Below are 72,089 nucleotides of genomic sequence, written 5' to 3'. Positions count from 1 at the left end.
GAAGCTAAAACTCTTCAAACCTATGAAGGATCATAACTTCCCAACGGAAAGTCATAGGGCAGCAGTTCTGTCACCATCAGATCTGGCCAGGACCCCGTTACACGTGGAGATGAAACACGGCTACACTACATGGCTTTCACTAACCGTTCCGCATACTCCCCACCCTGGGGTGCTTGAACGGATCGAGATTCTGTAATGCATGTGGCCCATTCCGGAGATCTCAAAAATGTGACCGGTATGTGGCTAGGATGTACGATAAGTCCATCTTCTTAAGTCTGTTTATGAAATCTTATCTGACTGGACAAAGCAGTTACTCAGCACGGGCTCCACAGGAGGCCATCTTGTATGAGCTTGGATACTAGCTGGTGTGGCTGGACCAACTGCTAAGGGCCCCGTCACACATAGCGACTCACCAGCGATCCCGCCAACGATATGAACTTGTCAGGATCACTGGTGTGTTGCTACATGATCGCTGGTGAGCTGCCAAACAGGCAGCAGCTTCACCAGCGATCAGCACCAGCAACGATGAGTGGGCGCGTCGCTGTGTACCTTAGTTACCAGCGCGCTGATGCAGGGAGCTGGTAACCAAGGTAAACAGCGGGTTTCTAAGCGTATGGTTTTGAAGCCCATTCTAGCTTTGTGCGGGTCTGTGATCTTGTCCCTGATATCCTTAGAAAGCTCTTTGGTCCTGCCCATGTTGTAGAGGTTAGAGTCTGACTGATTGAGTCGGTGGACAGGAGTCTTTTATAAAGGTGACTATGTAAGACAGCTGTCTTTAACCCCTCAGTGATGGAGCCAATTTTTTTTTTAAATCTGACCAGTGTCACTTTATGTGGTAATAACTCTGGAACGCTTCAACGAATCCCATTGATTTTGAGATTGTTTTTTCGTGACACATTATACTTATCATAATGGTAAATCTAGGTCAACGTTTTGAGTTTTTATAAATGGTCAGAAATTTTAGAAAAACATTAAAAAATTAGCAATTTTCAAACTTGGAATTTTTATTCCTTTAATCCAGATAGTCATACCACAGCGAAACATTAATACATAACATTTTCCTCATGTCTGCTTTACATCAGCACCATTTTTAAAATGTTCTTTTAATTTGGTTGGCATTTTAGGAGGTTTAAAAATGTATTTTTTTAAAGGAAATTTACAAAATTTATTTAGGGACCTATCTAGGTTTGAAGTGACTTTTAGGGTTCTATATATAATGGGAAACCCCCAAAAGTTATACCGTTTTAAAAACAGCGCAACCGACATTGAAAACTACTGTCAGGTGTTTATTAACCCTTCAGGTGATTTTCAGGCAATAATGCAAAATGGCATGACAGAAATGAAAATGTGTATTTTTACCACCTAAGGCACCAATGGGGATAAAGAGGAAGACCCCACACTCTGTTAACCATTTACAGTGGGGAAAAAAAGTATTTAGTCAGTCAGCAATAGTGCAAGTTCCACCACTTAAAAAGATGAGAGGCGTCTGTAATTTACATCATAGGTAGACCTCAACTATGGGAGACAAACTGAGAAAAAAAAATCCAGAAAATCACATTGTCTGTTTTTTTTTCATTTTATTTGCATATTATGGTGGAAAATAAGTATTTGGTCAGAAACAAAATTTCATCTCAATACTTTGTGATATATCCTTTGTTGGCAATGACAGAGGTCAAACGTTTTCTGTAAGTCTTCACAAGGTTGCCACACACTGTTGTTGGTATGTTGGCCCATTCCTCCATGCAGATCTCCTCTAGAGCAGTGATGTTTTTGGCTTTTCGCTTGGCAACACGGACTTTCAACTCCCTCCAAAGGTTTTCTATAGGGTTGAGATCTGGAGACTGGCTAGGCCACTCCAGGACCTTGAAATGCTTCTTACGAAGCCACTCCTTCGTTGCCCTGGCGGTGTGCTTTGGATCATTGTCATGTTGAAAGACCCAGCCACGTTTCATCTTCAATGCCCTTGCTGATGGAAGGAGGTTTGCACTCAAAATCTCACGATACATGGCCCCATTCATTCTTTCATGTACCCGGATCAGTCGTCCTGGCCCCTTTGCAGAGAAACAGCCCCAAAGCATGATGTTTCCACCACCATTCTTTACAGTAGGTATGGTGTTTGATGGATGCAACTCAGTATTCTTTTTCCTCCAAACACGACAAGTTATTTTTCTACCAAACAGTTCCAGTTTGGTTTCATCAGACCATAGGACATTCTCCCAAAACTCCTCTGGATCATCCAAATGCTCTCTAGCAAACTTCAGACGGGCCCGGACATGTACAGGCTTAAGCAGTGGGACACGTCTGGCACTGCAGGATCTGAGTCCATGGTGGCGTAGTGTGTTACTTATGGTAGGCCTTGTTACATTGGTCCCAGCTCTCTGCAGTTCATTCACTAGGTCCCCCCGCGTGGTTCTGGGATTTTTGCTCACCGTTCTTGTGATCATTCTGACCCCACGGGGTGGGATTTTGCGTGGAGCACCAGATCGAGGGAGATTATCAGTGGTCTTGTATGTCTTCCATTTTCTAATTATTGCTCCCACAGTTGATTTCTTCACTCCAAGCTGGTTGGCTATTGCAGATTCAGTCTTCCCAGCCTGGTGCAGGGCTACAATTTTGTTTCTGGTGTCCTTTGACAGCTCTTTGGTCTTCATCATAGTGGAGTTTGGAGTCAGACTGTTTGAGGGTGTGCACAGGTGTCTTTTTATACTGATAACAAGTTTAAACAGGTGCCATTACTACAGGTAATGAGTGGAGGAAAGAGGAGACTCTTAAAGAAGTTACAGGTCTGTGAGAGCCAGAAATCTTGATTGCTTGTTTCTGACCAAATACTTATTTTCCACCATAATATGCAAATAAAATGAAAACAAAACAGACAATGTGATTTTCTGGATTTTTTTTTCTCAGTTTGTCTCCCATAGTTGAGGTCTACCTATGATGTAAATTACAGACGCCTCTCATCTTTTTAAGTGGTGGAACTTGCACTATTGCTGACTGACTAAATACTTTTTTCCCCACTGTATATGATGTAGTCACTATTGACAGCAGCATCTAAGGGGTTAAACAGATTTGGACGGTGCAAACACTGACCGTGGCTGATACAGAAAGTGGTCAGCTGTAGAGTACAGCCGACAGCTGCTGGATTGTCAGTTGTATGGGGAGGTGTTATGAATGGGTCACCGAGGAGGAACAACAAAAAAAGCTAAGTCCCAGAAAACCAGAGAGGTTGGTCACTATGCAGATTGCAGATCCCTGATCTTAACCACACAACAGTAGCAGTGGAGCGTTCCGACGTTGTTCCTAGACGCCTCGTCACGGCCGGAGGACTACATAAACCTAAAGCAAGAAAAAGGAAAACTAACTCCCCCAGAGCAGACCCCAAAGGAAAAGACAGCCCCCACACATGTATTGATGGTGAAGCAAGATGAAAACAGAAACACAGGCAGGAAAATAGGCTGAGCAAGCGATGGGGCCCAAACTAACTAGAAAGGAGAGGAAAGCCACTGTCTGCAATCTGCCAAAAAACCCTACCAAAAATAATGTCCAACACGTCTGATACCAAAATTAACCCTGAAGTCACTAGACTTCTCCCACTATATCAGCACTCTGAAATATTCTGAAACAGAGCAAAAAGAGGCCAATCTAATAAGGGACAAAAAGGCAAATTGGCAAATACAAATAGGAGTGGAAGTTCAGCATAGCCCCAGCAGGGGAAAGCTGACCACACAAGAAACTGAATTGACCAACAAGCGCAAGTGTGAACACTAGCAAAAAACAAACTTAAAGGGGGTTTTACACTAAGCGATATCGCTAGCAATATCGCTAAAACGTCACTGGTTTTGTGACGTTATAGCGATATTGCTAGCGATATCGCTATGTGTGATACTTACCTCCGACCGGCTCCCCCGCTGTCCATCGCTGATCGCGCGAGAATGTCCGGCTCCATTTCTCGTCGGGCGCTTCCTGCTGAGACTTCCTGCTGTGATGACGAGCGACGCGTGGAGGCGGGCGGGAGGACGTCTGGATCGCTGTGTGTGAAAGGTATCGTGCGCCGCGTCGCTGCTGCATCGCTGTGAGATCTTTCTGTATGAAAGCTCACTAGCGATCATTTAGCGATGCACCAGCGATCCTGACCGGGTCGAATCGCTAAATGTAAAAGGGCCTTAAGACTGGAATAGAGCTGAAGTCCAAAACCTGAGAAGCAGACTGAATCACCAGCACTAGGATAGGGCGTCGTCTGTCTTATATCCAGTCTGATACTCCAGAGATCCAATCGTTATCCTTCTCATCAGGTAGCAGATCACTACCACTTGTCTGTACTGTTACACACTTAACATTATGGCTGGTCCATACAATCAGGGCAACTGTTACCACCCACCTTTCGTGTCTACCTCTTTCCTCATAGACTGTAAGCTTGCGAGCAGGGCCCTCACTCCTCTTGGTATTTGTTATAATCTACTGTATGTGATTATTGTTATGCTGTAATGTCTATTGTCTGTACAAATCCCCTCTGAAATGTAAAGTGCTGCGGAATATGTCGGCGCTATAAAAATAAAATTTATTATTATTATTATTACTACCACTTAAACCAACCTCACGATCTCCTGTCACCACCAGAGGGAGAACGGAAGGAGAACTCTCAACTGGTGGAGCAGAAAATGAGCTCATAACAGGGAGGCTATTCTCTTATATCTCAGGTAGTAAAAAGACGTATTGGCGGTCATTAAGGGTTTAATGCAGGTAACGGGTTGATTAGGAGCGTCTAACTGGTCTATAGGAGCCAGAACTCTTAATGATTGGTAGGGGATCAAATACTTATTTCTCATTTCAAAATGCAAATAAATTTATATAATTTATACAATTTGATTTTCTGGATTTTATTTTTGATATTCTCTCAATGTTAAAATAAACCTACCCTTAAAATTACAGACTGTTCATGTCTTTGTCAGTGGGCAAACTTACAAAATCAGAAAGGGATCAAATACTTATTTCCTTCACTATACAGCCCCTAAGTGCCAGAGGAGCAGAATCTCCCCCTTAAAGGGAACCTGTCACCCCCCAGGTGTTTTTAAGTAAAAGAGCCACCTTGTGCAGCACTAATGCTGCTTTCTGTCAAGGTGGCTGTTACTTAGCTTCCGGTCCACCGCAGAAATAAGTTTATAAAATTGTTCAAAAATACCTGAAATTTGACAGGGGGGCAGGTCTTTCCCCCCTCTGACAGACGCCTCGCATCCATCACTCATTTTGTATTTGGCGCCGCCTCCTCAGTTTTCTTTTGAAATGTGGCGCCTTCGATGTACTATATCTTCTTGGGCATGCGCAGTCAGCGCTGCCCGTGCTCTCAGATCACATCCTGGCCTTCATATCGCACAGCCACAGATCCCGCCCCACAGACGATGATTTATTCACACTGCGGGGCTGGGAATCTTGGGCATGTGCTGTAGTTATCTGCGGCTCTCATCAATTAAGGAATTTGCTAAGACCCTGTGGGGGCATCACAACACATTAGGAGACCCCAATCAGAGGACAATAAAACATCCGGACTCCTTATCTATGAACTGGTCCAATATTTGTTTCTCCCTCTCCCATAATCATAATTCCGCTTCATGTCACTTGTCTCATCTATTGCATTTTTATGTGCTGTATTGTGCATAAATATGTGACTCTTCAGATTTTGTATTAATCTATGCCTGATAAAGAGACCTGAGTAGTCTTGAAAGCTTGCAATGTGTTACCATCTTTTCAGTTAGCCATTAAAAGGTATCAACCACTGAGTACTTTTGCAGCTAAACATTCCCAAATCCTGCAACCTTTCCTCATAAGACAGGGTTTGCAGACCGGTCACCATTCTGGTCGCTCTTTTCTGAACTTGCTCCAGTTTGTTGATGTCTTTTTTAAAATGTGGTGCCCAAAACTGGACACAGTATTCCAGATGAGGTCTGACCAAAGAGGAGTAGAGGGCAATAATGACTTCACGTGATCTAGACTGTATGCTTCTGTTAATACATCCTAGAATTGCATTTGCCTTTTTTTGCTGCTGCATCACACTGTTGACTCATATTCAGTCTGTGATCTATTAGTACACCCGCCTTTTTCACATGTGCTGTTGCTTAGCCCTATTCCTCCCATTCTGTATATGCTTTTTTCATTTTATTGCCCAGATGTAGTACTTTGCATTTCTCCCTGTTAAAAACCATTCTGTTAGTTGCTGACCACTGCTCCAGTTTATTTATATATTTTTGAATCCTCTCTCTTCTCTAGTATTAGCTATCCCTCCTAGCTTTGTGTCATCAGCAAATTTAATCAGTTTACCCTCAATTCCTTCATCTAAATCATTGATAAAGATGTTGAACAATACAGGGCCCAGGACAGAGCCCTGTGGTACCCCACTTGAGACATTCTTCCAACTGGATGTGCAGCCATTTACGACCACTCTTTGGGTCCGATCACTAAGCCAGTTATGAATCCACCTAACAGTTGCCTTGTCCATTCCATACTTAGTCATTTTTTCAATAAGGATTGTATGAGAGACTTTGTCAAATGCTTTGCTGAAGTCAAGATATACTATATCTACAGCATTTCTCTGATCCACCCAATCAGTGATTCCGCCATAGAAGGAAATTAAGTTAGTCTGACAAGACTTATTAGTTACAAACCCAAGCTGACTCATAGAATCATAGAATCGTAGAGTTGGAAGGGACCTCCTGGGCCATCTGGTCCAACCCCCTGCTCAAAGCAGGATTCGCTAAATCATCCCAGTTAGATGTCTGTCCAGCCTCTGTTTGAAGACTTCCATGGAAGGAGAACTCACCACTTCTCGTGGCAGCCTGTTCCACTCATTGATCACTCTGTCAAAAAGTTTTTTCTAATATCTAATCTGTGTCTCCTCCCATTCAGCTTCATCCCATTGCTTCTAGTCTTTCCTTGTGCAAATGAGAATAAAGTTGATCCTTCTACAATGTGACAGCCCTTTAGATATTTGTAGACAGCTATTAAGTCTCCTCTCAGTCTTCTCTTTTGCAAACTAAACATTCCCAAATCCTGCAACCTTTCCTCATAAGACAGGGTTTGCAGACCGGTCACCATTCTGGTCGCTCTTTTCTGAACTTGCTCCAGTTTGTTGATGTCTTTTTTAAAATGTGGTGCCCAAAATTGGACACAATATTCCAGATGAGGTCTGACCAAAGAGGAGTAGAGGGAAATAATTACTTCACGTGATCTAGACTGTATGCTTCTGTTAATACATCCTAGAATTGCATTTGCCTTTTTTGCTGCTGCATCACACTGTTGACTCATATTCAGTCTGTGATCTATTAGTATACCCAAGTCTTTTTCACATGTGCTGTCACTTAGCCCTATTCCTCCCATTCTATATATGCTTTTTTCATTTTTATTGCCCAGATGTAGTACTTTGCATTTCTCCCTGTTAAAAACCATTCTGTTAGTTGCTGCCCACTTCTCCAGTTTATTTAAATCTTTTTGAATCCTCTCTCTCTCTTCTCTAGTATTAGCTATCCCTCCTAGCTTTGTGTCATCAGCAAATTTAATCAGTTTACCCTCAATTCCTTCATCTAAATCGTTGATAAAGATGTTGAACAATACAGGGCCCAGGACAGAGCCCTGTGGTACCCCACTTGAGACATTCTTCCAACTGGATGTGCAGCCATTTACGACCACTCTTTGGGTCCGATCACTAAGCCAGTTATGAATCCACCTAACAGTTGCCTTGTCCATTCCATACTTAGTCACTTTTTCAATAAGGATTGTATGAGAGACTTTGTCAAATGCTTTGCTGAAGTCAAGATATACTATATCTACAGCATTTCCTTGATCCACCCAATCAGTAATACCGTCAAAGAAGGAAATTAAATTAGTCTGACATGACTTATTAGTTACAAACCCATGCTGACTCTGTTTAATCACTTCATTCTTATCCAGGTATTGACATACATGTTGTTTAATAATTTGTTCAAAGATCTTTCCTGGTATAGAAGTCAGACTCACCGGCCTATAGTTGCCTGGGTCCACCTTCTTCCCCTTTTTGAAGATAGGAACAACATTTGCTCTTCTCCAGTCTTCTGGCACATCTCCTGTTCTCCAAGAATTTTCAAAGATTATGGAGAGGGGTTCAAAAATTTCTTCTGCTATCTCCTTCAGTACTCTGGGGTGTAATTCATCTGGACCTGGAGACTTGAATTCATTTAGGTTAGCTGTTTCCTCACTATCTTTCTGTTTATAGATATCCTGGATTCTTCTATTCCCTTAATAGGACAGTGAATAACAGTTGATGTTACATTTCCTTTCTGAGAGAAAACAGATGCAAAATAGGAATTTAAAAGTTCAGCCTTCTCAACATCCTGTCTTACCATTTCATCATTTTCATCCTGTAAAAATCCTATAGCATCTTTGACTTTTCTTTTACTTTTGACATATCCCCAAAATCCTTTATTATTGCTTTTGACATCTCTTGCAAGCCTCAATTCATTTTCAGCTTTAGCTAATCTGATTTGTGCCCTGCAGGTTCTGCAGACAGCATTATATTCTTCTTTAGATATGCCTCCCTCTTTCCATTTTATAAACATTTTTTTCTTCCTTTTTAGCATGTGCTTAAGTTCTGTGTTCATCCATCCTGGTTTCCTTAAATGCTTCCTATTCTTCCCTCTTTTCGGAATTGTTAACAACTGTGCTTTGAGAATTTCATTTTTCAAGATTTCCCATCCTTCCTGGACATTTTTGTCTTTAAGGATATCCAGCCATTGGATCCCTCCAATTCTCTTTCTGAATCCCTTAAAATCTGCCTTTCTGAAATCTAACCTTGACGTCTGAGTCTTCACAGGTCTTCCGCCTCTAGTTATCCAAAATTCTAAAATAGCATGGTCGCTACCTCCTAGGGTCCCAGCCACTTTTACCTCCTCAACCATTTCCTCCCTGTTTATAAGGATTAGATCCAAGGTAGCAGTTCCCCTTGTTTTCTCCTTTACCTTTTGGAAGATAAAGTTGTCAGCAAGAGAGGATAAGAATTTCCTTGACCTGTTAGTTTTGCCTGAGAGAGATTCCCAACAAATGTCTGGATAGTTGAAATCTCCCATGACAACTATGTCATATTTTTTGGAGAACTTGGCCATTTGATGCATAAAGAGTTCATCCATATCTTCAGCTTGCACAGGCGGCCTGTAGTAAATGCCTACAATGGTGTCCTTTCCATTGTTCTGTCCTTGTATTCTTACCCAAACAGTTTCCACAGAACTCCCAGTCTCTGAAGCTTCAATCTCTGTGCAGATATACGCATTTCTAACATACAATGCGACACCCCCTCCTCGTTTATCAAGTCTGTTTCTTGCAAATAAGTTGTATCCTTCTAGTCTTGTATTCCAATCATGTGTATTGTCCCACCAAGTTTCAGTGATTCCAATGACATATTTCTTTTCCTGTGTTAGTAGTTCCAATTCTCCTTGTTTGTTGCCCATGCTTTGTGCATTAGTATAGAAACATTTTAGTTTGTGATTGGTTTCTCTTTCTCCAATATTTTTATTAATTAGATTCTTTCGTCTTTGTTCTTCCTTTCCACTTCTAATAGCAGAGTTCTCAATAGCATTTGTCAGGTGTATGGCTTTTTCTGGTCTTTTGCTTCCCTTCCCATGTTGTTCTAGTTTAGCTCTCCTTACAAGTGTAGCAAGGCGACTTCCAAATACCTGCTTTCCAGTCTTCGTAAGGTGCACCCCATCTCTAGCAAGTAGTCCATCGTATAAGTAGTTCACTCCGTGATCCAGAAATCCAAATCGTTGCTGACGGCACCATCGACGTAGCCAGTTGTTCACCTGCAGAATCTTATTCCACCTCCTTGTTCCATGGCCATCCACTGGGAGGATGGAAGAGAAGACCACCTGCGCTCCCAGTTCTTTCACTTTCTTGCCGAAGTCTTCAAAGTCTCTGCAGATGGTTTCCAGGTCGTTTCTTACGGTGTCATTTGTCCCCACATGTAGTAGCAGGAATGGGTAGTCATCTGTAGGTCTGAAGAGTCCTGATATCCTGTCAGACACATCTTTAATTTTTGCACCTGGAAGACAGCACATTTCTCTTGAAGTTATATCCGGTCTGAAGATAGCAGCCTCTGTTCCTCTCAACAGGGAATCCCCCCTCTGTTTAATCACTTCATTCTTATCCAGGTACTGACATACATTTACTTATTTACCTTGTCCCAGTATGGGACATAACTTTCCCTGACTGGATGTAATACTGTGCAATGCTTTTCCATTGCAGGGCATTAGGGTATGTGCACACGATAAGTAAACGCTGCAGGTTGGACGCTGCGTACTTGTGCAGCGTCCAGATGTTACAGCATAGTGGATGGGTTCTCAAGAAATCCCATGCCAGCTAAGCGTGCACAGACGCCTGCAGCAATGGACATAAGGCGCGCCGTTTCAGGCTGCAGCATGTTTTTATCTTGCAGAGACACGAGCCTCCACAAGATAAATGTAACCTGTAGAATGTATTGTAAGCAGCGAGTCTGCATGGTTCAATGAACACATGCGGAGTCACCGGGGCTCTATAGCCGGCAGCGTTATGAATGCTGCCTACCTATGTGATGCGTCCAAAGCGCTGCCAATTACTGCACGTCTGCACATTAGATCAGTGCATCACACACAGGGAGAATGCGTCATCTTCTACCTGGAGCAGGAGCTTACAGGACACAGTACCTGGGTGACCCTCTGTCGAGCTATCAGCACGGGGTCACCCTGGAAACAATCAGCACAACACGATCGCAACTGCGTTGTGCCGATTGGAGCAGAGCGACCTCTCTACAACCCGATCAATGTTGCTGCTCACGGTGGCATCAAGGGGGTTAAACGCCATCCAGTCAGCCCCTCGGGCACAGCTCGCCCTCCAGTCGGCCCCTCGGCCACAGCTCGCCATCCAGTCGGCCACAGCTAGCCCTCCAGTCGGCCCCTCGGCCACTGCTAGCCCTCCAGTCGGCCCCTCGGCCACAGCTCGCCGTCCAGTCTGCCCCTCGCCCACAGCTCGCCGTCCAGTCGGCCCCTCGCCCACAGCTCGCCGTCCAGTCGGCCCCTCGCCCACAGCTCGCCGTCCAGTCGGCCCCTCGCCCACAGCTCGCCGTCCAGTCGGCCCCTCGCCCACAGCTCGCCGTCCAGTCGGCCCCTCGCCCACAGCTCTCCGTCCAGTCGGCCCCTCGCCCACAGCTCGCCGTCCAGTCGCCCACAGCTCGCCGTCCAGTCGGCCACAGCTCGCCGTTCAGTAGGTGCCTCGGCCATTGCTCGCCGTCCAGTCGGCCCCTCGGGCACAGCTCGCCCTCCAGTCGGCCCCTCGGCCATTGCTAGCCCTCCAGTCGGCCCCTCGGCCACAGTTCGCCGTCCAGTCGGCCACAGCTCGCCGTCCAGTCGGCCACAGCTCGCCGTTCAGTAGGTGCCTCGGCCATTGCTCGCCGTCCAGTCGGCCCCTCGGGCACAGCTCTCCCTCCAGTCGGCCCCTCGGCCATTGCTAGCCCTCCAGTCGGCCCCTCGGCCACAGTTCGCCGTCCAGTCGGCCCCTCGCCCACAGCTCGCCCTCCAGTCGGCCATTGCTCACCCTCCAGTCGGCCCCTCTGGCACAGTTCGCCATCCAGGCGGCCCCTCGGGCACAGCTCGCCCTCCAGTCGGCCCCTCGGCCCCTGCTCGCTTTCCAGTTGGCCCCTCGGCCCCTGCTCGCCTTCCAGTCGGCCCCTCGGCCATTGCTCGCCGTCGCCGTCCTATCAGTTTGAGCCTGAGGTAAACAAAAAAAAAAAAAAAAAAAACTGGCGCCAAAGAATCCAAGGGGGAGCGAACGCGAGAGCGCGCACGCCGGATGCCGCGTGTACTGACGTCAGCACGGTTCATCCGCGGAGTTGCGCACGTCGTAGGAGGAGGACCTTCGCTCGAGTTCTCAGGAGAAGTCGTTGTCGTCTGTGTTCGGTGAGCGCTACCGCGTGTTCGAGTGAGGAGAGGCGCGGACAGAAACGGCGTCGGCTGCTGCAGTAGCAGCAGCGGTGTGAGGAGGAAGAAGGCGAGCAGCGAGGCAGGTAAGCGAACACACGGGCGGAGGGAGAGCAGCGACTGCGGAGACAAGATGGCGGCGGCGGCCACCACAGGGAGGGGAGAGGGGGCTCTGTGTCCAAGCCACCCAGGCCGTGCTCGGGAGTAATGGCGGCCACACGGGGCCTAGGGGTTAATATTTGCCATCATGCCGCCCGCTGGGTGTTCATCGGAGAGGATTTTGCTCCGTTTCGTTTACACGTCATTTTTTTTTCCTCTCGCTCGGCCAGCGCCATCTTTGCTGCCGTTTCCCTCCTGATGCGTCACGTCCTGTAATCTCCGCCGTCTCTGGGGCTCGTCCTCGTCGGATCATCTGTGTCTTTACCATTACCGCCTGTCCCTCTGTATTGTGCTGTGATTGCGTCAGACCCTTCTACAAACATGTGCTTAATAGTTACTGGGGAAAAAGTGTTTTGTTTAAAGGGATCAAAATTAAATGGGTCACCCGCTGCGGTATGTTATTATACATTGGTGCAAAGCAATTGGCAGGACCCGAGCCGTCGGCCACGTCTGTGATCCGTGGCCTCAGCGAGCTCTGAGCGCCCGCTCTTACCGGCTGGCAGCCGTGGCGCCCGCTCTTACCGGCTGGCAGCCGTGGCGCCCGCTCTTACCGGCTGGCAGCCGTGGCGCCCGCTCTTACCGGCTGGCAGCCGTGGCGCCCGCTCTTACCGGCTGGCAGCCGTGGCGCCCGCTCTTACCGGCTGGCAGCCGTGGCGCCCGCTCTTACCGGCTGGCAGCCGTGGCGCCCGCTCTTGATTAGCTGGCCTGGCACATTATCATTGTGCACATATAGCACGGCCATCACCATTTGGCATACAGCACTCCAGTCTGCAAATTCTTTTAACAAAAAAAAAAAACAAATTTTTTTTATACTTAGTTTGTGCAGTCAGGTCCGATGAGCGTTTCTGATCTTGATCCGGCGTCTCCTCTTGCGATCTCCGTCCTACCTCCTTGCTTCATGTGGGTGACACATCCTACGTCAGTGTCCTTGATAGTGCTCTTTCGCAGGCGCATTTCTCTTTGCCATGCTTGGGGCAGAGAAAAGTACTGAGGTGCGCTGGCTTCACTTCCAGGTCATCGGAGCTCTTTGGCCCTTCCCGCACATGTGAGCTACAGTACTTTGCTCTGTTGTCAGCAGGGCAGAGAGAAGTGTACCTGCACAATAGGGGCACTGTGGATGACGTAGGATGCGTACGAATGATAAAAGGTCTTTTTTGAGATCTGCAGACTGAGTTGAGGACTTTTTTTTTTTTTTTTCTTACAGCACTCCAGAATGCTGTAAAAAAAAAAAAGTCTCTAATGGTTGTGGCTGTGCTTTATATGGGAAAAACCTGGTGACTGTTTCCCTTTAAAGGGAATCTGTCACCCTTTTTTTTTTCCCCTATTAGCTGCCGGCATAGACATCGGGGGCTTAACTACAGCATTCTGTAATGCTGTAGATAAGCCTCCAATGTAACCTGAAAGAGAAGAAAAACACGTTATACTCACCGAGGTGGGCGGTCCGATGGGTGTTGCGGTCCCGCGACTCCATTCTTCATGCGATGACGTCCTCTTCTCCCGTCCTGAAGTGGCTCCGGCGCAGGCGCATTGCTCTGCCCTGTTGAGGGCAGAGCAGAATTCTGCAGTGCGCAGGCGCCAGGCCTCTCCCGACGCCTGCGCACTGCAGGACTCTGCTCTGCCCTCTGCAGGACTCTGCTCTGCCCTCGGCAGCTGAAAGGCCAAAAAAAGGGGTGACAGATTCCCTTTAATTGAAGGAGACCCAAGGATGCTCTCAGGAAAGAGGCGGTTTTCAGAGATTCTGTCCAGGGCTCATGGTGATCTTAAAGAAGTTGTCCACTACTTGGACAAGGTCTTCTCATGGCCCAGGTCATGGCCTCGCTCCAGAGACAAATGTATGGGGCGAGGCTGCGCCCGCTGACCGGGAGTATGTATGATGCTTAGATACCCTCCGTTCCCAGGTCTGAAACTGGCGAATACCGGCAGATGACAGTGCGTGTCCATGGAAGATTCTTAAGTCTGCAGACTTATCGGTTTTGACCGGACAGCCCCTTTAAAATAGACAACTACCAAACCCTGCCGTTTTTCTAATTTTCCATTTCTGCAGATGTCACATGACTGCAGCAACCAATCACAGGCCACGTTCTCTCTGCGTCTTGAGTGGCAATTAACTGGCTGCAGTGGTCTCCTGCTAGAAGGGGGAATGAGGAGATGGTTGAGTAAGGTTTTTTTTTTATTATTTTACACCTGTCTTCTTGCTCTACTCAAGAAGAAATGCAGAGAGCAAGACAACAGGGAGGGGAGGGAGCAGGTGAATAAGCCCTGCCCACCGGACCGAGGCAGTTTACATACATCTGAACCGATATAAAAAAGGTATTTATACATGAAAGGTGCGAGGTCAGGGGGAAGCAAAAGTGCTAAGAGAATCCTTATGTGACACACAGTTGAATGATATCATTATATGATATCTCAAAAAAGGGGTGACAGATTCCCTTTAAGAAATGTCTGTTAATGCAGGGCTGTGGAGTCTGAGTTGGAGTCGATATAAAATGGACCGACTCCTAAAATATATAATAGGGTACAGTAGTTCAGTGCAGAATATTTTTTCATAGGAATTTGGGAAAGTTATGAAATGTCCTATAAATGGCTTATATTCCTGATCTAAGGCTACATTCACACACAGCGTTTTTCCTGCGTTTTTTGAGGATACGTTTTTCAGCTGCAAAAGCCGATCAGCTTTTAAAAAAACTGCATCACCTGAAAGGTTTTTGAGCTCATAGATAATGTTTTCAATAGCAAAAGCAGATTAGAAATCTGCTCTATCTATCCATTTATCCATATCTGTCTATCCATATCGTATCTGTACCAAAAAGAATGAAAACCGGGTAGTACACAGACTAACACTCCTTTTTTTTTTTAGCACCAGTCAGGTACACCTCATAGATGCCCAAAAGGATGCCCAGGACAGGCATTGCTCGTCTTCAGTAACACATCAACATCAATTGATAGTTGGAATAAATAGACTGCATTCATCACCACCACATCTTCTTAAGGTGCAGGCTTTATTTTCAAGTGTAGGGGTGTGCAGTATGAGGTTCTGCAGCAGCTGAGGTGTGCAGTATGAGGTTCTGCCCCCCCCCCCCCCCCCAAGTTTGATGCTGGCTACGCCCATGGTGTGAATGTAGCCGGAGGATCTAGGCTTTGTCTTAGCTAAGTCATAGTGTGTGTGTGTGTGTGTGTGTGTGTGTGTGTGTATATATATATATATATATATATATGTACATACACAGTACAGACCAAAAGTTTAGACACACCACATTCAAAGAGTTTTCTTTATTTTGATGACTATGAAAATTGTAGATTCACTCTGAAGTCATTAAAACTATGAATTAACATATGTGGAATTATATAATTAACAAAAAAAGTGTGAAACAACTGAAAATATGTCTTATATTCTAGGTTCTTCAAAGTAGCCACCTTTTGCTTGATTACTGCTTTGCACACTCTTGGCATTCTCTTGATGAGCTTTACCGGAAATGGTTTTCACTTCACAGGTGTGCCCTGTCAGGTTTAATAAGTGGGATTTCTTGCCTTATAAATGGGGTTGGGACCATCAGTTGTGTTGTGCAGAAGTCTGGTGGATGCACAGCTGATAGTCCTACTGAATAGACTGTTAGCTGCTTTTTTTTGCCATAATACAAATTCTAAGTAAAGAAAAACGAGTGGCCATCATTACTTTAAGAAATGAAAGTCAGTCTGAAAAATTGGGAAAACTTTGAAAGTGTCCCGAAGTGCTGTGGCAAAAACAATCAAGCGCTACAAAGAAACTGGCTCATATGAGGACCGCCCCAGGATAGGAAGACCAAGAGGTCACCTCTGCTGCGGAGGATAAGTTCATCCGAGTCACCAGCCTCAGAAATCGCAGCTTAACAGCAGCTCAGATTAGAGACCAGGTCAATGTCACACAGAGTTCTAGCAGCAGACACATCTCTACAACAACTGTTAAGAGGAGACTGTGCAGCAGGCCTTCATGGTATAATAGCTGCTAGGAAACCACTGCTAAGGACAGGCAACAAGCAAAAGAGACTTGTTTGGGCTAAAGAACAAAAGGAATGGACATTAGACCAGTGAAAATCTGTGCTTTGGTCTGATGAGTCCAAATTTGAGATCTTTGGTTCCAACCACCGTGTCTTTGTGCGACGCAGAAAAGGTGAACGGATGGAATCTACATGCCTGGTTCCCACCGTGAAATATGGAGGAGGAGGTGTGATGGTGTGCGGGTGCTTTGCTGGTGACACTGTTGGGTATTTATTCAAAATTGAAGGCATACTGAACCAGCATGGCTACCACAGCATCTTGCAGCGGCATGCTATTCCATCCGGTTTGCGTTTAGTTGGATCATTTATTATTTCAACAGGACAATGACCCCAAACACACCTCCAGGCTGTGTAAGGGCTATTTGACCAAGAAGGAGAGTGATGGGGTGCTACGCCAGATGACCTGGCCTCCACAGTCACCAGACCTGAACCCAATCGAGATGGTTTGGGGTGAGCTGGACTGCAGAGTGAAGGCAAAAGGGCCAACAAGTGCTAAGCATCTCTGGGTTCTCCTTCAAGACTGTTGGAAGACCATTTCCGGTGACTACCTCTTGAAGCTCATCAAGAGAATGCCAAGAGTGTGCATAGCAGTAATCAAAGCCAAAGGTGGCTACTTTGAAGAACCTAGAATGTAAGACATATTTTCAGTTGTTTCACACTTTTTTGTTAATTCTATAATTCCACATGTGCTAATTCATAGTTTTGATTCCTTCAGAATGAATCTACAATTTTCATAGTCATGAAATAAACGAAAACGCTTTGAATGAGGTGTGTCCAAACTTTTGGTCTGTACTGTATATATGTATTCGATATTATATATATGTATTCGATATTACATAGTGTATTACATATTTACAATTTATTACAGTTTTTTGTGTTCTAAAGTTGTATTCCAATAAATAGATATTATGTTCTGTCTAAATATCTTGATTATTGTATCATAGAAATGATTAAATGTCTGATGTTCACATTGTACTACAATAAATTTTTCACTTCAATATAAGCAATGTGTGTCGGAGTCGGTGTAAGGGAAACTGAGGAGTCGGAGTCGCAGGTTTGGCTTACCGACTCCACTACCCTGGTTCAGTGGAAAATTTCTCTTGCGCTTTGCCGAAATAGACGAGGAGCATTGAGTGCATCGACCTACTGAGCAAAAAGTTTCAAAATGCGCATGTTCTACCAAAAGTCAGAAAACATATTTGCAAGAAATATTTTACACATCATTCTAGATATATCTGTGTAAATATCTAGTGAAATTCCCTTAAAGAGAATCTGTCTCCCCTTTTTTGAGTTATCATATAATGATATCATTCAATTGTGTGTCACATAAGGATTCTTAGTACTTTTGCATCCCCCTGACCCCGCACCTTTCATGCATAAATACCGTTTTTTTTTTTTTATATATATATATATATATATATATATATATATATGTTCAGATGTATGTAAACTGCCACTGTCCGGTCCGCTGGGCGGGGCTTATTCACCTGCTCCCTCCCTCTCTTGCTCTACACAAGAAGAAATGCGTAGAGCAAGACAAGGAGGGGGGGAGCAGGTGAATAAGCCCCGCCCAGCGGACCGGACAGTGGCAGTTTACATACATCTGAACAGATATATAGATATAAAAACGGTATTTATGCATGAAAGGTGCGGGGTCAGGGGGAAGCAAAAGTACTAAGAGAATCCTTATGTGACACACAATTGAATTATATCATTATATGAAATCTCAAAAAAGGGTGACAGATTCCCTTTAATCTGGCGTTTATGGTAAATGGTTTATTGTGCGGTCGTGGATATTACGCTAATCCAGAGTATGCAGCTAACATTTTGGCTCAGATTTATCATCATCTTTGCATGTTTTTCTGGAGTTAGAATGGCTCCAATGGTATGTACACATATTGCATTTTTGCAGCATTTTTTCTTGAGGGGCAGGGAGCTGTGTTCTACAGTACCTGCGAAATCTATGCGATTTCAAAAATCTCATGCACACCCATGTTTGAGTTTTTGTTGACTGAATTTTAGCACTGCAGCATTTTTGAAAATCTGCAAAATGTCAGTTCTTTCAGTGTTTTTGCAACTCTTTTACCCATTGAAGGTGATGAGGAAGTTAAAAAAAAAAATATTCGTACTGCATTTTTGGTGACTAAATGTAACAACATGGTTTGTAGTCAAGTCACATGTAATGCACAACAAAATTTCTCAGCAAATAGGTGCATTTTATATGCAGTGTTTTTAACCCCTTTTTGACCGGTTGGTATTTTTGGTTTTGCATTTTTGCTTTTTGCTCTCCTTCTCAGAGCCATAACTTTTATTTTTAGGTCAACATGGCCATGTGAGGGCTTGTTTTTTTGCGGGACGAGTTGTTCTTTTAAGCAACACTGTTGGTTTTATCATGTCATGTACTAGAAAACGGGGAAAAAAAAATCCAAGTGCGGTGAAATTGCAAAAAAAAAGTGCAATCCCACATTTTTTTTGTTTGGCTTTTTTTTTTTACCATGTTCTCTAAATGCTTTAACTGCCCTGCCATTATGATTCCTATGCTCATTACGAGTTCATAGACACCAAACATATCTAGGTTCTTTTTTATCTAAGTGGTGAAAAAAAAAAAATCCAAACTTTGGGGGGAAAATGAGTGAGGGCCTATTTTTTGCGTGCCGAGCTGACGTTTTTAATGATACCACTTTGGGGCAGATACTAACTTTTGACCGCCAGTTATTGCATGTTAATGCAATGTCGCGGCGATCAAAAAAACGTAGTTCTGGCGTTTTGACTTTTTTTTTTTTTTTTTTTTTTTTTTTTTTTTTTTCTAGCGAGCAGGTTAATTTTTTTTCTTTTCTTACACTTTTGGCTTGCTTCAATAGTCTCCATGGGAGACTAGAAGTTGCCATAACCCGATCGGCTCTGCTATATACAGGTGATGATCAGATCTCCTCTATGTAGTAGAATTACCCACTTGCTATGAGCGTCGATCAACGGGTGGTACTCATAGCAAGCCGGCAGCGACAACCATAGAGGTCTCCAGGAGACCGCGATCACGTGACGGGGGTCACAGGTGGGCGGAATTCCGGCCCAATGGCTGGAAGCCCGAGTCAAATGCCGCTATCAATGTTTGAAACGGCATTTAAGGGGTTAATAGCCGTGGGTAGATCGCGATTCCACCCACTGCTATTCCGGGCATATGATAGCTGTTCAAAGCAGCTGACGTGTCCCGGGAAAGATGTGGGCTCACCGCCGGAGTAAATTTACGCCCAACATCGGAAAAAAAAAATTACTTAAGGCAGGCGGCAGTGCCTGCTCTGTAACATATGATCTATACTATCCATATTTACATTTCATTTTGTCATTTAATTTTCTTGATAAAAAAAAAATAAAATGGCGCCAGCACCATTTTGCTAGAGAATGCTACGGTGTAGGCGTGGCTGTCTGCACCATTTTGATTAAGAATTTTTTTTTTCCCCAAGAAATTTGACAAATTCAAATGAAAATATGGATATTACAGATCATCTTGTGGTACAGCGCCTCCATGATGAATGTAAATTTTTTTTTTTTTCAAGCAATAAGGCTGTGTTCACACACAGCGTTTTTTTTCGCGATTTTTCCAGTGGGAAACCGCGAAATAGAAGCTTCCCATTCATTTCTATGCATTTTGCACTTTTTGTGCACATTGATGTGTTTTTACCACAAAAAAAAACGCATCGCAGTGAAAAATGTGCATGCTCATTAATTTCGCGTTTTTTTTCCGCGTTTCAAAAATCACGGTGAAAACATGGTTTCTGGGAAGGGAGTCCTGTTTTTCAGCAGAAAATTTCTGCTACGTGTGCACTTAGCCTAAGATTTGCAGTGTGTAATATAGAGGGCAGGTCTCTGGGAGATCAGTAACCTGTCATAAGCCATCAATATGAATACCTAGGCAGAGCACCTCCCAAAACACCGCCCATAGCCCCCCGGGGCATGAGATTGTCAATAACTGAAGATACAGATTACACAACAACCTCAAGACAGATTTCATCACCAGGTATCAATTTAATCAGTATAACGACTCCGACCTGACACTATAGGTTACTGAGCACAATCCTGCTGATAGGTTCATTTTAAATAGTTAGTTTTATTCATGAAAAAGGCCATTGCATAACTGAAATTCTGCAGATTTTTTTTTAAACAAAAGTCAGTTTTCTAGTTATTTTTAGAGCACCATTGATTACATTGTACTGTATATGAGGGGGGTTACATATAAACTACAGTGAACCATCTAGCAATGACAGACTGGTACAGGAAGGAGAGGACCCTGCTGCCACCGGCTTAGGCTGCCTTTATATTTATCATGTTTTTGCGGGCCGATTTCGCGGCCCCAATTGATTTCCATGGGGCCGCAAAATCGTCCCGTAAAAATTCCACGGTGTTCCGTATTTGCGATTGTGCTAAAAGATCGTGCTTGCTCGATCTCTTTCACGGCGTACGGACACTGCCCCCATTGTTAATCAATGGGGCTGCAAAAACAAACGGAAGTTTGTTTTTGAGGGGCACCGTGACTTTCGGTTTTGCGGTTTTCCATAGTATTAGAAAAATAAACGGCGATCCGCAAGCTTTTTTCGGTTCATTATTGCGGCAGACCGTAAAAAATGCGGCGATACGGGCCGCATAAAAAGCATTAGTGGTCACCAATGGAAGCGAACATGCCCATCAACATCCTAGAAATTCGGGCCATCTTCCTGACATTGAAAGCCTTTCATCACTTGCTAGCAGACTCTCATATCCGAGTACAGTCGGACAATGCCACGGCGGTGGCGTATGTGAACCATCAAGGCGGGACCCGCAGCATCCAGGCGATGAACGAAGTAACATGTATCCTACACTGGGCGGAGGATGCAAGGTCTGTACTCTCTGCGGTCCACATTCCGGGTGTGGACAACTGGGAAGCCGACTTTCTCAGCAGACAAGGAATGGACTCGGGGAGTGGTCTCTCCATCCCAAAATTTTTCGTCGGATCTGCCATCGCTGGGGGACCCCGGACGTGGATCTAATGGCATCCCATCTCAATGCCAAGGTTCCCAATTTCATGGCCAGGATGCGCGATCCGCGGTCGCTCGGAGCAGATGCCCTGGTTCAGGACTGGACCCAGTTCCAGCTTCTGTACATTTTTCCACCCCTCCCCCTGATCTCCAGAGTCCTGAGGAAGATCAAACAAGAGGGAGTTCCCACCATCCTGATCGCGCCAGACTAGCCCAGGCGTACATGGTACGCCGACGTCGTGCAACTCACAGCAGACGCCCCCTGACGTCTCCCCACACGTCCCAACCTTCTGTCACAAGGCCCGTTCTTCCACCAGAGCTCAGGGGCTCTCAATTTGACGGCGTGGCCATTGAGACCTGGGTTTTGACCCAAGCAGGTTTTTCACTGGACATCGTTAAAACCATGATCAGGGCTCGAAAGCCAGCTTCAGCCAGGATTTACTATCGTACCTGGAAGGTTTTCTTTACATGGTGCGAATCTCGCGGACAGATCCCACTCCCCTACTCTCTTCCAAAGGTCCTCGGTTTCCTTCAGTCAGGCTTGGACGCCAGGCTATCCCTGGGCTCGCTTAAGAGCCAGGTGTCAGCGCTCTCAGTGCTCTTTCAGAGGCGTATTGCTAACAAGCCGCAAGTGAGGACTTTTCTCCAAGTGGTTTCCCGGTTGGTTCCCCCCTACAAACATCCATTGGAGACGTGGGACCTTAACATGGTCCTGACAGCATTGCAGACACCTCCTTTCGAACCCCTTAAGGAGGTCTCACTCCGCCTTCTATCACAGAAGGTGGTTTTTCTGGTGGCAATCGCCTCGCTACGCAGGGTGTCCGAACTTTCAGCACTTTCCTGCAGACAAACCTTCCTGGTTTTCTATCAGGACAAAGTGGTTCTCCGTACAGTCCCATCCTTCCTTCCGAAGGTTGTGTCCAGCTTCCACCTCAATGAGGAAATCTCACTACCATCTCTTTGCCCGCTTCCTGTTCATAGAGTGGAGAAGGCTCTGCATATGCTTGACCTTGTCAAGTCTGATTCACTTTTCCTTCTTCCAGAAGGCGTTCGCAAGGGCCTACCGGCTTCCAAAGCCACCCTTGCTAGGTGGATCAAGTCCACCATTCAAGAGGTTTACCGTCTTAACAATTCTCCTCTTCCGGCCAGTATCACGCACACTCTACGTGGGTGGTAGAGGCCTCTTGGGCCGTTCGGCATCAAGCCTCGGCACAACAAGTGTGTAAGGCAGCCACTTGGACTAGCCTCCACACATTTACAAAACACTACAGATTGCATACCCAGTCCTCAGCGGATGCGAGCCTGGGTAGACGGGTCCTGCAGGCGGCAGTACCCCAATCTAGGGGACTGTCAGCACAATATTCGTCCACTGCTTCCCACCCAGGGCCTGCTTTGGGACGTCCCACGGTTCTGTGTCCCCCAATTAGGCGACAGAGTAAGGCTACTTTCACATGTCCGTCTGTGGCATTCTGGCGCCATGCGGCAAAAAGATGGAGTGCCGGATCCAGCCGTGAACGGAGGGACCGGAAGTATATGCGGCGCATCTTACGGCGCCTGACACGGCTATGTTGCAAAGGGGTCACCAGGGAAGAAAAGGATCCAGGAGCCGGTGAACGGGGTATGAAAAAGAGAGAGAACGTGGTATGAGAGAGAGAGAGAACGGGGCATGAAAGAGAGAGAGAGAACGGTTAAAGAGAGAGAGATATCCAGGCATGCGCACAGGGTAAAACCGTGCATGCGGTGGCCGGATCAGGTAGAAGTCTGATCCGGCGGCCGGAATGTGCCATTGAGAAACATTGTCCCGCAGAGCCGGAAGGGCCGCATACGTCCATGTCCGGCTTTTTTCGCCGGACAAAAAAACGCTGCAGCACCCGTCCTGTCCGGCCGCCGGACAGAGGAATTCAGCCGGATCCGGTAAAAACCGGAACAAACGGAAGCACATGCGGCGCGATCCGGCGCATGTGCTTCTCAATGACAAAAAAACGCATCTGGCGGTAAAAAAAACCGGATCCGTTTTTTTACACACATGCCGGATTGTGCCTGACTGCACAAACCGGATGTGTGAAAGAGGCCTAAAGGAGATTTTTGTGTACTCACCGTAAAATCTCTTTCTCTTAGCCTTTAATTTGGGGACACGGCTCCCACCCTGTTGCCCTTGCTGGCCGTTGTTACGGTTGGGTTCTCATATTGTTGTTTGAGCTCGTTTATAGTAGCCTTCTTACAGGCATGGTTATGTTTCTGGTATATTCCTCCTAATGCTTTTGCACAAAACTGGAGGAGGCTGACGCCATCCAGGGGTGTATACTGCAGAGGAGGGGCCAAAGTTAATCTTTATCAGATTATGCATAGTGTCGCCTCCTAGTGGACAGCAGCATAACATCCACGGTTCTGTGTCCCCCAATTAAAGGCTAAGGCCTCTTTCACACATCCGGTTTTCAGCATCAGGCGCGATGCGGCGAAAAGTGTAAAAACCGGATCCGGCGCCGGTTGCCACCGGATCCGGTTTTTCCCCCATTCAGTTTCATTATTGCCGCATCGCGCCGGATACCTATGCGGCGTATCCGGTTTTTGCCTGATCCGGCAAAAACAGCCTGTCCGGCGTCTGGAAAAAACGTTCCATGTAACGTTTTTTTGCAGCGCCGGACCGGCTTTTTCCACAGCGCATGCCCGGACTCTGTGAATGTTAACCCCACAAGTGCCCGGCGAGAGAGAGATCTCTCTCTGTCACCCGGACACTTGTGAGAGATCTCTCTCGCCGGGCACTTGTGGGGTTAACACTCAGTGTCTGGGTGAGAGAGAGAGATCTCTCTGTGGGGTTAACCCCACAAGTGCCCGGCAAGAGAGAGAGATTCTCTTGCCTGGACACTAAGTGTTAACCCCCCATGTCTCTCTCTCCACCCCCCTCCCCTCTCCTCCCCTCCCCTCTCCTATCCTCTCCTCCCCTCACCTCCCTTTCAGCAGCTGTCTCATTGGCTGCCTCTGTCCACCTCGTCCTGCGGCTCCTTTAATAATGTCCGAGCCGTATCGTCTCGCCGCACACACATCCGGTGTCAGGGCTGCAGGCCGGATCCGGCGGCCCGGCTTTTCGCCGCACGCCGCCGGACCCCACACACCGGATGTGTGAAAGTAGCCTAAGAGAGATTTTACGGTGAGTACACAAAAATCTCCTTTTTGTGTATATTTGGTGTGCTCTCTAAATAACTCTGCACATATCCATTGTTGTCTAAAAAGTGAGGACTCTCCTAAGTGAAAATGGTGAAATTGTGCCCAATTAGATATTTTCCCTCCCCAGTGTCATGTGACTTATCAGTGTTACAACAGTTGCGCCATGGACGACGATAGAGGAGTGCACGTGCTCAGCATTGTATCCAGAAGTCGTATGAGTGCTGTCAACATTGCTGCAGACATTAGAGGTGGAGGGGGGGGTCTGCCTGTCAGTGCTCAGAACATGTATCGCGCACTGCATCGAATTGGTCTAATACACCAGAATACCCAGCAACACTTTGCTGAAGACAAGCAGACTAAGGACATGGATGGAAGGAGACCATGTCCTGTGCTCTGAGACCAATATAAACATATTTGGTTCAGATGCTGTTATGCATGAGTGGCAGCAACCAGGCGAGGACAAGTGTCTTGCCTACAGTCAGTCATGGTTTGGGGCTGCGTGAGCGCTGCTGGCTTTGCGGAGCTGTAGCTCATTGAGGGAACCATGAGCCGTGCATCATCTCCTCCCCCCCCCCCCCCCACCTACGGAAACTGCGCTGCGTGGCAGTATTCCAACATAACGACTCCCCACACCTCCAATATGGCCACTAACTTGCTAAAGAAGTGAAAGTTAAATATGATGAACTGGCCAAGCATGTCTCCAGACCTATACCCTATTGATAATCTGTGGGACATCCTCAAACAGAAGGTGAAGAAGCGCAAGGTCTCTAACCCACCAGCAACGTGATGTCGTCATGGAGGAGTGAAGAGGATTCTAGTGGCGACCTCTGAAGTTCTAGCGTTCTCCATGCCCAAGAGCGTTAAGGCAGTGCTGGAAAACGGTGGCCACACAAAATATTCATACATTAAGCGCCATTTTCACTTCAGGGTTTACTCACTTCTGTTGCCAGTGGTTTAGATATTGGTGGCTGTGAAAGCAAGCTGCTGTAGTTGTTCTGTAACTCTTTATGAGGGTTGAATCTGCATTATGAATTGTCTTCAATCGGTTTATGAAGTCGGAATGAGCTATGAAGTGCGAGTCCTAATGTCCTAATTGTTTTGGGATCAGAAAGCTTGAGAAGATTATAATAATTTGCCTGAAGCTATTCTTTTTTTTTTTTTCTTTTTTTTTTCTTCTGTAAAACACCCAAGAAGTACTTGCTAGCTTTTCACTAAGGCAAAAGAATAAATGAGTAAGGTGGTGGATCTAGACATGCTTGCTGAGATGATTGAAAACTGAGGACCTAATCCTTAGTTGACTGATGGTCCGGCACATCAGATCTGATGGTCGGCCCTTATGAGGGAGTTTCTGTTTGAAACGTCAGGAATAAATAAAGATACACGGTCGACCATAAAATCTGTTTGTCATTTTTGGTACAAAAAAATGAGGTTTGGGATGTTAATAGCGGTAACAGCTGATATTTTTTCAGTAGACTGGAAATTTGCATAAAGCTTGTTTTTGCTGTCTTGATAAACTTACAGACATACAATGTGCCACAGGTACAACAAGCCATGTAACTTGATTTATTTTCCTCTGAAGTCCCTTTTTGTTCCAAGTGATGTCCCCCCCCCCCCCCATTATGTAATGTATTTGGGGACCCTCGTGTATTCTGTGGGCAGATGACGTTGAGGAAGAGAGGTATTTCAGGTGGATTTCAACATGCTCAAGCCTTTTACTCTCTGGGAAGATAAACTGCCTGTTCAGTATAGCATCACCTGCCCTTGCAGAACATACTCACACTTGAACAATGGTTGAAGGTTGAACTTGATGGACCTGGGTCTTTTTTCAACCTACAGCTCTGGCAAAAATTATAAGAGACCCCAGCACAGTTTTATAAAAATCAGCTTCTCTACATGTCTGGCAGACATTCCATTTCAGTGTCAGTTGAATTCCAACCAGAGTCCACCTCATTCTACTTAATGTGCTTCTGAACAGGTGTTCACCTGAACGAAATCTTATTTAACGGAGGAAAGTATAAAAAAAAAAACCTGCTGTGGTGTTCACAATCCTCCTGCAATAGGACAAGCTGGATGGCAAAACAAGTGCTAGTAATATCCCAAAAGTAATGAAAACATAACTTTTAACCATGCCAAAGGAGTTGAAAAGAAAAGTCCTTGCGTGAGGATAAAGGCTCATTTCTGGCTTTACTAGCAGAGGCATACAGTGAGCGTCATGTTGCCGCCGTTCTTAAAATTTCTAAGATGGCAGTCCATTACAACAAGGTCAAGCAGCAGACATTGGGGACAACAAAGCTATAGACCGGCAGAGGGCAAAAACGACTCTCCACTGACCAGGATGACCGTCTTCTTATTCGAATTTCACTCAGCAACCGCAGGATGACATCAAGTGAGCTACAAAAGAAATGGCAGCTGGGGTGAAGTGCACGGCAAGAACAGTTCGTAACAGGCTCCTAGAGGCAGGGCTCAAGTCATGTAAAGCTAGAAAAAAACCTTTCATCAATGAGAAGCAAAGGAGAACCAGGCTGAAGTTTGCCAAAGACCACAAGGAGTGGACCATAGAGGACTTGGAGTAAGGTAATCTTCTCTGATGAGTTTAATCTTCAGCTTTGCCCAACCCCTGGAGAGGCGTACAAGCCAGAGTCTTGCACCCACTGTGACATTTGTTGGGATGATCGTTGATGATCTTGGGATGCTTCAGCAAGGCTGGAATTGGGCAGGTTAATCTTTGCGAAGAATGTATGAATTAAGCCTCATACAAGGTTATCCTGGAAAAACAGTTGATTCCTTCTGCTCAGGCAATGTTCCCCAACTCAGTGGACTCTTATTTCTTTTTTTTTTTTTTTTTTTCCAGCAGGACAATGCGTCATGCCACGTAGCTAGGTCACTCAATGTGTGGATGAAGGACCACCACATCAAATCCCTGTCATGGCCAGCCCAATCTCCAGACCTGAACCCCATTGGAAACCTCTGAAATGTAATAAAGAGGAAGATGGATGGTCACAAGCCGTCAAACAAAGAACTGCTTAGATTTGTGTACCAGGAGTGGCATAAGGTCACCCAAAGCCGTGTGAGAGACTGGTGGAAAGCAGCCAAGATGCTTGAAAGCTGTGATTAAGTCATGGTTATTCCACAAAATATTGATTTCTGAACTCTTCCTGAGGTAAAACATTACTATTGTTTCTAAATGATTATGAACTTGTTTTCTTAGCATTATTTGAGGTCTGCAAGCACTCTGCATTTTTTTGTTTTATTTTGACCATTTCTCATTTTCTGAAAATAAATTCAAAATTTATTGCTTGGAAATTTGGAGACATGTTGTCATAGAATCATAGAATCGTAGAGTTGGAAGGGACCTCCTGGGCCATCTGGTCCAACCCCCTGCTCAAAGCAGGATTCGCTAAATCATCCCAGTCAGATGTCTGTCCAGCCTCTGTTTGAAGACTTCCATTGAAGGAGAACTCACCACTTCTCGTGGCAGCCTGTTCCACTCATTGATCACTCTAACTGTCAAAAAGTTTTTTCTAATATCTAATCTGTGTCTCCTCCCATTCAGTTTCATCCCATTGCTTCTAGTCTTTCCTTGTGCAAATGAGAATAAAGTTGAGCCTTCTACAATGTGACAGCCCTTTAGATATTTGTAGACAGCTATTAATTCTCCTCTCAGTCTTCTCTTTTGCAAACTAAACATTCCCAAATCCTGCAACCTTTCCTCATAAGACAGGGTTTGCAGACCGGTCACCATTCTGGTCGCTCTTTTCTGAACTTGCTCCAGTTTGTTGGTCTTTTTTAAAATGTGGTGCCCAAAACTGGACACAATATTCCAGATGAGGTCTGACCAAAGAGGAGTAGAGGGAAATAATGTCCGTAGTTTATAGAATAAAAGAGCAATTTACATTTTACTCAAAAACATACCTATAAAGAGAAAAACCAGAGAAACTGAACATTTTGCAGTGGTCTCTTTAATTTTTGCCAGAGCTGTATGTAACAAGCTGAGTGTGCATATAGGGGTAGAGGAGGTCAGTCGAGTGAGGCTGCATTATGGTCAAAGACAGTAATTCACTTTTGTCATATATACCCGGGACTGCTCCTGTCTTTTATGTCAAAGATGTGACTTGGACCGATGTGTCAAAACAATTTGGTAAGGTTTGTTATAGCTGCAGGCTTTTATGCATTACTGACACTAGGGGCAGCACTGATTGCAGGAAAACAATTCTATAGAATCCTTGATAATACATTTTATTTAAGCTTTTTGGGAATGCAGGTGACAAGAACCCAAAAAATGTTGAATTCTTCTATTTGACTTTTTTTTTACCTTCTAATTATCTTGCAATTACTGAAAATTGGATAAGTAATATTTTTTACAGGTTGAGTTCGATAATGTGACATCCTGCTTTTTTCACAAGTACATCAAATAATGCTTCTAAAATAAGGACCAAAATGATTGTAGCCTGAAGTGAAGCAATGCCTTGTAGTATATGCATATTAAGTTTGTGTACATAGTAGCCATACTTAAACTCATTTTTAGCACCTGTATAACAGTGTTCTGGCAGAGGGGTAATGGTAGGTATTTCTAATATTTTCGATACTCCTTAGCAATCTTTGTGTGTGTTTTCTTCTGTTTTATGCTGTTAAGTACGGTGACTTTCTTTTGACCTGACTTCCTAGATTATCTAGAGTTCAGATTATTCCTTAGAAAACATAGCATTCAGAAGGAAGATAATATAATTTAATACAAAATCTTCTATACCTTCATTATAGAAAATACTTTGTTAATTGAGACCTTGTAATGCAGGTTAGGCCCGGAAATTAGTGCATAAATTAAAAAGATGATTAGATAAGCTGCTGAATTTATGGAATTTCACTCCATACTCTAAATATTTTGCTATGGTAAAATGACATGCGGGATGCTCTACATGATTATTGCTTTTCAGTGAATACGTTTACCTCTGGCTGCTAATAGCCGGTGTATACTTTTTGACGATCCTTTAAGCTGTGAATTTATAACGCTGAAAATGAAATTATCTTCAACTCCATGATGTGTTTGGGTCAATGAACATTTGCCAGCTCACAACACTAACAAAAAGTAATGGCACAGCACTGTTATACCGCTCCATTGGTACTTTCACCGACGCAGTACATAAGTAAAGCCATTATGAACAGTTTTTCTTCTATGAAACTCCGGGCACAAAAAAAAAGGTTAAAGTTCAGCTTTAACACCTCATTTTTTATTAACCTGAGTAGCAATGTGTCAGAGACGTTGCTGTCCTCTTCTAGACAGCACATCTGCTCTCGGCATCACAGCCAGGTGGCTCTAGAATCATCTGGCTGTGGTCGGTAGTATTTCTAATGCTCTGCCGGTATTAAAACTGGTGCTGGCCAAGACTCACATTCAGTGGAAATGTGTAAAATAGCAGCCTAAAGGCTAGAACTACCTGGCGACATCTGAAACTGCCTAATTTCCTATGGTGCTGCGTTGTGACCTGCAACACACACCCATTTGATTTATTGGTGTCGATCACAAGTCGCTCTGGACTCGCTTGCCATGGAGTTTTATGCAAGTTGATGTATTTTTTTTTTTTTCTTTACAACACGATTGCTATTCTGAAATCACATGACAGCAGCAAAGTAAGATGTTTTCGGACTTGGAACTTGTCTCCGAATTGCGATCTGAAGACACATTGCCAAGTAATCGCAGCCGAAAACTGAATTTCCTTCATTTGTCGTGAATTTAACAGTTGTAAATACTGTTCCCCTTGGTTTCCCTAAAAGTCTTATTTGATTTAGTTTGGTGCCTACAGCATTTGAGCAACTTCTGTTCCTGGTCTTTGATTGTTAAGATTAGAACAATATTTGACCATATTGTGTTTAAAGAAAAAATTGTGGTCCTGAAATATGCATGGAGGAAAAAAAGGCAGTTGATCAATGCCCCCACCGGCCATTTGTGTGGGCCAGCCTTCCACGGTGAAAACCATTGCATCGGAGTATCTACTGCACTTAACGGTCCTAGAAAATAAAGCCTATAACTATTGCCTCTTCCTGTCGATGAGTTGCCTGCCGAATAACAATAGGAGGGGTGCAGCTGGCTATTATGCTGGTACTGAAGTATGGAGAATAGCCAGAATAAAAGGATTTATTACAGGTTAAATCATACATCGGAAAAAGGCAACTTTCTATATATCCGCCATTGTAGATTTTTCTTGCTGTATATATTGTGATCTCGTAAACAAGGTTTAAGATTTCAAATCCTTTGTTTTGTTTTTAACCTTCATTCATCAAGGAAAAAAACTGGTAATACTTACTAAAAATAAGACATTAATTACTACAAGACAGCTTGGTGAATTGGCTGTTATTTCAGTATTTCCATCTCTGGTTGTAGCCAGTATATATTTAGATTGAAATGATGACAAATCTAATACCTGTGTTTTAAATTTCAGCTTTGTGTTGTTCTTGGAAAATTGTGCTCCAGTTGCGAATACCTTGAACTTTGGAGTTTCTAATCCAGTCCCCTTGAGCCTTCCTCATTTGCAGCTTGCCCATATTAAGACTCAGTTGGCTCTTCACCATTTGAATTCCGTCACTACGAACAATACTTCCTCAGTTTTTGCTTTGTTAAACCAGGCTTTGTTGAAATTAACTACTGTTCACGCCATGTTTAACCGTGGAGGGTTTCCCGCGCAGAGGCCAATGGGCCATACTCCTATGAATCAACCCAGTATGAACCTTCCTGGAATGAATATGACGGGTATGAATATGTCTGGAATGAATTTGTCAGGAATGAGCATGCCTGGAATGACAATGTCCGGTATGGGTATGTCTCCCATGAACCAACCAAATATGAATCTCACTGGTATGAACCATCCTGGCATGAACCACCAACGTATGGGTCATCCTGGAATGACACATCAAAACATGGGCCTATCTGGAATGAGTCAACCAAATATGAATATGAATCTAAATCGAATGAATCAGCCAAGTATGAATCTAAATCGAATGAACCATCCAGACATAAACCAAGGAGGAGGAATGGGTTTCCGTCCAGAAATGAATAATCAAGCATTTGGCATGAGGCCTATGGACAATACTGGAGTCTTTGGTGGTGGAAATACAGACTCAATGGGAATGTCGATAAGACCAGCAATGCATACTCCTGATATGCTCATGGGTCCACAAGTGGTACCACAACGGTTTTCAAGCCCAAGTGTCCCCATGCATCATGGACAACCAAGAATGCCAACACAGACCCAAGAAATTCCTTCTATTGTCAATCGTGTGGTGACACATTCCTCAGATCCTATGATGATGAAGCCTAAAGCCCCATTACAGGAACCTGCCCATGTCATGAAGAAAACCCAATGGGACACCAATGTATATGGAAATGAAGGTCAAGACATGGGAATGAAATTGGTCCCAAGTGGCCCTTCACTTGATAACGCTTCCAATGTCAAGAATCGCTACACGAATGAAAGTGCCTCAAGTATTCTAGAAAGCTTTGGCCTGTCAAATGAAGACTTGGAAGAGCTCAGCCGCTATCCTGACGATCAGTTGACCCCGGGAAACATGCCAGCTATCTTGAGAGACATCAGACTACGTAAAATAAGTCGTCCTGCATCTGTGCCTGAGCAAACCCCTGAAAGAAGACCTGCAAGTGAAGCTGCACCAAGTAACGTTATTGATTATGGACATTCAAGCAAGTACAAGTATAATGAACCCGCCACATCTGTACGCTCTTACGACGCTCCAAGAACAGCGCAAAAGCCTCCACAAGCCAAGAAAGAGACTGTAGCACCGAGCATCGCAGTGTCTCAGATAACTCCTGAAAAGAAAATGGATAACAAAATTCCCACTTTATCTGGAAGCCGTAAACCAGTGTGGCACTCTTCAAAGCCTGCCAGATCAAACAATAAGACTTTAGTTGGTCAACCTACTACTCCTGCACCTGTGAAGGCCCTAGTGACTGTCCCTACTAACGAAAATCTGGAGACTGTCTCTACTACAGAAAATCCTGTGATTGCTGTTAAAGAGGATGCGACCGCCATCCCTGATGTCACCCCTCCTGTCTATACAGAATTGACGCCAGCTGTCCAAATCGTGGCCGGTGTTAGCCAAGTCACCTATCAACAACCCGCTGAAAAGCCTGCCGCCAGCAAAGAGGGCTATGTGCCAGTCTTGTCTCAAGAAGAAGCTCAGAAAATGAAGAAGTTGCCGACTCCTTCAATGATGAATGATTACTATGCCGCTTCTCCTCGGATATTTCCTCATATCTGTTCTCTGTGTAACGTAGAATGTAGGCACCTGAAGGTGAGTGTTTTCATGTTTGTATGTATATTACATTCAGTGTATGCATGCTAGGCCGCTGAGAAGTATCAGTCATAGAAGATGTAGATAGATGTGTGCCTAATGTTTTATGAGGACCATCCAAGGCACGTGTGTATTGACCCTTTACTACCCACCTTTCTCAGGCACTGTTAATAATAGCCCTATATTAAGCGGAGGCTATATCTGCACTTTCCTGACCGATTGGGACCGTAATCTAAAGAAAAGTTTTATTTTAGTATTGTGTGTGCTACATATTGCCCAATTAATCCCGGTGAAGAATGCAAACTTGCTGGTGTGGGGTTGAGATTAATGACAGGGTAAAGTAGATGGGGGAAATTCACCGAAGACTTAGAAAATTGCCGAACACAAGCCCCTGCCATTTAAGAAGAGATGAAGAATCTGCAAGACTTGAAGATCTTCTCACACCTTTTATATCGGTGGATGATCGCCTGAAATAATTGGATGAATCGGCAAAGTTGCGAAGACTGAAGTGGCTCGTTGAAGACTTACTACAGTACTATATTGTGACTATTAAAGATTCGTGCCATGATTGGGGGAAGGGGAGGTGTTATTATGGGAAAAGGTAAGTTTGGGAAATGTTAACGCCTACGTTAGAAGCTACTAGTCTTATAGGCCTGAGTTTATGGTGAGAGCTAGGTATGAATTTACATATCAAATAAGTCATGGTCACTGCATCATCACAGTTCTTATTTTTATTTTACACCATGCTGTGTGCAGTCTACAGCTGGCCCACCTCCTAGCCTCTGCATTTTAAGGGGTCCTCTATTGCTACAGCTGGGACTCTTTGGGTACAATGTAGACCATATAATAAAAGGGATTTTTTTTTCTGTACATTTAAATGCTCGCCCATCTTTTTGTGTGGTTTTTTTTTTTTTTTTCCCCCCAAAAACCCCTATTAATGCTGCCCGTATCCCATCCTAACTGCTCTCTCCCTTATTGTTTAGGACTGGATTAAACACCAGAATAACACGTCCCACATTGAAAGCTGTCGGAACCTGCATCAACAGTAAGAGAAATCCTTTGTGCTTTGCTGCAAAAAATTTTTTTAAAAAATTCTGGATATTACAAATACAGGATAAATATGTGAGCACATTCTCCGCTTCTGCACGGTGTGGCTTTGAATGTTCGTATTCAGGAGAACAGCTGTCAGTATATATGGCCTTTACTACTGTCTTTCTTTATTGGTCATGTCTGCTGTCATACACCGGTTGCACATCCAGTCATCATTATACAATCAATCCCCTGTTGCAAAACCCCTTATTAGGTGAAAACAAAAAAAATAATCTTACTCTACCGCCAGCCCTCCCCGCCATCTGCGCTGAAGCAGCACCGATGGTTCAGGTGAAAATATGAATGCTGCTGCATCACGTGACTCCTGCAAATAGGTTCACGCTTGGGGGCTGGCGGTGTTTGCTGTGTGGAGTGCGGAGACTTTTTCCCTACCTACCTTGGACTGTAATAACGGGTTATCGAATAGTAGACCGCCTCTTTTAAAAATGACCTATCAGTTCTGAGAAAAATAAACATTGGTCCAAGTGCGATCCAATGTTTCGTCCGATCGCACTCGGACTGAAAATACGTCCGTCTGCACGATCCCCTAATGGTGAGGGGAAATTATTTTTTACCAGATTGAGCTCATAATCTGAATTCAGTAATGCTTCCCAATGCACGAGTCAAAAAAAAAAGTGCAAAAACTTTGTACCTAAAGCCTATCCTTCGTACGGCATGGGTTTTCTTAGCCATGTAATAAGATGTCTGTGTGTTATGCCATCCAAGGACTACATGGCTGCTTTTAAAGGGTTAATCTGCAGAGAAAGAAACTGCTTACTGTAAGGAGTTATTCTCAGTCTTACTAAGTGCACATAGGCAACAGCAGACGTTGTCAGATGGCCGTATAAATTGGACAGTAATCTGCCCGCAATACATGGACCGGCCGGCCGCTATCCAGATCAGAGTGTGTTGGCTCCATAGAAATACATTTGGCCAGTCCGAGTATTGCGTTCCGATTCCCCATCCAGTCGTCTGACATTTCCCTATAGAGGAGATTGGTGGGGTTTACCTTTTTATAGCGGTGAGTCTAGCCTCCTGCTGCTTTGTAGTACACAGGAATCAATCCTACATATATCATTGCATGAAGCTAATAACCGCACCGGTCTTCTGTGTGTTTACATCACATGCTGCATTTCCCTCCACACACCGGAACCTGCCAGCTGAGAAGCAGGACGTCACACAGCTCATAATAGTGACAGTGGAGGGCCGTCTCCAGCCAGAACAAATCTCACGGGGCCAAAGCGGTCTTCGCTGATTTAGACAGGATGTTTTGTTTGGTTAATTTAGTGTACATTTATTTCTTGAAATTTTGTTGCACGTGATGGAACGTCTTTACAAGGAGGCTCCCATTTGGGACTTTTATGGCATATCCATAGGATGTATAATGGGTGCAGATCCCGCTGCTGCGACCCTCGTCTGTTCGAGAACGCTGCTTGGTGCTGAGCTTGGTGACAGGGCGCTCTGTATAGGAGATTGTAAAAGCCTGCTCATTAGCTATTGAAGTTCTGTAGAAATGCAGATGGACAGGCATAGACCCTTCTCGAATTTTGGCAGCACCTGCATCTACTGAACATTTATGATAAAAGCTCTCCCAACAATGTTTTTCTCTATATCCTGTCTTTGTAATTAGTGTGTGTGGATTAATATACTTACTGATTGCCATCTTCTCCAATTTCTAGCCCTCTTCTAGGGCTCGTGAGTGCTCCTCTCTGATGGCTCACACAAGAACCATTGTTTCTTTCTCATAGTAAGCCTATAGAGCTCAGAACGAAGCGCTATAGACTTGTGAAAGTGACTTTGGTTCACACACAAACTCATGTGGTCCAGCGAGTATAATTTTAAGTTGCGTGACTTAAGAAACTCCAAGCGGCTGTAAACCAGGGAAGACTGCAATCAGTAAGTACCGTATATACTAGAGTATAAGCAGAGTTATTCAGCACACTTTTTTGAGCTGAAAACGTTTCCCCCCCCCCCCCTCAGCTCATACTTGAGTCATCCACCATGAAGTGGGAGCGGCAGAGCCAGGAGGTCACAGGAGGCAGGAGCCGGCGCCCGCGGCTAAAGCCTGTGCCCACTGCCTAAGTAGAAATTAATATTTTCTGCATTGCCAGTGAATATTCATTTCTCTTATAGCGCACACAGTAGCAGACGCCGACTTCCAGCAGTTGCTGGGCTATCACGAGTGCCTGCTACTTAAATGATGAATATTCACCTTAATGAGCGTGACACGTGATCACCCAGCCGCTGGAGCTGCGGGCATCGGAACAAGATGCAGCGAGGGCGCGAAGGGAAGGTAAGTTGGATGTTTTTGGTTTTAAGCTTTTCTCATGGGGGGGGGGGGGGCATGCAAGGATGGGGATGAGGAGCCGTGCATGCAAGGATGGGGGATGAGGAGCCGTGCATGCAAGGATGGGGGATGAGGAGCCGTGCATGCAAGGATGGGGGATGAGGAGCCGTGCATGCAAGGATGGGGGATGAGGAGCCGTGCATGCAAGGATGGGGGATGAGGAGCCGTGCATGCAAGGATGGGGGATGAGGAGCCGTGCATGCAAGGATGGGGGATGAGGAGCCGTGCATGCGGGGATGGGGGATGAGGAGCCGTGCATGCAAGGATGGGGGATGAGGAGCCGTGCATGCGGGGATGGGGGATGAGGAGCCGTGCATGCAAGGATGGGGGATGAGGAGCCGTGCATGCAAGGATGGGGGATGAGGAGCCGTGCATGCAAGGATGGGGGATGAGGAGCCGTGCATGCAAGGATGGGGGATGAGGAGCCGTGCATGCAAGGATGGGGGATGAGGAGCCGTGCATGCACGCACGGGGGATGAGGAGCCGTGCATGCACGCACGGGGGATGAGGAGCCGTGCATGCACGCACGGGGGATGAGGAGCCGTGCATGCACGCACGGGGGATGAGGAGCCGTGCATGCACGCACGGGGGATGAGGAGCCGTGCATGCACGCACGGGGGATGAGGAGCCGTGCATGCACGCACGGGGGAGCCGTGCATGCACGCACGGGGGATGAGGAGCCGTGCATGCACGCACGGGGGATGAGGAGCCGTGCATGCACGCACGGGGGATGAGGAGCCGTGCATGCAAGGAATGGGGATGAGGAGCCGTGCATGCAAGGAATGGGGATGAGGAGCCATGCATGCAAGGAATGGGAATGAGGAGCCATGCATGCAAGGAATGGGAATGAGGAGCCATGCAGACAGGGAATGGGAATGAGGAGCCATGCAGACAGGGATGGGGATGAGGGGACAATGCATACCCAGCTTATACTCTAGTCAAGTTTTCCCAGTTTTTGTGGCAAAATTGAGTTCCTTGAATTATACTCTGGTTGGCTTATACACGAGTATATACGATATATTAAACACCTACCCTGCACATTACATGGACAGGACTGGAAAAAACTTAATTTGTTGTGATTTTCTAATAGATATGCCCTAAATGTCTCAGCTGAGGAGAAACTCAAACGGAGAAGTTTTTCCTATAATTGATAGCACATTTTAAGGCACTCCTAAGTCACAAGAATGAAGGAGCTGAAATCGTACACATTTGCTCCATAACAACTCTATAGTTTTAGGGTTATAGACTGCATTTCTCAGGTATGCTAGCATGTAGGCGCCCGAACCACTTGCATGATAATAAAGACCATGGATTCAGGTTGTCTTCAGTAGAGACATTTTAATATTTTTTGTTTTGTTTAGGTATCCTGATTGGAACCCACAAGTCCTGTCTTCTCTAAGGTAATATTGTCCTATTTAATTGCAGGTTCGATCATATACATGGTTTGTTTGTTTTTTTTAAATTGTGTTTTATTAATCTAGGAACGAGGGCAAAAAAGATGAACCAGCCTCAAAGAAATCAAAGTCCAAGAGTCCCAGCCCCCGAAGGTCTGGGTCCAGGCACAGAGTTCGTAAATCTCGATCTCACTCTCCAAAGTCTGGCGGGAGAAGGTCTCGGAGCCGGAGTCCACATAGATCTCGGCATAGTCCAAAGAGGTCACGTAGCCCACGACGTGGGACAAGATCTCCACTCCGCTCACGCTCTCCCAGAAGGCACACGCAATCCTCTCATAGCAAATCTCCTGGTGAGACACTATCTGGGTGTACATTTCTACAGGCCAACAGTGCTGACACTAAATACATTTAAGGCTATATACACCTGAATGTTTTTTGTTTTGTTTTTTAAAGGTGATCAAGAACAACGTGTTTTCAGGAATCCCTCCACCTTTGGGCAGTTTTTTTTGTTTCATGAATTGGTTTTGAAGCATTTCATAGACTTTTTTTTTTTAGTGAAGTGTTTTTGCAGCCTTCTGATTACAGTGGCTTATTTGGAGTATTTTTCATCATGAGACGCTTCAAACGAGTGATGTGTACGTCCACCAGGACTTTTTCAAAGTCTTAAATGTGTTATACAGGACTTAGTTATTAGTCTCATAGTAAAAAAATAGTCAAGTAACTACCTGCCTGGTTGAGCACCTGAAGGACCTTTCACCCAGTGGTGCAGAAGGTCCTGCAGTGATCACATAGATCAGGCTTGGGCAAGATCAGAGAGCAGTTCCCCCTGTGATCGAGAAAGACGCAGTGTCAGCGTTTTTTTCCATTACAGGAAACAGCCTATGAACTACAAGATGCACACACTTTTTAACAAGAGTTTAAAAAAAAAAATACGGCATTTTTTTTTCGGGATCGTAGCTGCTCCAAAATATTTCTGCAAATTTCCGTATGCACATACCCTTATACCTGATTGTATTTGCTTACAGATAAGAAGGCTGTGGATGCAGCGGTGCAAAGTTTCATAGAAGCCACCAAATTTAAATGCGGTCCAAGGTATCCAAAGCCAAGTAATGGCAAGAAGGCGACATCCAAGCCGTACAATCCTAATGACAGGAGTAAGAAGCCAGCCATTAGTGCACCAACTCCGAAAAAATCTGACACCACAGCTTCTAAGTCGGGCAGCACCAGTAACTCCAGCAGCTCATCCACCAGGCCCAGTAGTGCACAAACTCCGAAGAAATCTATCACCGCAGCTTCTAGGTCAGGCAGCAGCTCATCCAGCAAGCCCAGCAGCAGCAGCAGCTCATCCAGCAAGCCCAGCTACACCAGCTCGGCCACCAAAAAATCCACATATGGCAGCTCCAACACTAAGAAGCCTGTTGTAAGCTCAGGGGCCAAAAAGACCACTATGAGCACGTCCTCTGGAAAGAAGACATCGCCATTCAAATGGTCTGCTCCGAAGATACCACCACCTGGTGCACCCTTCTCTAACCGCATAAATAAGGTACGGGGTCTTATTCTCAGTTGTGCGGGGGTATCAGTCACTCACTGGTAAGTACAGTTGTGGACATAAGTTTTAAGAAGGACAAATTTTGATTTTCACATTTCTCTGCCTGCTTTTCGATCTTTTAGTTGGATGTTTGTGGTTACTGACTTAAAATTCTAAACATTCCTATCAACTCTATTATTGACAACTACATGAAGTTTGTGTGATACCTTAATATTTCCCGAATTTTCCAGACTTCTGCTCTTCGCCCCAGCAGATGGATATCAGCTTCTGGGCAGATCCTGACTGGCTGCCCGTTCTAGTCTCATCAGAGCTCGGGAGTTATCCCAGTTTCTGGGTTTTGTCTTTTTTTTTTTTTTTTTTTAAAGGATTGACCTCAGGTTCTCAATGGGATGAGATCTGCAGAGTTTCCTGACCATGGGTCCAAAAGGTCTTGTTCCTTTTCCACTTTATCACATTTCCCTTGTGACATTGTTTCCATTATCACCACATTGTCCATTGATGGGGGAGGTTTAGATACCATTCTTAATTAACCCCTTCCCGACCAATGACGCCACATAGACGTCATGAAAACTGGTGCCAATCTGACCAGTGACGCCTATGTGGCGTAATGACTTTAAAGCCGCCCTGCAGGTCGGGTGACCTAGGTCACTGAAAGGTCACCCGACCCGCAGATACAGGGGGCTTTGCTCTTCACCATAGGGGGTGTGGCTTCGCCCCCACGTAACTACGATCGCTCTGATTGGCTGTTAAAAGTGAAACGGCCAATCAGAGCGATAGTAATATTTCATCAATGAAAATTGATGAAATATTACAATCCAGCCATGTCCGACGCTGCTGTAGCATCGGACATGGCTGGTGACAGCGATCCAACTGTCACCGTGATCAAAATAGAATGAAAAGTAAATAGACCCCCCGTTTATCACCCCCATAGGCAGAATCAACTAAGAAAATAAAGAAATTCTTTTTATTTTTCCATTAGGGTTGGAAAGAGGGTTAGGGTTGGAAAGAGGGTTAGGGTTGGAAAGAGGGTTAGGGTTGGAAAGAGGGTTAGGGTTGGAAAGAGGGTTAGGGTTGGAAAGAGGGTTAGGGTTGGAAAGAGGGTTAGGGTTGGAAAGAGGGTTAGGGTTGGAAAGAGGGTTAGGGTTGGAAAGAGGGTTAGGGTTGGAAAGAGGGTTAGGGTTGGAATTGGGGTTAGGGTTGGAAAGAGGGTTAGGGTTGGAAAGAGGGTTAGGGTTGGAAAGAGGGTTAGGGTTGGAAAGAGGGTTAGGGTTGGAAAGAGGGTTAGGGTTGGAAAGAGGGTTAGGGTTGGAATTGGGGTTTGGCTTGTGGTTGGGGTTATGGTTAGGGATGTGTTGGGGTTAGGGATGTGTTGGGGTTAGGGGTGTGTCGGGGTTAGAGTTGAAGTTAGAATTGTGGGGTTTCCACTGTTTAGGCACATCAGGGGGTCTCCAAACGCGACATGGTGCAACCATTGATTCCAGCCAATTTTGCGTTCAAAAAGTCAAACGGTGCTTTCCAAGCCCCGACGTGTGCCCAAACAGTGGTTTACCCCAACATATGGGGTATCAACGTACTCAGGAAAAATTGCACAACATCTTTAGTGATCTAATTTCTCCTGGTACCCTTGGGAAAATAAAAAATTGGGGGGCTAAAAAAATATTTTTGGGGAAATTTTTTTTATTTTCACGTCTCTGCGTTATAAACTTCTGTGAAGCACTTGGGGGTTGAAAGTGCTCACCAGGCATCTAGATAAGTTCCTTGGGAGGTCTAGTTTCCAAAATGGGGTCACTTGTGGGGAGTTCCCACAGTTTAGGCACATCAGGGGCTCTGCAAACGTAACGACGACCGCAGACCATTCCATCAAAGTCTGCATTTCAAAACGTCACTACTTCCATTCCGAGCCCAAACAATGGTTCCCCCCCCCCCCCCCCCATATATGGGGCACCAGCGTACTCAGGACAAACTGTACAACAACTTTTGGGGTCCAATTTATCCTGCTACCCTTGTGAAAAAAAAATTGCTGGCTAAAAATCATTTTTTTTTTTTTTTTTTTTTTGAGGGAGAAATAATATTTTTTATTTTCAAGACTCTGCGTTATAAACTTCTGTGAAGCGCTTGGGGGGTTCAAGGTGCTCACCACACATCTAGATAAGTTCCTTGGGGGGTCTAGTTTCCAAAATGGGGTCACTTGTGGGGGGGTTCCACATTTTAGGTACATCAGGGGCTCTGCAAATGTAACATGATGCCCGCAGACCATTCCATCAAAGTCAGCATTTCATAATGTCACTACTTCCCTTCCGAGCCCTGACGTGTACCCAAACAGTGGTCCCCACCCACATATGAGGTACCAGCGTACTCAGGACAAACTGGACAACAACTTTTGGGGTCCAATTTATCCTGCTACCCTTGTGAAAATAAAAAATTGCGCACTAAAAAATTAATTTTTTGAGGAAAAATTTTTTATTTATTTTTTATTTTCACGGCTCTGCGTTATAAACTTTTGTGAAGCACTTGGGGGTTCAAAGTGCTCACTATGCATCTAGATAAGTTCCTTAGGGGGTCTAGTTTCCAAAATGGGGTCATTTGTGGGGGAGCTCCAATGTTTAGGCACACAGGGGCTCTCCAAACATGACATTGTGTCCGCTAACGATTAGAAGTAATTTGCATTTCAAAAAGTCAAATGGCGCTCCTTCCTTCTGAGCCCTGCCGTGTGCCTAAACAGTGGTTCCTCCCCCCCCCATCACATATGGGGTACCATCGTACTCAGGACAAACTGGACAACAACTTTTGTGGTCCAATTTCTCCTGTTAGCCTTGTGAAAATTAAAAATAGTGTGCTAAAAATCATTTTTGAGGAAAAAAAATTATTTTTTATTTTCACTGCTCTGTTATAAACTTTTGTGAAGCACTTGGGGGTTCAAAGTGCTCACTACACATCTAGATAAGTTCCTTAGGGGGTCTAGTTTCCAAAATGGGGTCACTTGTGGGAGAGCTCCAATGTTTAGGTGCACAGGGGCTCTCCAAACGCGACATGGTGTCTGATAACGATTGGAGCTAATTTTCCATTCAAAAAGTCAGATGGTGCTCCTTCCCTTCTGGGCCCTGCCGTGCACCCAAACAGTGGTTTATGACCACATATGAGGTATCAGTGTACTCAGGAGAAATTGCTCAACAAATTTTAGGATCCATTTTATCCTGTTGCCCATGTGAAAATGAAAAAACTGAGGCTAAAAGAAAATTTTTGTGAAAAAAAAGTACTTTTTTTTTATTTATTTATTTTTTACAGATCAATTTGTGAAGTACCTGGGGGTTCAAAGTGATCCCTATGCATCTAGATAAGTTCCTTGGGGGGGTCTAGTTTCCAAAATGGGGTCACTTGTGGAGGAGCTCCAATGTTTATGCACACGGGCTCTCCAAACGTGACATGGCAACCGCTAAATATTCCAGCATATTTTCCATTCAAAAAGTCAAATGCGCTCCTTCCCTTCTGAGCCCTGCCGTGCGCCCAAACAGTGGTTTATGACCACATATGAGGTATCGGTGTACTCAGGAGAAATTGCCCAACAAATTTTAGGATCCATTTTATCCTGTTGCCCATGTGAAAATGAAAAAATTGATGCTAAAAGAAAATTTTTGTTGGAAAAATTAAAATGTCCATTTTTTTCTTTACAATTTGCTTTAGTTTCTGTGAAACACCTGAAAAGTTAATAATCTTCTTAAATGTAGTTTTGAGCACCTTGAGGGGTGCAGTTTTTAGAATGGTGTCACTTTTGGGTATTTTCTGCCATATAGACCCCTCAAAGTGACTTCAAATGTGAGGTGGTCCCTAAAAAAAAAAAAAAAAAAAAAAAATGGTTTTGTAAATTTTATTGTAAAAATGAGAAATCGCTGGTCCACTTTTAACCCTTATAGCTTCCTAACAAAAAAATATTTGGTTTCCAAAATTGTGCTGATGTAAAGTAGACATGTGGGAAATGTTATTTAGTAACTATTTTGTGTCACATAACTCTGGTTTAACAGACTAAAAATTCAAAATTTGAAAATTTGCAAAATTTTCGATTTTTTTCACAAATGAACGCAAAAATTATTGAACTAAATTTACCACTAACATGAAGCCCAATATGTCACGAAAAAACAATCAGAATCGCTAGGATCCGTTGAAGCGTTCCTGAGTTATTACCTCGTAAAGGGACACTGGTCAGAATTGCAAAAAATGGCCTTGTCATTAAGGTCAAAATAGGCTTGGGCATGAAGGGGTTACTGGACATGGTCTTAGGTAAAACTGTGAGTGCCGCCCTCCATGGATGGAAAGCCCCCACACATTGTGAGTGATCCCCCTCCATGGATGAGAAGCCCCCACACATTGTGAGTGATCCCCCTCCATGGATGAAGAAGCCCTCACACATGAATAGTCTCAGTAGTATTTACTGTTGTCAGACACAGGATCAGGGCAGCGTCACCTACTCTTTTCAGGACAATACATCTTCCAGACGTTCCCGGCAATCTGAAGGGGCTTCATCAAAAAACATAAGTGATGCAGCCCCTTCAAGAAACGTCCGTCTAAAAATCTTAAAAACGGTGAAACAGCAATGTTTGTGAAAGCCAACATTTGTGTCGGTGTCTAAATTTTTGTCCACGGCTGTAGTTTTTTATTGACCATAGCAGATAATACAAAAAAACACATTCTACTAGCTAGGGGTCTCAGGCAACCTGTTTTTTATTTTTATTTTTTTTTTATTACTACTCAAAAGTCCAGTGGTTCTTAAAAATAACAAAAGCATCATAACTTAGCATGGCTGCAGCGGTGATGTCGCATCTACGGCGGCCGTATCCGTACAGCTAATCATTGTCCTCCTCGGTGATGCCAATGTAAATAGGCATGAGACCACCTGACCCCAGTGATAAGCTGCAGCGGTTATGTTGTGATTTTGCTGCTGCTGCAGCCATGAAAAAAAAACAAATTTCCAGTGAAGAGGCAGAGGGTAAGTCGTGATGGTTTTATTGCCTTTCCAGGATAAGCATATGAGGACGACAGCTCTTGTGTCTGCATCAGTCATGTGAACACAGGCTTAAAATGCACATTACAGCAATTTTGGAGGTTGAAGGTGGGGGGAAAATTCTGGTCTTTTTTATGAATGTATTTTATCTTTTTTTCTGATTTTGATATTTTCTCTTGCAGTTTATAGCTAAAAACAACAACAAAATCATTCACGTCACCAACTTACCGGATAAGGGCTACTCCGATCAAGATATTCTGAAACTTGCCGAGCCCTTTGGAAAAGTCTGCGATATCCTCATTATTCGTTCGAGAAACGAGGTATGTTGACTGAAATAAGGGGTTAAATGTCTCTTACCTTACACACAAATTCTGCTAATATAGAACACCTAGAAATCTGATGGAACAAAAAAATAAGCAAAGACTAACGTTCCAGTCCCTGGTTTCTCGGCCGTGCTTGGGCACGCTGTAGTGTAAACAGGTAGAAAGATTATTCTGCTCATTCAGATCAGTAATGGTAGGCATTTGGATACTTGTGGAGATATGTATGCATTCTTCTTTTTGAAGGCATTCATGGAAACCAACTTTAAAGAAGCAGCCGCCGCGGCGGTCAAGTACAGCGAGTCAGTGCCGGTCAAGATCAATAACAAGCAGGTCACCCTGTCACTGTTTGGCCAGAAAAAAGTGAGTGGTTTTGTACATATGTCAGTGTATCCAGGCGTGCGACATGCTCATTCCTGATGCCAAAGGACAGATGTTTGTTTGCGTTGTGTACAATTGCTTTTTTGCATCTCTCAGCAAGTAGCAGATTGTGGAGCGTTGTGCCCCTCTCCATGACCTATGATTGCCTCGTATAGACACTCGGCAAGTCTTCCATTTCTTTTTGTGGAAATTAATATTCTTGGACGGTCATGCTATTGATCCTTTGAAACCTCCCCACAACCTAAAAGGGATTTCCACTTTTAATAAAATGATAGAATTTGTGTAAAATAACAAAATCTGTTAATAATCCCCTTCCTTGAGTCCGGCAGCAACTGTTCTCATCACCACTGCTGCCAGCCATGAGCTCCGCTGTTCCTCATCTGTATACCATACCACGACGTGCATGATCTGATGCATCACATGTGGTGTTTGCAAAAATAATTGATATATATTCCTACCTAATTATTGGAAACCATACGATCTAAAGCCTTGTCCTTCGTTTTGTCTTTACAGACATATGTAAAGAGCCCTGAGCAGAATGAAAAGTAAGTAGCTTTATTCTATACATGGCATGCTTGCGTCTGCAAGGAGTTTATGATTAGCTTGGTTTTCTGAAGTTATAATAGCTTTTCATTTTTTCTTCCCCTTCGCCCTCTCCAGAGTGGAACCTGCTAAATCTGCAGCACAGACAGGTACGTTTTCAGCCTTTTCTGTTAGGCTTATAGACGTGATAGAAGGCCACCCCTCTAGTCATTCTCGACGGACAGCCTTTTCAGGCTAAGTTTGTGGGATCCCAGGACTTGAGAAAAGATTCAGGGGCTCAGAAGTGTATTCTTCATGTGTCTTGGACATTATCAATTATAATATTTACGGTAGGATTACCCTTGAGATATTCCTAAGTTCGGACGTAGTGATATCATTGCGAACTGTGTATCGGAGGGACCTTTTCTCCTTGTCGTGTATTGGTGTAGCAGATCTGTCAAGTGGGAACAAAAAGGACATAGTTTCCAAACTTCTTTGCGCTTTATTCACATGTCAGTATTTCAGAAACAAAACATGGATTGAAGCCTACAGAGACGAACAATGGGAAGATTTGCAACTAATGTTTTGGAGCCACTTCTAGTTTTAGCTTACAAATCCAACACATTTTTCAACAGAACTACGTTTGAGGAAAAGCCTTTACGGAGCATTTCTTTTTCACTTTGACCTGACATTGCAGCTAGTTGGTTTTAAATCCTTGTCAGGGAAATAGATTTTTTTTTTTTTTTTTATTTACCATAAAATTCCACTCTAGTTCAATCCATTGTGGGACCCAGGAGCGTGGGTGCACACCCTGCCACAAAAAGGCTTCACGCTAGGTGAAGTAGTGTTGGCAGTCCCATTTCCTCAGACTCTGGGCAGCTCGGTTTACTGCTAAGAGCTGTGGGAGGAAAAAAAACAAACCAGCAAAACTCAGGAACCAACATGACCTGAATCTGGTGAAGATTAATAGAGGCCACAGGCTACAAAACTAATTCCTGGCCCAGAACACCAGGGATGGGGGTGGGAGCGAGAAAGGGATTTTACGGGAAGTGACAAAATCCAATATTCTCGTTAATGGCATTAGGGGACAGAGGACTATGAGATTTCCTAATTTGTGAGAAAAACCACAGCTGACCATGTGCACCACCCAACAGATAGCGGTATGCAGCACCTACAGCCCCAAGCTAGTATTGGCAGAAGCCATAAAGAGGATTTTGTAACATTTGACAGATGTATGAGCTGATGCACAGGTGGTGGACTTGCAGACCTGAGCAGAAGAGGCCTGAAGGCACAAGAGGTCCCGACTGCCATGGTGGAATGAGCAGTGACCCGGAGCTTGGAGATTTATCATTGGAATTATAGTCTTCCACAATAGCTGACCTGATCCATTGAGGCCAAAGTGTGACCAGTGTAAAATTTAGAAGAATGTGTGAACAGGGGCCAAGTAGCAGCTGCCTGAGTGGAATGAGCTTTGTCGGGGCCGCTTTGTTCTTTGCTTTATAAGCCAAACCAGTATGTCAGAGGTGAGCCGACAGGCAATGGTCGCCTTACAGGCATAGAGAACGTGGTGAGGTCTTTCTGGAATGACAAACGGGGAGTCTGAAGGAAGTCGTCACTTTCACTCTGACCAGATCCAAAACGGTCTCAGGATTTCTCTTCGGGGCTAGAAGGGTAGAAGAAAGGAAGAACGATCCGGGTGAAGAACAGGAAAAGGAGCGCGGCAGGACGGAGCCGCCAGATACAAGTGATGGCAATCAGGTATGCCACCTTCCAGGAAAGGCAGAGCCAGACGGCGAATACAGTTGTGGCCAAAAGTATTGACACCTCTGCAATTTTGTCAGATAATACTCAGTTTCTTCCTAAAAATGATTGCAAACACAAATTCTTATTATTATCTTCATTTAATTTGTCTTAAATGAAAAAACACAAAAAAATTGTCCTAAAGCCAAATTGGATAGAATTACACACCAAACATAAAGAGGGTGGACAAAAGTATTGGCACTGTTCAAAAAATCCTGTGATGCTTCTCTAATTTGTGTAATTAACAGCACTTGTAACTCACCTGTGGCACCTAACAGGTGTTGGCAATAACTAAACCACACTTGCAGCCAGTTGACATGGATTAAAGTTAACTCAACCTCTGTCCTGTGTCCTTGTGTGTACCACATTGAGCATGGAGAAAAGAAAGAAGACGAAAGAACTGTCTGAGGACTTGAGAAACCAAATTGTGAGGAAGCATGAGCAATCTCAAGGCTACAAGTCCATCTCCAAAGACCTGAATGTTCCTGTGTCTACCGTGCGCAATGTCATCAAGAAGTTTAAAGCCCTTGGCACTGTGGCTAACCTCCCTAGATGTGGATGGAAAAGAAAAATTGACAAGAGATTTCAACGCAAGATTGTGCGGATGTTGGATTAAGAACCTCGACTAACATCCAAACAAGTTCAAGCTGCCCTGCAGTCCGAGGGTACAACAGTGTCAACCCGTACTATCCGTCGGCGTCTGAATGAAAAGGGAACACGGTGCCTACAGTCAAACATGGAGGAGGAGGTTCCCTGATGCCCTGGGGTTGCTTTGCTGCCTCTGGCACTGGACTGCTTGACCGTGTGCATGGCATTATGAAGTCTGAAGACTACCAACAAATTTTGCAGCATAATGTAGGGCCCAGTGTGAGAAAGCTGGGTCTCCCTCAGAGGTCATGGGTCTTCCAGCAGGACAATGACCCAAAACACACTTCAAAAAGCACTAGAAAATGGTTTGGGAGAAAGCACTGGAGACTTCTAAGGTGGCCAGCAATGAGTCCAGACCTGAATCCCATAGAACACCTGTGGAGAGATCTAAAAATGGCAGTTTGGAGAAGGCACCCTTCAAATATCGGGGGCCTGGAGCAGTTTGCCAAAGAAGAATGGTCTAAAATTCCAGCAGAGCATTGTAAGAAACTCATTGATGGTTACCAGAAGCGGTTGGTCGCAGTTATTTTGGCTAAAGGTTGTGCAACCAAGTATTAGGCTGAGGGTGCCAATACTTTTGTCTGGCCCATTTTTGGAGTCTTGTGTGAAATGATCAATGTTTTGCTTTTTGCTTCATTCTCTTTTGTGTTTTTTCATTTAAGACAAATTAAATGAAGATAATACCAAAGAATTTGTGTTTGCAATCATTTTCAGGAAGAAACTGAGTATTATCTGACAAAATTGCAGGGGTGTCAATACTTTTGGCCACAACTGTATAGCCTTGGAGTCATGATAGGAGATGGAGACCAGGATGAAGAGCTCACTTTGTAGGCCGCTTATGAACAGCTCCATACTTTACACTGCTGGCTGCATCCAGAGAACTAAAAATGCAAAGTTGTCTATCACCCAGTGACTACGTGTTGCTGGTAATGAAGGCTGATCATCATGGCAGAGTCTCCCGTCAGGATGCATGTGGTTTCTTAGTCACTTGCTCTGCTGCTTCGTTGCTGATCTGTCGATTGTGTTCTTTATTCCAGATCTTCCTCCCGGCTTTATCAAGTGCTACATGCTGGAAGATCCTCCCCTGAAGGTAGGCCGCCAGCCGATCTTTCTCCTCTGTGCATCGTGATGTCTGTGACGTAAAGGTGACACGTTTCCTTCTCCCTGCAGCATGACGACAAATGTGTCATTCTGATTTCCAACCTGCCTGACTCCAAGTACACCGTGGATGAAATCACCAACCTGGCCAAACCATTTGGCGGTGTAACGGACGTCCTCGTCGTTTCCACCCATAAAGAGGTAAAGTGACAGTTTTCATCTTCATAGGTAATAGATGAGGAGTAGAAGCATGTGATCCCTGCCACATATTCTCACTTCCCCATCATATGCCGCTCTTTCAGATTTAAGCCTGGTCCAGATTAGATTTTTCTTTTCTTCTTCTAGGTCAGTGACCTGTCCATGTGGATTAAGGACCACTGTTATTGAGTTTTCCCCACCTCCATAAGTCAGTGTTTTATCAGGGCAGCTTTCTGTTGATGACTTTTAGTCAGTTTTGACACAACACTTTAGTTTACAGCTTGTTGCTGGAGACCAACAGAACCGCGCAGCAGCGATGGTCGGTCATGTAGGCAACGAGCTGTGACCACGTATTAGTATGTCAAGGACGGCAGCAAAATTGCCTTAGCCCAGTCCAGTGTTTGCTGAAATGTGAGTGCTGCTGAGACGGTCTCATTCAGACGAGACGCAAATGCAACTATTCTGCTATCTTGGCTCCCCCCCCCCCCATGGGAACTGAGTCCTCTGCCAAAAAAAATCTGTCAGACTGTGACTGAGGCTTCACCCCGTCCAAGTCATATTAATTAGAATAACCCATATGATCTGCTGACCACCCGCTCCTCCACAAACACAACATGGCAGTACTCAGCCAATTACATGGCGATCCAGATCACTCGCTAGCCCTGCCCCTCAGAAGACTCCCGCTAGGGGGTGGGGATGGCTGTAAAGCAAGTCATTTAATTCTCTGGAAGTTGTCAGTCACATGGCCGAGGCAATGAGCTGGTCTATGGGTGGGATGCCTCAGTCATGCCCATACATGCATCAATACTCTAGTGTAGATCCAGTTTTTATATCACTAAAAGTTGTGATTTGCTGACCCCAGTAATGTATGGAGTCAGTAGAAAGCTGTCAGAGCAGGGTGCTGTGTAACACTGTCGAGACTGAATCGTGGGCCATCATTTCTCCCCTTTGCGTCCATACAGGCGTACCTACAGCTGCCCAGCAGGACCTCCTTGGACTCAATGATTAAGTTTTATAACGTTTTCCCAACTTACCTTGGCGGCAATCTGCTATCCATAAGCGTCGCAGGAAGGTACAAGGATTTGAAAAATGAGGTAAGCTGACTTCTCGAGAGGCCAGAAAGGCTTGTGTACCGTGGTCATGGATAGTGGATGACCGGAACATCTGGAGAAAATGTACAAAGTCGGGTAAACACTTACCTTGGAAAGCATGCAGCTTGCATGCAACGCTCCTGTGTCTGACTTGTTTTATATAATTGTTGTCGGGCTCTCTGACTGTCTCTCGACCACCTCTGAGTGCCCACCTAATTTTTCCAATTCTGTTCAAGATTCTCCTAGTGCCCAAACGCCTATCGCAGCAGTGCCGTGCGTTGGGACGGAGCTCCGGTAGTATGCGTATTAGGTGCCTAGTCTCAGATGTCCTGTGATGGTGGTCAGAAGAGTACATCAGTGGGCGCCATTACAAGTAATTAGTGGCATGTAAAAGTTTGGGCACCCGTGGTCAGTTATTCTTATTTTGAACAGTTAAGCAAGTTGAAGATGAAATGATCTCTAAAAGGCCTAAAGTCATTACACTTGCTACCCATCCACTCCAGAATCCAGTACAAACTTATTACCCTCACCCACAAAGCTCTTCATTGCTCAGCACCACCCTACATCTCCTCCGTTGTTTCAGTAAACCATCCTACTCGCGCCCTCCGTTCTGCTGATGACCTGAGGTTAGCATCCTCAATAACCAGAACCTCCCACTCCCGTCTTCAAGACTATACACGTGCTGCGCCAATTCTTTGGAATGCACTTCCCAGGTCAATACGATTAGTCCCCAATCCCCACAATTTTAAGCGTGCCCTGAAAACGCATTTATTCAGACTTGCCTACCGCCTCAACACATTAACCTAATCTATCCCTATGTGGCACAGCCAAAAGTTTTTTTTTTTTTTTACCATAACCAGGTTCCCCGCATCATGTTCCCACATGTTTTATGCATCCATTAGCCCTCTGCATCCGTACTGTTACACACTTAACATTATGGCTGGTCCATACAATCAGGGCAACTGTTACCACCCACCTTTCGTGTCTCCCCTTTTTTCCTCATAGATTGTAAGCTTGTGAGCAGGGCCCTCATTCCTCTTGGTATCTGTTATGATCTATGTTATTATTGTTATGCTGTAATGTCTATTGTCTGTACAAGTCCCCTCTGAAATGTAAAGTGCTGCAGAATATGTCAGCGCTATAGAAATAAAATTTATTATTAAGTTACAGATGACACATTTAATTTAATCTTCTACAAAAAGGAAAATGGGTCACTGCAAAAGTTTTGGTACCCTGCGTAGTTAATACCTAGTTTGCAAGTACCACAGCTTTTAAATGCTTATTGGTATCGGTAGTGGGTCTGGAATAATTCACCCTAGAGCTCCTACATTGCTGGAACAGCACTGTTAATTTTACCTTTTTTTTCCTTAAAACACACACGCATGCACACACACACACACACACACACACACACACACACACACACACACACACACACACACACACACACAAACACGTGGTTTTTCTTTCTTGCTTAATTTAGGGACACAGGTAACCATGGGTGTATGCTGCTGTCGCTAGGAGGCTGGCAGTAGCCAAAAAGAGGGAATTGGCTCCTCTTCAGTGTACACCCACCGACCGGCATAAAGCTTGTCAGTTTTCGCTTAGTGTTTGTAGGGGGCAGACCTAAATCTGATGCCAAATCAGTCTTTCTTTTTTTAGGTCATTCTGTTGTGTTTCAATATTCTTTTGGCTTTCAGGTTCTTCTCTACAGGGTAACGGTGTAACGTCTCACTCTTGTTTCCCTGCACAGGAGTAACCGAGAGAGCAGTGTGGTGCCATCCACGTGGCCCACTATCTGGTCTGCGACCCTTCCCCCTGTCACTTCACGGTGCTCGTGGTGGGCAGTTCCTTGTCTATTTCTCCCCCTAGCCCTCTCCTCGGCTTGGGCCGGGAGGAAGACTGTGGTCTCTTCAGTGGCCTTCCCTCATTTGGGGTTGATACCGTCTTTTGCACCGTCTAGGACCACGGCGATTCGAGAAGGGTTGACTTCTCCCAGTGTCCCCCTTCTTACCCGAGGGTTCCTAATGCCGTCCTCAAGATAAAGGGAGTCAGGACTTCAGAGAAGTGTTGCCCCCCTCTTCTCCATAGTCCCTTAACGATGCTCTTCTGCCGCGCAGAGTTATGCTTATAGCTACTGCAGATGCACCATGTCAGAAGCTAATTTAGTCCCTGGTCTCGGCCCGCTCTTAGTCACACCTCCCTTCCATGCGCTATCCCATCAGCGTGCGAGGTGTCACGCACTTTTCCCCCTATCAGTCCGGCCATTCCCTGCGGCTGGTCCTCGCCCCCTCAGGTGCAGCAGCCTATCTCCATTTTCGCACACGCTCTCCCTTATGACAGCATTGGTATTGCAGGAGAGGTCACACCACCTTGTTAGTAATATTTAATCAGCGCGTGAGTGAGTGTCCTCCTCAGGATCACTTACTCAAAAAGGCAAAATGTCCTTCCCAGACGTTTTCCAATGACAAGGAGTTCAAGGGGGATGCTTTACAAAACAATGGGGGCACCTGGAAAAGCAGTGTACAGGTAGAAAACAGTTGGCTATCTTATCCTTTTAGTCTGGAACTCATCAGGTGGGCAGAATCACAGACCGTTTATCTGCCGGACTTTCGTCTGTCCACTAAAATGGTTTTGTCACTGCCTGATAGTTCCTCTCTCAAGCACTCCACCGATGGACAGATTGGCAAGTGCTTCAATCAGCCTTCAAGGCTGCTGGCGCATCCCTCAGCCCCCTATTCGCTGCCATGTGGGCAGCCAAGACTGTCTCCGCCTGGGCAAAGCTCCTCTGACAAGGCATCGTATTTACCGCCTCGCCAGGCGAACTGGCTGATCTTGCGGACTAGATTTTCCATGCAGGGAACTACTTACCGCTTCCCTTGACGCTGCTCAGCCCAGGTCACTAGCAACATTGTAGAAATACAAAGGATTCTCTGGCTTAAGGCCTGGAACCCTGACCCACCTTCCAAAAAAATTGCTTACCAGTCTTCCCTTCAAGGGTTCACGTATCTTTGGCTCTAAATTGGACCAGCACGTTTTGAATGCTACAGGCGGTAAGAGCACTTCTCTTCCTCAGCCTAAGCCAAAATATCCATTCACCAGGAGACGTTCTCTTCAGTTTTGTCACTTCTCCTCTCCCAGGATCCCCTCTTAACAGTACTGATTTCCCATCCAGCAGGAAGCTGCATGACTGGTTATGCCATCGGTCACCAACTCTTTTTTTTTTTTTTTTTTTTTTTGACCTTGAGAGCTACATTCAGCACCGAGAGGGTCGTGAGCCACATTCAGCTCTGAGAAGGGGTCACGAGCAACATCCTGTTCCTGTCCCCCTCAAAGTAGTGTCAACCAAAGCCCCCATTACGGATATTATGATAACTGAAGCTTTTCCACAGAAATCATTCCAAAGCAGTACACTGAGAACCAGGGGTTTCCACAATGTCCCAATTCGGTGTTCTCCCATCAAGGACTCCCAACACATTGTCGCATCCAGATTCCAGAACATCCTCTAACAGGTAGTACCATCCTCCAGCGTACCATACCTAAAACATCTCTAAGACCAGTATATGTGCATCCAGATCTGCTGTTTCTGTGCAAGGCTACTCAAAAATTCACCATTTTGAGATGTACTCTTCATACCTGTTTGCTAGACCTGGAGCTAATCCACCAAGCTGGCAGACATTCGCGAGCCACAATTCCTGGGGCCGCGAGCCACATGTGGCTCCCGAGCTACAGGTTATGCCCACCTGGGAGTACTCTCTGGGTGGATGGCCATCTTTTCTGAGACTCGTGGCTTTCAGTGCTCGACCGATAAAAATGTCCCAATCTGTAAGGTATTCAGGCTATCTCCCCTGTACGTGAGTCATCGTACCAATTCTCTCTTAAGAACGCTTTGCAGGTTTTTATTCCAATCTTCTCGTTGACCCCAAGAAAGATGACTCCCTGCGTCCGATCCTGGATTTCAAGCTCCTAAATTGGCAGGTGCGCCTCTGTCATTTCAGGATGGAATCCCTTTGCTCGGTAATCGCCTCTATGGAATGTGAATAGTTCCATGCTCGGTGGATATTCAGGATGCTTACCTTCATGTTCTGATTTGCGTCCCACATCAGACATTTCTCAGATTCACAATCCAGGTGAATCGCTAAGAGTTCACTGCACTACCCTTCAGCCTAGCCTCTGCTCCCCAGAGTGTTTACGAAGGTGATGACAACTGTCATAGCCATTCTTCGATCCAAGGGGATAGTGATTATCCTCTATCTGGACAACCTCCTGATCAAGGGTTCGTCTTTCCGCGACTGCTGCCACAGCCTTCAGATCACCCTGAACACTCTTGCCTGCCTCGGTTGGATTGTCAATGGGGTGAAATCATCCCTGATTCCAGCCCAGCACCTAGTCTTCCTAGGTATGTTGTTCAACACGGCACATACCAGAGTCCTTCTAGAAGGAAAAATCTTGGCCCTCCAGCTGAGGATTCACTCTTTAAAGCGCCCAACCCCACGCTCACTTCGGCTCTGCATGAGAGTTCTGGGGAAGCCATTCATTTTGCCCAGTTCCTTACCTATCCCCTTCAGCTGGCTCTCCGGTCAGCTTGTGACAAGATTTCTTCCCTGCACCATCTCATTGTACTACTTCCTCGAGTGAGACCGTTGTTGGCTTGGTGGATCCTCTCCTAACCCATTCAGCTTGGAAGATCATTCTTCCATCAATACTGGCTAGTTGTCACGACGGATGCCAGCCTTATTGGATAGTGGGAGTTGTTCCTTCTCATCACCCAATTCAAGGTCACTGGAATTCTAGGCAAGTCTCCCTTCCCATCAGTATACTGGTAACCAGAGCCCTTCTCCACTGGCAGGACCTTCTACAAGCACTTCGTATTCAAACCGACAATGCCACAGCGTTGGCACACACAGCAAGTCCTTCCTGTCAGAGGTCTTACAGATTCTGACTTGGGCCTAGCGGCGCGTGCCAGTAATAGCTGTGCACATTCCAGGTGTCGACAATTGGGCCGCCAATTTCCTGAGTCCTCAGGTTTTTTCCTCTAGTGAGTGGTCCCTCCACCCCGCTGTATTCAATCAGATCTGTCAGAGATGGGGAATCCTGATGCTGATCTTATGGCGTCATGGATGAATCACAAGGTGCCTCAATTCATAGCCAGGTCTCGAGTCTGAGCTGGCAGCTCACTTGTTGCTCCCCATTTCTCATCCTCAATCAGGACAAGGTGGTCCTCAGACCAGTGCCTTCTTTCCTAAGGTGGTCTCCTCTTATCACATCAACTAGGATATCATCTTGCCTTCCTTCTGCCCCTTGGCCTGTTCATCCGCTCAAAAGATCTCTTCACAAACTGGATTTGGTCAGAGCTCTACGTGTCTACCTCTCAATGACCCACTTCTTTCAGACGGTCTGACTCCTTGTTTGTCATTCCTGAGGGTTGCCGTAAGGAACTACCTACTTCTAAGTATACCATTGCTTGCTGGATTCGCTCACCTATACTGGAGGCTTATCATGTAAAGGCCAGACCACCCCCTTCGGGACTTAGGGCTCACTCCCCCCGAGAGGTAGGGGCCTCCTGGGTTGTTCGCCACCAGGCCTTTGCAACTCAGATTTGCAAGGCTGCTACCCTGGTCATTTCTCCACACATTCGCAAAATTCTACAATGTACATACCTACTGTTTGGTTGATGCCGGCTCGGGTAGCAAGGTGTTACAAGTGGCGGTTGCCCACCATCCGACCTGATTTGAGCAAGATATTCTGCTCCCTCCCTTGGGACTGTTTTAAGACGTCCCATGGTTACCTCTATCCCTCCAACAAAGAGATAAAGAAAGAAGGATTTTTGATATTTATCATAAAATTTATTTCTTGGAGCCTTCATTGGGGGACGCAGCACCCTCCCTGGTTTGAGCCTCTGTTGGGCCTGTATATAATTCTGTTGTAGTTACTTCTGCTTTTTCACCTACTGAGGTGCCTTGTGCCGGTCGGTGGGTGTGCACTGAGGAGCTAATTCCTATTAGCAGCATACACCCATGGTTACCAGTGTCCCCCCCCCCCCCCCCCCCCCCCAAATGAAGACTCCCAAGAGAGATTTTACGATGAGTGCCAAAAATCCTTCTTTTCCCCATCTGTTTTTAAAAAAACTGAATGGTATAAACTGTCTGAACTTTAATGTATCCATTGACTTTAAGCAATGTCCTTCTATTTTCATGGATCCTCATAGAATTTTTAGTCTTACCTTCAAAACTCATGAGTAGGACATGCACCAATTCTGGCAGATTGGACACATGGATCCTTAATATTGATGTGTGTACAGATAAGTGAAGCACTCCAGGTCCGTGTGATGTCCTCTGAGGGGAAATCAGAACGAGACTGATTTTCTAAGGCTAATGTATAGTTTTGAGGTTATTCAGTTCTGTAGAGGGAATCTGTCTACTAATCTGAGACAGATGTGATTACAGCGATGTGTCACTTACTGGGCTGCTTGCTGGAGTTTTCAGAAGCTCTTACAAGCTTTCTCTGAGGACTGGACGGATGGCTTCAGGTCCCAGTTCTCCTCCACTGCTGCTAAATCAGGAGGAAGACAAGTCATCCGTCATCGCAAGTCTTGTGTGCTTGTTCTGATTATTGCCCTATTCATTGCTATGTTTTTCCTCACAGGATCTCATCTTTGCTGATCTCATAGAGCAGGCTTCCTACAAGGTAAATATGACTTTTTTAATGGTCACAATTTTCCTTTTGGTTGCAAGGATTGGTTTCTCCTATAAACCATCAGGAGTTACGATGAGAAATAATCTGTGACTGGGAATCAATACCCCAGATTCAGGTTACCATCTCTGGGGGAGAACGATCCCACTCACTGAGCCGAGACCTTGTACATGGGAAACCATATTGAGCCAGAAAACTTACACATATATTTTTATTTTTTCCCCGTCTCCAGATCACACCCTCAATATATGAGACTTTCGTCCATCTCACAAACCTGCCTGAAACACCTGTGGAAGATTTTGAGATAATTCGCGTGGGTCTTCGCTTTGGGAGAGTTGAGCACCACGTGATCTTCAGTAATAAGCAGAAGGTGAGTAGGTTGCACTTATAAGCGCTGCCCCCTACTGGTCATACATAGCAATGCAAACACTTAGGAGTAACTAAATCTATTTTTATATATATTATGTTAATTGATTAGTTACTCTTTAACTTTTTCTCGACTTCACATGCTGGTACGTTCATTGTCAACTCCCTACCTTTCAAACATCTTACGGAGTTGAGCTTGCCGTATTCCCAGCAAATGATGGTTGTGTTATTCAGTCATCGTCTTCCTCTATCAGAACCTGTCTTTAAGCACTTAAATGGCGCTGTCAATTTCTGATGGCAGAAGTTGCTGTGCAAGCTGTGGATGGTTTGCTATGACTTCTGAAGACCCCCCTTACCTGTCAGTGCTCCTGCGAAGACCAACTTGTGGTTGGAGTTCATAGGTGACCGTGCTTTATTACACTACATAAAGCAATTTTGTAGTATTGCCATATACAGAATAAGCAATTGGAAAACGACTGGATCAAATCCCCCTAAGGGGACGAACAAATGAAAGTAGATTTTCTTCTTGTTTTTTTCAAATATAACAATTTGAAATTTTTTTTTTTCTACCCATTTAAAAAAAGACATTTGGTGACTCCACATCAATAAAAGTCCTATCTATCAAAATGTAACTTTATTAACCCATTTAAACAGATAATAGAGAAAAGAAAATCAAAACACCAGAATTGCCTTTTTCTCCTACGCCTCATTGGGGGACAGTTTTTTTTTTTTTGTTTTTTTTTGTTTTAACATCAGTTTTGGCAAAATGAATATTGTCATTCAAAGCAATTTGTCCAACTAAAGACAACCACTTATTCGGCCATAAAAAAAAGTTATGGCTCCTAAACAAAATATTAAACAAAACAGAAAATTGCCTTGTCATGAAGGAGTTACACATACAGTGGTTGGAGACCTCATGCAATGACTCCTAAAGCTTCTCTATTTGTTTTGATCTGTTTTGTGTAATTTTTTTTTTCTTCCCATTTTACAGGCAATAGTCCACTTGCATAGCCCCTCAGCGGCCAAAGCCATGCATAGTTTCCTGTCTCAGTATCCATGCAGCATTGGAGAAAACGTCATAAAGTGCTCCCTCCCTTCCCAGACCACACTCGCTGAGGTACTTTGGGGCTGTATGACCAGTCACTTCAACTTTTTTTTTTTCTTTTTTTTTTTTTATGTAGTAAGAATGTCTGTGTGTAAAATATTACACACTCGCACCTGTGTTCTTGAATTATTAGTATTTTTGTTTTTTCTTCACAGGATGAATATAGAGCTTACATTGAAGAGGACAAACCGAGGTAAATTTACAACGTGACCATTTCACTTCCTTATGTGTCCATGAGCCTCACAGAATTTTCCTGTAACGGCTATAGTGTTTGAACCAAACGGGTGCACCACTCTCCTCCCTATCATCTTCCCACAGGCTAATTGATGGCACTAACTGTGTGCCCCCCCCCCCATTCTACAAGCAGAGATGGCTTTGTCTCTGCACCATCAAAGGAGCACGAGGCACTCTGCCCCCACATTATCGCTGATTTCTTGGTACCTGTCGTGCTTCTGTAGGTTGGAAATGCTTTAGAGCCACAATTTTTCCATTGGTGTGGTTTTTGACCTGAAGACCACGTGCCAGGCATGCACAATACGTGGGCAGACACAAGTTTATAGTGGGTACGGAAAGTATTCAGACCCCTTTAAATTTTTCACTTTGTTTCATTGCAGATATTTGGTAAATTCAAAAAAGTTCAATTTTTTTTCTCATTAATATACACTCTGCACCCCATCTTAACTGAAAAAAACAGAAATGTAGAAATTTTTGCAAATTTATTGAAAAAGAAAAACTGAAGTATCACATGGTCAGAAGTATTCAGACCCTTTGCTCAGACACTCATATTTAAGTCACATGCTGTCCATTTCCTTGTGATCCACCTTGAGATGGTTCTACTCCTTCATTGGAGTTCAGATGTGTGTAATTAAACTGATAGGACTTGATTTGTAAAGGCGCACACCTGTCTATATAAGACATCACCGCTCATAGTGCATGTCACACCAAATGAGAATCATGAGGTCAAAGGATCTGGCCAAGGAGCTCAGAGACAGAATTGTGGCAAGGCACAGATCTGGCCAAGGTTACAAAAGAATTGCTGCAGTACTCAAGGTTCCTAAGAGCACAGTGGCCTCCATAATCCTTAAATGGAAGAAGTTTGGGACCAGCAGAAGTCTTCCTAGACCTAGCCGTCCAGCCAAACTGAGCAATCGTGGGAGAAGAGCCTTGGTGACAGAGGTAAAAAAGAACTCCAAGATCACTGTGGCTGAGCTCCACAGATGCAGTAGGGAGATGGGAGAAAGTTCCATAAAGTCAACTATCACTGCAGCCCTCCACCTTCGGGCCTTTATGGCAGAGTGGCCCCATGGAAGCCTCTCATCAGTGCCAGACATATGAAAGCCTGCATAGAGTTTGCTAAAAACCACATGAAGGACTCCCAGACTATGAGAAATAAGATTCTCTGACACAAAGCACTATAGGGTGCACCAGAAACCTGATATTGGTTAGTGCGGGTGCAAAAACCATGCATGGAAAAATGAACCATAAATTTCAAAGAGAGAAAAGACCAAGCAATAAATGGTTTGCACACCTGAATGAATATCAAATATATAAATCACAATTTATTAGGGAAACAACACACAATAAATCTTAAAACCATTTAAAAACAAATCACGACACCCCTGGCCCAATGTACATGTGTAATGATAATACAGCCTCCTATTGCATTATAACACTGGTATATCAGATGGTATTATTACACATGTAAATTGGGCCTGGGGTGTCGTGATTTGATTGTGTTTTTAAATGGTTTTAAGATTTATTGTGTGTTTCCCTAATAAATTGTGATTTATATATTTGATATTCATTCAGGTGTGCAAACCATTTATTGCTTGGTCTTTTCTCTCTTTCAAAAATAAGATTCTCTGGTCTGATGAGACGAAGATAGAACTTTTTGGTGATAATTCTCAGCGGTATGTGTGGAGAAAACCAGGCACTGCTCATCACCTGCCCAATACAATCCCAACAGTGAAACATGGTGGTGGCAGCATCATGCTATGGGGGTGTTTTTCAGCTGCAGGGACAGGACGACTGGCTGCCATTGAAGGAAACATGAATGCGGCCAAGTACAGAGAAATCCTGGATGAAAACCTCTTCCAGAGTGCTCTGGACCTCAGACTTGGCTGAAGGTTCACCTTCCGACAAGACAATGACCCTAAGCACATAGCTAAAATAACAAAGGAGTGGCTTCAGAACAACTCTGTGACCATTTGTGACTGGCCCAGCCAGAGCCCTGACCTAAACCCAATTGAGCATCTCTGGAGAGACATGAAAATGGCTGTCCACCAATGTTCACCATCCAACCTGACAGAACTGGAGAGGATCTGCAAGGAAGAATGGCAGAGGACCCCCAAATCCAGGGGTGAAAAACTTGTTGCATCATTCCCAAGAAGACTCACGGCTGTACCAGCTCAAAAGGTGCTTCTACCCAATACTGAGCAAAGGGGCTGAATACTTATGACCATGTGATATTTCAGTTTTTCTTTTTTTTAATAAATTTGCTAAAATTTCTACTTTTTTTTTTTTTTTAGTCAAATTTGGGTGCAGAGTGTACATAAATGGGAAGAAAATGACCTTTTTTTAATTTTCCAAATGGCTGCAATGAAACGAAGAGTGAAAAATTTAAAGGGGTCTGAATACTTTCCGTACCCACTGTAAATTATGTACGGAGGCAATATTTCACAAATGGCAGTCTCAGCATGGTGTTTTGTGGCTAGAGAGAGGTCCTTGATGCCCCCCTCCCCCCTTAAGGAACAATTTACCAGAAGTAGAGTCTGAGCTTCCAGGACTCTTCTTGCTACTTCTGCTAATGAGTGGTGTTTATAGAAATCACTGGTGAGACTGCCCCCTTTAATCCTACACAAAGAGGATGGCCTCTAGGTGATGTCTCTTTAAGTGCATGAGATAGGGGTTGATGGAAGGGGTCTAATTTGTTTGTAATTCTTAACAGCCATGTAATCAACACAGAAAATCCAAAGGCTCCTGAATCTAAAGAGCCCGAAGTCACAGAAAATCCAAAGGCTCCTGAATCTAAAAAGCCCGATGTCACAGAAAAACCGTCGGCTCCTGATTCTAAAAAGCCCGACGTCACAGAAAAACCAACGGCTCCTGATTCTAAAAAGCCCAGTGTCACAGAAAAAACGGCTCCAGATTCTAAAAAGCCCAGTGTCACAGAAAAACCAACGGCTCCAGATTCTAAAAAGCCCAGTGTCACAGAAAAACCAACAGCTCCAGATTCTAAAAAGCCCAGTGTCACAGAAAAACCAACAGCTCCAGATTCTAAAAAGCCCAGTGTCACAGAAAAACCAACGGCTCCTGAATTTAAAAAGCCCAGTGTCACAGAAAAACCAACGGCTCCTGAATTTAAAAAGCCCAGTATCACAGAACAACCAACGGCTCCTGAATTTAAAAAGCCCAGTGTCACAGAAAAACCAGCAGCTCCTGAATCTAAAAAGCCAAGTGTCACAGAAGAGAAACTAACAGCTATTGATGATACACAGTCTGAAAATGAACCTGCGCCCCCCTCTCCGATCAGCGACACTGAAATGGAGGTGGACTCGGCAGAACCTGAGGAATCCTCTGCACCTGAGGGGTCGCCAAAACCTGAGGATGCATCAGCACCTCCTGCTTGTATCACTGAAGTGACATCGGACACAACATCTGCTGAGTCCCCTGCTGAGCCCTCTACCTTCTATATGGTGGCCACAGATGATGATGACGACGACGATGATGATGACGAAGAGGAGGCAGCACAGGCACCTGAAGCTTCGGACTCGTCTCCTCTGTACATACAGGCAGAACCGGAAACGTATCATCCCGAGCCTCTCTCTGTGTCTCATCCTCAATGGTCGGAGGAGTTAGAAGTTCTCGTCTCTGTGGAGTCAGATGAAGAGGAAAGTGAAGAATTGGAGCACATTCCGCTTGGCACAGAGAAAGACATAGAAGCATCTGCTGATGAAGGTACAAGTGACAGCCCAGAGGCTGAAAGGAAACAAGGTCATTTACTGAAAGCCAACTTGAACCCTGCAGGAAAGGCGGAAGAGAAGAACTTGTCGAAGTTGAAAGCTGCAGCCACATCAGCTAAAGGCAAGGCTGGAAAGGAAGGACCGGAGTCGGGAGCAACATCCAGTGCGTCCATCAGGACCACCAAATACAACGCCCAAAAGGGAGAGATCTCCGTGACAGTCACACTGGAGAGCCAAAGGGCAACACTAAAAACTGTGGACTCCAGGAAGAGGTCTTCAAGGGAAAGAGGGACATCCTACTATGAAACCAGCACACCAAGATCCAGTAGCAACAGGTCCAGCCCAGCCGATAGCGCCTCCAGTCATTCCAAATCCGGCTCCAAGAAAAGCACCGGAAAGTATGTGACTTCACAGCCAGATAGAGACTCGAAGGATATAGCCCGGACACGGGAGAGGGAGGCCCGGACAAGTAGCAGAAAGGATGACCGGACAAGAGGCAGTGTAAGTTACCCACTGGGTATGGGGTAGTCCTACCATCAGACATAACATATCTAGTCCCAGAACTGTGTCAAGATGCAGCTGCTGCCCTGAGATCGCTGGAATAGCTGTAGATTTTAGTGCTGGCCCATTAGGAATTCACAATATTCGCAGTCTCCTTATCTCCTTCATGATCTCACGACTTTACTTTTTTTGCACTTGTCATTTTTCCCCTTTCCTTCTGCCTAGAGCCATAACTGTTTTATGTACAGTTATACTTTTGAATGACACAGTTTTATCATGTGATGCACTGGAAAAGGGGGAAAAAAATTCCAAGTGCTTTGAAACTGCAAAAAAGTGCAATTCCACAATCGTTTATGTACAGTGATTACTATACGGTAAAACTGACCCGTCAGCGGATTACATTAGGTTGTTTTGTTTGGTTTTTTTTAAGTGGTAAAAACAAATGTAGACATTTTTAAGGAAAAAATAATTTTGCTTGTCGCCATATTCCAAGACCCTTAACGTTTCCATTTTTTGGGATCTGGGTCTGGGTGAGGACTTGTCTTTTGTGCATCAATCTGACTTTTTTATTGATGCCATTTTGGGGTATTTATGATATTTTGGTCGTCTGTTATTACCTTTTATTGCAACGTTATGGGGGCCAAAAAACGTAATTGTGGCGCTTTGAACTTTTTTTCTTGATACGCCGTTTACCAATCTTGATTTATTTTTATAGTGTGATCGGACATTTCTGAACTCGGTGATGCCAAACGTATGTTTTGAAAAATTTATTTTTTTCCCCACTGTATTTACTCGAAGCTGCGATTGTCTAGTAGCTTGTCCTATACATAGTGGCATCAGCATTGCTATGTATAAAGAAAATCGCGATCTATGAACACCGGTCATGAACTGGCATCTACAGAGTATCGTAATGACAGGCATGGGGGTCTTCAGCAGACCCCTGACTGTCACGACAACCTATCTGCTCCCCGTGATCATGTGACAGGAGCGCTGACTTGTTTGATGAATGACGCGCTTCCAGCCAGCTGCACATGTGTGCGTGTTTTATCCCAGAACAACTCGGATGGCACATGTACTTGAAAATTGTATGTCTGAGCGAGGCTTTAATTACAAAAAAATCCATTGAAGTTCACTGAGCTGCACTTGTTCTCAGTTTATTCTCCCCTTTTTCTTCCTTGTACAGACTTCTTCACGTTACTCTCGAAGCTCCAAAAGCAACAACTGGAGTCCAAGATCTAAAGAGGTAAGTACGCCACGAAGCCTGCACTGACAACCTTATGACGTATTTCAGTGGGTCAACAGCTGAAGTTGAAAGGAAGTTTTAGGATGGTCGGCAGCCTGGAAACAAGAGGAGAATGTTTTTTGGTTGCTCGCCGTAAAATCCATTTTTGATGCCAGGAGGCCGACATGAAGAATTACTGCAGACTAATCGCACCTGCAGACACCAGAAGACGCTACATTTGCTACAGTGCTTAAACCTTTTAGTTGCAGAAATCCAGCAGATTTGTTTGTTTTTTTTGTTTTTTTTTGGCTGTAACCGTAGCCTAAATAATGTGATAGTAAATGTCTGACACTCCCATATTCTCCCTTTGTCTCTAGAAAGAGCTGGAGGAAAGTTTCCCATTTAACCTGGATGAGTTTGTTACTGTGGATGAGATTGTAGAGGAGCACATAGACCCCAAGAAGAATGCACGAGAGCCCGATACTGCCAGGAAAGGAAAGAGGAAAGAAAATGACTCCGTCACCTCAGAAACAAAGAAGTCCCGGATGGTGAGCGGTGAGTCACCTGAGCTGTCATTTGTCACCTTAGATGAAGTGGGTGACGAGGAGGAAAGTGCCTGTGCCCAGGAGAACAAAGCCGACAAGACAGCCCAGTCCCTGGTGACAGAAGATGAGATGGCTACAGAGGAAGTACCTGCCATCGCCAAAGACAAGCAGATGCTGATGACCTTGGATGAGATAAGCGACGATGATGAGGCCCAGGACCCCTCCACAGTGCAGCTCTCCTCTGCAATGCCCAAGACTTCAAATAAGGGTCAGCTGGTCGTCAGTGAGGAGCAGACTGCAGCTACCGTGATGCCCAAGGTAGAGGAGCCAAAATTAGTTCAAGAAACAAAGGATGCTGCCGTGAAAGAGGTGGACTGCATTAAAGAGCCAGAAGAGAAGCAGAAGCCTGAAGGCCGGCAGGACACCCCTGCCAAGAGAGACCACCTGGCGCAACCGCTAGTGACTCTGGATGAGGTGAAAACTGAGGACGACGACGAGATGTCATTTGCCGATATCGAGCATCAGTTCCTGACGGTGGATGAGGTCGGGGATGAGGAGGAAGAGTCTGAAAACAAGCCCAAACCAGATGGCGATAGTAAATCCTCAAAGGCCAAAGTGTCCGACCAGAGCAAAGCCTCTGAGCCCAGTACGTATTCAAGTCCGACGTAACTGTGTTAGGAAATGTCAACCTTTTCCTCCATAGTAATGGTTACAGCCTGATACTAATTCATTGATTTGTTTTTCCTAATAGCACCCCCCGCAAGAAGGGGGCGACCACGAAAAAGACCACTCCCTGAAAGTGCCGAAGGTAACAAAGTCTCCCTACAGCAAGCGGGCTCCCCTCATACAAGCAAAGGAGCGGTACCGAGCAGCATCCCAGCTGAAGCAAAGCTCGCTAAAGATGGTGCAACCACCACGGGTAAACCAGGTAAGATGCCAGTATGCTCTCCCATACCCAACACCACCCTCCAAATCAAAACTGAACCTAATCCCCAGGCTCCATGATGGGAACCTTGCCAATCACCTACAGCCTGCTGACATGGCTGGACACTGCAGAAGTCCCAAGGTGGTCTCCACTTGCCATTTGAACCCATCTGATCCCCATGATAACAATGTGGGGGCCAAGGCAGCTGCTGCACTGGCATTTGCTCTATGTAAATGCAGGTGTCATTAACAGGCATCTAGATGGTAAATGGCATCAACTGGAGCAAGCTCTGGTCACTGCTGTTACAGGCAGATGATGGCTGGGTAACATGGCCGATGATCGCTACATGTGGAGTTGTGGAGCCCACCATGGATGTACAGGTATATTTGTGCAGAGCAATTCTAGACGTGGTGGGGGCAAACAGAACTCAAAGCATTCAATCATGATTGCAGCAGAGAAACTATATTTTATCTGATGGACTGACAATGTGAGAAGATGCTTTGCCGGCCTGTCAGCGGCAACATAGGCCATCACATTTTGCTCTTTCTCACCTCTTTTTATCTTTTCAGCTGACAAGAGATCTAAACTGGAAACTCCACCAGCGGGAAAAACAAAGTTGGCGCCATACAACTCCAGCACCGCAGTTGGTGAGTCCTCTGTAGAGATCTGGTGACCAGTATATTCTCTTCTGTATCAACGCAGTCGGTGAAGCATATGACTTAGTTTTAAGAACTTGGATGTATTTTGGGCTAAACCAGATTTGAGTGTTTTATGATCATTTCTTTAATGTTTTGCAGGGCTTGAATTTCTTATACCTAAAACAGGATATTTTTGTGAATTGTGTTCCCTTTTTTACATGGACGATTCCTCAAAACTGAAACACTGCAGAAGTCTGCGACATTACCAGCAAGTAGAGGTAACACCGCTCACATTGTGCCTTCCTTTCACAGGTGGCCCACTAGATGGCACTGCAGTGTTACTGATCTCCTGTTGGAAAAAGCGTCCTGAATTGTGTCACTTAGAATTAAGTCAACATCTCATGTAAATGATCACATAATCTGGGCACATGCCAACACCTGAAGTATGTATCTGATGGTGGCCTTACTCCAATTCTACAGGAACTGTTTATTAAACGAGTTGCTATCAGATGTATTTTTTAGGGGTTTTTCAGGCATTAATACACATGGTCTCTTCTGGGATCTGTTGTGTGACCTGCCTAGGTTAATCATCAGAACCGGAGTGACTGCTTTACGATAGGAGACGTCACTGCTGTCTGCATGCAGTCGTGTATGGCGCTGCTGATCCGCACCCTTTACATGCCACGGAGCGAATGCACACTGATCTCACCAATTTGTATAGGATGTCCTAGTCAACCCTGACATCTGATTTTGACTTATTTTTTCCTTTTTCTTTTAGAAACACTTGGACACGTTACCTGCAGCTCCGGAGGAGAAATCTTCCAGCACGTTATAGACCGATTTGTGACGTCGCGTTTCTACGATTGGGTCCATCATGTACATTTTCATAGGGCAGATGTTTATGTTGTATTATAAATAACTTGCTAGATTTTTTTTCTTACATATAAATAGCGTAGCGGAGGATCATCTCTCACATCAGTTCATCATTTGTTCTTGTGACACACTTGTGTTGATGCTTAAGTTTCAGGACTCTAGATGAGTGTCGCTGGTTGATGTCATGTCTTGTCCAGCTAAGTGTCTTGCCGACGCATAGACATCGCGCCACTCACCTGATGTAAACATGAGTGGTTTTGTCCACACCCCCCTTGAGGTTCCCTGACATGTCCCCTTTAATGTGAATATTGTGTTGGGACTCACCCTGGTTGCCACCTTCCTGGATGACTTTTCCACAGTGGTCACACATCCCCCTCCAAGTTTCCTCACCATTAGTATTGTAACACTGGTTCAGTTTTTAAGCAAGACCCTTTTATATGAAGTATGATTTTTAGTTAGTCGCATTGTCGCACTGCTTTCAGAAGAGATTTTTCTTTGCTTGTCATGCAGAATGTAATTTTATTTTTTTCCTTGCAAATATGTGCAACGCAAGCTGTAACAAAGGGCATTTCTAATAAATAAGAGTTACGTTGTTTCGTGTGATGTATGCACCATTTATGATGCAGAGGATGTGCATCCGACCTCAGCTCGCAGCAGACAGGCTCCAAACACTCCATGATTTAACATCCAAGGGGTCCTGATATTAGGAAGAAGCCGTAATTTGTACCAACGTTGTCTCATCACACACTTCATGTGGGCTAGAGGGGAAAAATAGGCGCTACCTTTTATTTCTAATCGGGCATTTATTGCATGTTCTGAGCTTCTTTAATAGCTCCTACCCGCCGAGCTTTATTTTATTTCCGTCTGAATCGCTGTATGAGTGAGGGCTTGAGGTTTAGGTGTAACTAACACCATTCACTTAACCTTATAATGTATGGGAAAATGGGTGTGGGGGGGGGGGGATTGGAGCGGGGAAAATGTTTGTGAAAAGGATGCAGTTTACACCGGGCAATGGCATTGTCAAGCATTGATATAAACGCACTACTAGAGTGATGGTGAACTATTAACATATACAGTATCAGAAAAGTGAGTACATCCCCTGACACTTCTGTAAAGATATTTTTTTTTTTTTATGGGCCAAGTCTGAAGATCTAACATTTTGATAGAACGTGAAGTAGTCAGCATACAGCTTGTATAAGGCCACATTCACACTATCAGTATTTATTCGGTCTTCCATGACCGCACCATGAGAGGAGGGGATCCTTCAGGGACAGGAAACCTATAGGCATAAGAGGGCAGCACCTCTCCCATGCATCGGTTCTCCGATCTCACATTTGGAATAAGGGTTCTTCAGGCTGTAGTCCCTCCCAACCCGACCGTTCAGGTCGCTCTGCAACAAAACCTACGTGTTACACAAACGCAGCACACTACACGCCACCAACCCCACCACTGTCGCAAATACCTGCGTCGCACACTTTCATTGGCGGTCAGAACGCCATCCCCATTAAACACCTACAGTGAAAGCAATAACGCCACACCACTTACTCGACAGCCTACAAAATAACATACACCCGGCCACTACGAACGTAGCCACATACGTCACAGATCCTCCACACCCTCCTCTGCGGATTCCTCCCGCCACCACCTTTCTCACTGTCCCTCTGGCTGTCGTTGTTCCCGTTGCAGGAGAAGGTGTACCTACAACAGGAGTCGCCACAGGTCACGCTCCTCCAGACGGAGGTCAACTTCCACATCAGGGCAGTCCGATGTGTCCGAGGGCCACCGCAGCAGGCGTTCTTGGTCATCAAGCCGTAGACGTCGCACGGAATCTCCAAACCAGACCACTAGCCGGAGGAGCAGTGATGAACATCTTGCGTCCTCCAGTCAGACGCATAGCACCGTCACAAGCTCACAGCAGCCTTCGGCTGCGACGGGCTCCATCGTTGTCATTAATCCGAGAAGATCCTTCCCTTTCCACCATGGCTCATCAGCATCGAAGTTCTGTCATCGATTCAGATTTCCAGCCACGTTCCAATGGCCAAGACATTTCTGGGCCAGATCGGGCCTCCAGCCGGGAGCAGGATATCGCAGGGGTACCTCCTTCACAAGGAGATACTCGACTGGCGACAGACAGCGGTGAGTCTCGCATAACCAATCAACATACACAGAAGAGAGCAACCTGGCATCTGCCATCAGGGCTCTAGTCGACCACTTTAATCAGCACAGTGGTCAAACCGTCACCAGGAACATATCTCAATCAGCTAGTCTACATAAAGATGCATTTTTCTGCGGAATTAGTCCGCTAGGTACACACATAGACTTAGAGAAAAAAGAGAAGATCTGGAATGACGACTATATAGACATATGGTCACTTATCAGCGGACCAACAGTCAGTGGATAAGGAAAGGAGGACTGGCGATTGGTCAAAAGATAGAAACAGATGTAAAGTAGCACATACAATGAACAACTGGCTGCAGGCCTTCGCTGTCCTAGGATGTATAATGGGCCAAAAACATCCTGAACGCTGCTCAGAGTTATTCATATATATGGATTTAATATATAACTCTTAAGTCTCATGGTGGCGTCGCTTGGAGGCGCTATGACGAGTTCCGCAGGAGGCTAGCCCTGCAACAAGATTTAGGATGGGGAGTTAAAGCCACAGATGTCTGGCTACGATTAATGCTTACACAAAAACACCCTCCCTTTTCATCATCGGCCACTAGTCTCTCTGCAGCCGCAGGCCAAAACTCTGTGGTCGTACGGAGACCAGGGGCCTGCATGTTATTCAATGGTGGAAACTCGCTTCCAGGCGGCATGCAGATATAGACACGACTGCTCAGCCTGCGGCGGCGGACACCCTGCATCAAGGTGGACACGCCTCGCAAGCTGAACTGCTACGAGGCAAAACCCCCGGTGAGCGTAGCCGCCTTGGGCCCTTGGCTAAGCCTTTATCCCAATAAAGAAGCTGCTCAGCACTTATACGACGGTTTTAAGGACGGTTTCTTCATCCCCTTTAAATTTAACCGAACACCAACATCGGCAAAAAACCTTAAATCAGCCCGAGAGTTCCCAGAGATTTTACAGCAAAAAATCACAAAAGAGGTAGAACTCGGCAGGATGGCGGGCCCATTTCAATCATTACCATTCAAAAATTTCAGAATCTCGCCTTTAGGTATTGTGCCCAAAAAAGAACCTGGTAAATATCGGCTAATTCATCACCTTTCCTAACCAAAAGGCGATTCGGTCAATGACGCAATACCCCCAGAAGACTCCTCGGTAACCTACGCTTCGTTTGACAGCAGTGGAGCTTGTGCGCGCGGCGCCCTACTGGCAAAAAACGACATCGAGTCAGCTTTCCGTCTTTTACCCGTGCACCCTGAATGCTACCATTTGTTGGGTTGTAAGGTGGACCAGCTTTTTTATTTCGACATGTGCCTGCCAATGGGCTGCTCCATTTCCTGTCACTATTTCGAGCTTTTCAGCACCTTCTTAGACTGGGTAGTACGTCACGAAACATGCAGCAATTCAACAGTACACTACCTCGATGACTTTTTGTTCGTCGGACCTAGGGAATCAAAACTCTGTTCTTTTCTTCAGAAGTTTAAATTTTTTTCAAGGCGTTTCGGTGTCCCACTATCGCTGGAAAAAATGATCGGTCCATGTAACGTTCTCCCTTTCCTCGGTATCGAAATAGATACTAATGAGATGATTTTTCGTTTACCGGCGGATAAATTAGAAAAAACACGTCAGATAGTAAAAAGTTTCATTGTTGAAAAGAAAGTCACCCTCCAGCAGATGCAGTCCTTACTAGGTTTACTCAATTTTGCTTGTCGCGTTATGCCGGTCGGCAGGGCTCTCTCACGTAGGTTATCATTAGCTACAAAGGGCATCGCCCAGCCGGGCCGCCGAATCAGAATTAATCGCTCAATGAAAGCTGACTTGGCCGTCTGGAAAACATTCTTGGAAACCTACAATGGCCATACATGTGTAATGTCTCAGGAAACAGCGCCCTTGGTCTACTGGTGGGCGCGGATCTCACAAATGGTTTTGTTTCAATCTACTGCAACCAATGGTGTAAAAGCAGATGGCCGGTCCCGTGGACCTCTACAACCTGGGGCAGCAACCCCGTTTTGTTGGAAATATTTGCCATAGTGACATCAGTCGAACTATGGGGTGACAAACTAAAAAACGCAAATATCAGATTTCTTATAAAAAAAACCCGGTAAGCGCTAAATGTTTAAACAGTATGTCTTCATCATCGCCACCGATCCTCGCGCTGTTGCGCCGCCTTGCACTATTATGCCTTAGACACAACATCAGGTGCCGAGCCAGAGTGACGTCTACTGTGGATGATAAGATGGTTAACTCTCTGTTGTCTTCCGATTGGCAGGCATTCAAAGTCTTCCTTCCCAACGCAGAACCAACGGGCCTACTGTGTCCTCCCTCCCTCTGGGACACAGTGGCCAATCACTGATGCCCTTGATCCGAGCCTCAGTCACACCGGCTACCTGGCAGGTTTATGGTAAGGCATGGGAAGAGTGGTGCTCGCTAATTAGAGGAAGGCCAGTCGATACTTGTGATCGGGCAAGATGCGACGTGGTGGTAGAACTCCTGAATCAGCTCAGGAGTAGAGGCGCGTCGGGCACATTAGCGCAGCGTCATTTATCGGGAGTAGCCGTTTTCTTTCAGCTAGTGGGATGGGCTGATGTTACTAAATATTTTTTCATAAAGCAAGCTGTTAAAGGCTGAAAAAGGCTCCAACCCAGTCAGGAATGTCGTCGCCCCGTTTCTTTAAAGCTGTTGCACAACATTATAACAATATCTAAAACGGTATGCAAGTCTCAATATGAGTCAGCCCTAATATCTGCAGCGTTTGCAATCGCATTCTTCAGGGTGCTGCGAATTAGTGAACTAGTGCCGCATTCCAAAACCGCATTTGTAGGCGGGTTAATTAATGAGGATCTCGTAATATGCAGCGACGCTCTGCGCATTAGAGTGCAAAAATCCAAATGTGACCCCACCGGTAGGGGGTCGTGGGTCCTGGTTAAGGCCGTAGACGGCCCCGTATGCCCTGTCAAGATAGTCAGACACTACGCGGCCATAAGGCACGAAAGTAGATTTTTTCTCTCTCACACCGACGGGTCCCCGCTTACTAAATATCAATTTCACACAATTTTTAAGCTATGTCTACAAGCTGT

The 72,089-nt window shown here is 45.1% G+C and overlaps 1 protein-coding gene across 1 annotated transcript; it reads left to right on the top strand.

The window, feature by feature from the left end:
• Window positions 1–11,863: 11,863 nt before the first annotated feature.
• ZNF638 (zinc finger protein 638) lies at window positions 11,864–67,484 on the top strand. Its single transcript, XM_073555077.1, has 24 exons — window positions 11,864–12,049; window positions 30,765–32,628; window positions 33,612–33,673; window positions 37,426–37,464; window positions 37,546–37,808; window positions 38,484–39,001; window positions 44,186–44,323; window positions 44,570–44,686; window positions 45,218–45,249; window positions 45,365–45,396; window positions 48,712–48,764; window positions 48,845–48,973; window positions 49,933–50,064; window positions 56,707–56,748; window positions 56,987–57,124; window positions 58,112–58,237; window positions 58,381–58,418; window positions 61,173–62,688; window positions 63,872–63,931; window positions 64,288–65,101; window positions 65,207–65,383; window positions 65,950–66,027; window positions 66,178–66,296; window positions 66,797–67,484. Exons 2-24 carry the CDS (start codon window positions 30,979–30,981, stop codon window positions 66,851–66,853), a joined length of 6,330 nt encoding a protein of 2,109 aa, XP_073411178.1. The 5' UTR covers window positions 11,864–12,049; window positions 30,765–30,978; the 3' UTR covers window positions 66,854–67,484.
• The last annotated feature ends 4,605 nt before the right edge of the window (window positions 67,485–72,089 follow it).

The sequence above is a fragment of the Dendrobates tinctorius genome, unplaced genomic scaffold (genome assembly GCF_039654945.1).
Source record: "Dendrobates tinctorius isolate UK_male_01 unplaced genomic scaffold, ASM3965494v1 ptg000216l, whole genome shotgun sequence".
NCBI lineage: Eukaryota > Metazoa > Chordata > Amphibia > Anura > Dendrobatidae > Dendrobates > Dendrobates tinctorius.
Note: the sequence above shows the minus strand (reverse complement) of the source record. Positions and strands in the feature narration are given on the sequence as shown.

Coding starts and splice junctions, on each gene's coding strand:
- ZNF638 (XM_073555077.1), top strand. CDS start 30,979: ATGTTTAACCGTGGAGGGTTTCCCGCGCAGAGGCCAATGGGCCATACT. Junction 37,465..37,545: donor CAAGTCCTGTCTTCTCTAAG/GTAATATTGTCC, acceptor TTATTAATCTAG/GAACGAGGGCAAAAAAGATG. Junction 45,250..45,364: donor AGCCCTGAGCAGAATGAAAA/GTAAGTAGCTTT, acceptor CGCCCTCTCCAG/AGTGGAACCTGCTAAATCTG.